The sequence below is a fragment of the Budorcas taxicolor genome, chromosome 11 (genome assembly GCF_023091745.1).
Source record: "Budorcas taxicolor isolate Tak-1 chromosome 11, Takin1.1, whole genome shotgun sequence".
In the NCBI taxonomy this organism is placed as follows: domain Eukaryota; kingdom Metazoa; phylum Chordata; class Mammalia; order Artiodactyla; family Bovidae; genus Budorcas; species Budorcas taxicolor.
Window position 1 is genome coordinate 20,507,510 of NC_068920.1, and position 72,089 is coordinate 20,579,598.

At 42.3% G+C, this 72,089-nt stretch overlaps 2 protein-coding genes across 2 annotated transcripts; one reads left to right on the forward strand and one right to left on the reverse strand.

Moving 5' to 3' along the window:
* The first annotated feature begins 25,561 nt into the window (after positions 1 to 25,561).
* STMND1 (stathmin domain containing 1) lies at positions 25,562 to 52,254 on the forward strand. The gene is made up of 5 exons (XM_052648904.1): positions 25,562 to 25,642; positions 36,591 to 36,771; positions 40,334 to 40,485; positions 51,153 to 51,284; positions 51,970 to 52,254. The coding sequence occupies exons 1-5, from the start codon at positions 25,562 to 25,564 to the stop codon at positions 52,252 to 52,254; spliced, it is 831 nt and encodes a 276-aa protein (XP_052504864.1).
* Positions 47,382 to 48,169, reverse strand: LOC128056214 (serine/arginine-rich splicing factor 10-like). Its single transcript, XM_052648905.1, is given in 2 exon segments — positions 47,382 to 48,154; positions 48,157 to 48,169. Coding segments are annotated over 2 exon segments (786 nt in total).
* Positions 52,255 to 72,089: the final 19,835 nt, after the last annotated feature.

The window sequence follows — 72,089 nt, forward strand, 5'->3', positions numbered from 1 at the left end:
GTGATAGCACTAACATCTTCCATTGATCAAATACTTATTCCTTAGCAGGCACTATAATAGGCAAGGATTTTATAAATGTTTGCCCTTTATCGTGATCCTATTATTATCAACAACCAACAGAAGAAAAAAACGGATGTGAGGGAAGGCGTGGATGTTGCTCAAAGTGATTCAGCAATATCAGGCTTCAAAGCACCATCAGAGGATTTCCCTGGTGGTCATTGATCCCCAGACAGGGAGCTAAGATTCCACACGCCTCATGGCCCAAAATGCCAAAAAATAAAACAGAAGCAATATTGTAACAAATTCAATAAAAACTTAAAAAAAAAATGTCCACATTAAAAAAAAAAAAGTAAGAAATCTTTAAAAAAAGCTCCATCGATCTGGCTCCTGGCCTTACCTTTTAGCACAATGTTTCTGCCTCTCACAGGATGCTATGATAATACACATTTGGCATCGTGAAGTACCAGTCTGCTTTCAAGATGGCTGAAAGAAGTTTGGTAGATTTCACGTACACCCACATCATAGCTAATATTGGCTTTCCTTTGGGATAAGCCTGGTGTAACTGGAACCCTCTGAACAACCCTGGTTCTAATTTGGATTATCAAATATTTTGAGCCTCTTAAACAGAGACTAGATCACAGATACTCTCATGCAGGACCTAGTTGGCAAACATTTCTCTTGCCCTTGTCATTCATTAGCAGAATTTGCAGGATTAGATTGGAAGAGACAGACACTTGGAGAATTTGGTAGAAAGGAGATATTGGGATCAACAAGAACAGTGCTGTCTACCACAGTCCACCCTTTTTGCAAGATGAGTGAGCAGAGAGAAACAGAGAAGGGAACCATGGGTAGTTACTTTATTGTGGTTTTTGAGGGAAATAATGGACCTGGCATGGTAGCAGGCAAAGCAGACTTAGGGTTGGCTAGATTGAATAATGTCAGTGCACTCTGGGACATAAGGACTGTCCCTAGTCATCTGATATCTGGCCCTGGGATGATTAGGGCAGGAAGAGAGGGGTCCAGAATCTAGTCCCCATCCTTAGGAAGTTTCTTGTATCCTTGATGAAACATAACTAATATGCATGAAACAGAGAACAAAGAAATAGTAACTAGTTGAGCAAGACGCATTTTATAGGCTTTAGAAAAAGGAGAAATTAATGTGGACTACCCTCTTTGTGAAGCTGTAACAGGAAGCCTTGCACCTAAAAGGGTTTAAATAAGCATAGGCCAAAGTATATCCATCAGTCCCTATTTTATCTTTCAGTGCCTTAGTTTTCACATTTAGAAAAGTGGAGGTAACATTTGTCCTTTCTCATAGCTGGAAGGGATAATTCCCAAGATCCTTGGAGTAACGGTGCCAGGATGCAGAGATATCTGAAGGAACGATATCATCCTGTTGCTGCTGCTGCTGCTAAGTCGCTTCAGTTGTGTCCGACTCTGTGCGACCCCATAGACGGCAGCCCACCAGGCTCCCCCGTCCCTGGGATTCTCCAGGCAAGAATACTGGAGTGGGTTGCCATGTCCTTCTCCAATGCATGAAAGTGAAAAGTGAAAGTGAAGCCGCTCAGTCGTGTCTAACTCTTGGTGACCCCATTGACTGCAGCCTACCAGGCTCCTCTGTCCATGGTATTTTCCAGGCAAGAGTACTGGAGTGGGGTGCCATTGCCATCTCCATTAACCAAACAGAAAAGGCAAGAAAATGAAAGATGGGCATCAAAACCTGGACAAATTGTGGGACTTCCCTTGTGGTCCAGTAGTTAAGACTCTGCACTCCCAAAGTAGGGGCAGTAGGTTTGATCCCTGCTTGGGGCACTAAGACCCCACACGCTGTATGACATGGCCAAGAAAATTTTTAAAGTAAATTAACTTTAAAAAAAACTGAACCAATTACATCCTTTGACACAACCTGGACTTGCCCAATGGCACAATATTGAATGCTTCCTGTATGGTGTTTCTCTAACTTTGTGTTGGCCAGAATTTAGCATGTCAATCTTTTTTCACACATTTCTTATTATTTGGCAAACTTTGAAATCTTCAGCAAGAGCAAGCAGTTATCTAGTGCCAGGGACTATTTCAAGAGCTTGAGGGATGTATCAATAAGCCCAATCCTCTTGAAACAGTTCGGTGTGGTAAGTACTATTAACACTCTGTTTCACTAATAAGGAAACTTAAGTATGGAGAAATAGCTTGCCCAAGGTGTCACAGCTGATGAATGAAAGCAGTGATAGTCTGACTGGAGCCCAAGCACTTAACCTTCAAGCTGTAAAGAAATCTCTCAGCACGTCATTGTGAACGTACTGCCAAGCAAAGGAAGAGCCAGTATAAAGTTCCTATTTTTATGGACAGAAGTGTTGTAAGAGATATCGTACAAGAGGTGTCCACAGATGGCAGTTTCACTGGTAGGGTAAGGGGCCACTTTTTACTATGGAGGTGCCCTATGAGTGATTCTGCATACAGCCTAGTATGGAGCCCATGGCGGGAGAGGATTGGGCAAGTAAGAAACACGAGGAGGAATGTAGAAGTAGGACAGCCAGAATGGATGCCGAGTGGGGTAAGAGACTGGAAAAGACTGAAAATCAGGACGGTGGTTTAGGCATCCAGGTCTCATTCTGTTCTTGACATAAAATAAATGAATTATCTGAGTATCCCAGGTCTGTTCTCTATGTTGAAATGTTAACGCAATGAACCACAAGGAGTGTGGTTTCAAAACTAGTGGCCAGCAGCACAAACTGGGAAATTGCTTAGTTAAACCTCTATGACAGTGAGATTTAACCAGGATGATTTTGTGATCTTTGGCATGTGTACAAAAGCATAGTCTGGGTAATTTTCTTTTGGACACTGTTTATCCAATTTGCAGATACTAATATTATAAACACAGGGGTGGACACTCTGGTAGATGCTGGGGAAATAGACAGAGAAGTTCAGCCCTTGCTCTCAAGGATCTCACAGTCCAATGAACAGTCACACCCGTATTTCATCAATGAAAATGCAACAAGCGTGACAAGAAAGGGTACAAGATACCATAAAGGCAGAAAGGGAAAAAAATTCGACTGTTCTAGAAAGTTCCATGGAAGAAGTGTTGTGGCTATCACAAGATTTGGAGTCTTCCAGATGGCGGGCAAGGATAAGGAAGGACATTCTTGGTGGAAGGGATAAACGGACAAAAGACGAAAGTATGAGAGGGCATGATGAATTCATGCACCTATAAGCTGGTATTTGTTTTCCCAACTTAAACTGCACACATTTTGTTGTCTCACAGTTAGGACGCCATGGTCAGGAGTCTGAGCGTGGAGTAACTGGCTTATCTCCGTCATAGTTTCTCCCTGGCCTGCCTTCAAGGTGTTGGCCAGTGGTGGGGTCTGATTTTAAGGCTTGCCTGGGGAAGGATGCACTTCCAAGCCCATGTGGTTGTTGACAGGATTCAGTTCCTTGAGGCTATTGGTTGAGCAGCCTCAGTTCCTTGCTAGGTGTTTGGCCAAAGGCTGCCTTGAGGTTCCAAGATCACATGAACTTCCCTGACACAGCCACTTACTTTATCAAAGCCAGCCATGGAGAGTCTGCCAGCAGCTGGGAAGGGACCATCTTAGATCATTTAATGCAGAAAGGTAACCCTCTGTCTTGATGGATTTCATTGATTAGAGGCAAGTTACTCAACCAGCTCACACTCAAGGAGAAAAGGTTACACAAAAGCAAACGTACTAGAAGGTGGGGATTTGGGAGGGTGAAGAGCATCAAGCCTCCTTGCCACAGAGGCAGTGCCAAATCCGGGAGGAGACTGGCAACTTTCTTTCCATACGCCCTGCATTGTGACATATCATCCCAACTGAAAACCATGATGAAAAATTCTGGCTGGATCTGTAACAACCTCCTCATTTGCTTTTCCCCCCTATCTTCTCAGTCTCTGCTGAGAAGAACTGGTGCACCTCTCATACCCCTGCAACCAAGCTCCTCCTGGGATGATAATGGCCCTGGCTCTCAGTCTCCTATCTCCTGAGTTTCTCCTTAATTAGATTACTACTGCATTATTAGGCTCCGTTATCATATTATCCTTTTCAGCATATAGATAGAATTTGGGATTTTCCTAAATGCTTGAAATAATTTTAACCCCTTTAAACCCTCATTAAATGCTTTTTCAGTGAACGTTACTCATTACCAGTGAGATGTATTCACCTCTGGCTCTTTTCAAAGGGCATAACTTTAAGGAGATAACAGATTTCGACAAGTTATTAAAGAAGGGTTAAGTCCACAGATTTCATTATCATTTCTGGCACAGAGTTTGAGGTAATGTTTTCTTTTTATTTTGTTGCGTGGGTTTTAACACATGAGCCCCCCCACCTGCCACCATCATCCGAGGACCTTACTATGTGAGAGTTTCAGTGACAATGCAAGGCTTGTGAGTTGCCTGAAAGAGATCAGAGTATCTTAGAAACAAAGTAGAATTTCTCTCTTTCTCTCTCTCTGATCACGATAACCAGAAATGGAAAAGAACACCGAACCAAAAATAGTAGCACCATTTACTCTGACAGAATAGGAAACTAGCAGCTTCTGCTTGTGAGTTTTAGGACTTCAAGCAAGCAACACCTCTGTGACTCCTTCTACTCATCTGTCAAACAGCAAGGATGACAGAGATGCAAATGTATTTCCCTAAACAGAGCCCAGATTTAGTACAATGCTGAGCCCAGTGTGTACAGCTCTGAATTTTACCGAAAGAGAAGCCCAAAATAACTGAGTAGTCCACCCTCCCAACAGCAAGCAGGGGTTGCCACGGGTTTCAATAAAATTCTATTTATAGCCAGCATTCTGGAGCCACAGTCACAATTGTCTGTTAAATAGAAGACATACAGGATTACTTTATGCATCATTTAGAACACAGTTTAACAGAACCTTCTAACACAGAAATGAACAATCTTTAAGAACAATCTTTAGACGTGCATGGGAAGGTAGAGAAATCACATGCTTTGGGGTCCAGAATTGTCGTTCCTAACCTCCACTTGGCCTCTGAGGGAATCCCACACCCACTGTGGCCTACATCATTAGTTCTCAGATTTTTTCACATGGGTACTCCTATCTGCAAAAGGGAGCAATCAAGTCATTTATTCAGGAATTTGAGGGAGAGCCTGGGGCAACTTCTTGTCATGATAATATCCCATTTAAAATATCCTCTCTCCCTGGGATTTCCCAGGCAAGAATACTGGAGTGGGCAGCCATTCCCTCTTCTAGGGGATCTTCCCGACCCAGGAATTGAGTCTGGATCTCCTGCACGACAGGCAGATACTTTACCAGCTGAGCCACCAAGGAAGCACAGAGAACCAACTGGTGATTGCTGGCAGGGCTAAACTGGGGGAACAGTAGAGTGGGATAATGGGATTAGCAGCTGTAAACTATTCTATATAGAGTGGATAAACATCAAGGTCCTACTGTATAGCACAGTAGATCTTTAGTACCTATAATAAAACATAATGAAAAAGAATATTTTTATAAGGATATATACATATATATGTACAACTGAGTTACTTTGATGTATACCAGAAATTAACACAATATTGTAAATCAACTATACATCAATTAAATTTTTCTTAAATTTAGGTGTTTTATCTTGAAATATAGTTAATTTACAATATTGTGCTAGTTTCAGATATACAGCAAAGTGATTCAGTTATATGTATATATACACAATTATAAAAAAATTTTAAATACTATAAAAATCTATTGGAACTTTGTGTTCTAATCCATTTTATATGTGTTCTTGGTTTTTAAATAAAAATGTTTCAAATTAATTATTGTCATGTAAACTCAGCTTCCAAAAGTTGTGCCATGTTTATCTTGTGGCCTTGAGTAGCCACTGTGCTTTGCTATGTATCTCGGGGAAGTGGGGAAGTCGGTATTCCCTGGTTTTGAAAGTTTCTGTTAAAGCAGTTATACAAATGAAAGAATTGATATCGCTATAAACTCATGATTCCCAGCCTCAGGTGGACATCTGACATGACCCAACTCTACAGTGACTAATTCGTAATATCCCCACTCTCAAAGCTTTGATTCCCTCTACCTAAACATTCTCCTAGCCAATGATCCTTCTCAGTGATCTCTTCTCCCCTAAGTTCCTACCAAATGGCTCAGACGGTAAAGCGTCTGCCTGCAATGTGGGAGACCGGGGTTCAATCCCTGAGTCGGGAAGATCCTCTGGAGAAGGAAATGGCAACCCACTCCAGTACCCTTGCCTGGAAAATCCCACGGACAGAGGAGCCTGGTATGCTACAGTCCGTGGGGTCGCAAAGAGTCGGACAGGACTGAGTGACTTCACTTTCACTTCTCCCGTAAAGAGAACGATGAGCTCATTGGATAGGACCTTTCCCATATCCCCTCTACCCAACCAACTCCGTCTGCCTCCACCCTCTTCCTTATTTTTCTGTTATTACCCACAAAGTGTCTACCCTCACCGCATCAAAGGTATGTGATCCCTACTTCCTCATGCCTTCTCAGGGACCATGGTCTGGATTTTCTCCCTCATCATCTGCATCCTTGACCTCCCCTTCTTGAATGCACTCTTCACGGCAGTGTCACATGGTGGTGGTGGCGGCTCAGTCGTGTCCGACTCTTGCGACCCCATGGACTGTAGCCCACCAGGCTCCTCTGTCTGTGGGATTTACCAGGCAAGAATACTGGAGTGCATTGCTACTTCCTTCTCCAGGGGATCTTTCCGACCCACCGATCAAACCCCGGTCTCCTGCATTGCAAGTGAATTCTTTACTTCTGAGCCACCAGGCAAGTCCATTAGTATTAAAAGTGTCAATTTTTTTTTAACTAAAAAAAAAGTCAAAACACATATATACACTACCATATATAAATATATACACTACCATATATAAATATATACACTACCATATATAAAACAGATAGCTAGTAGGAAGCTGCTGTACAGCATAGGGTGCTCAGCTCAGTGCTCTGTGATGACCTGGATGGGTGGGATGCGGGGGGTGGTAGGAGGAAGGTCCAAGGAGGGAATATATGTATATATATATATATATATATAGCTGATTCACTTCCTTGCACTGCAGAAACTAACACAACATTATAAAGCAATTATACTCCCCCAAAAATAATTTTTAAAAAACAGTCAAAACAAACAAACCTCACTAGATTTCGTCTCCCATGAGAGCTGACTATCCTCTCCTGTTTCTGTTCAGAACCAATGTAGTTCTGAACTGTCCCTCATAGTTTCCATTTCTTCACCTCTCCTCCATTTAAGAATTATTTTCACATTTTAAAAATTAAAATTATACACATACACAGCTTTTAAAATTCGACTATTACTACAGAATATATTGAAAATAGTCTTCTGCCCTACTCTGTATGCCCAAGTTGGTCAGTCTGTCTACCGACCAACGACAAATACTTTCAATTCTCTCCAGCTTTTTCTTTGGATAGTCACATTTCTAAATGATATTCTTGAACTTTGTATAACTAGACATACGATGCAATACTCTACACATCAAATTTTTTGCTCAATGTTATGTGGGTGAGAAAGACCCATATAATCCAGTCACTTTCATTACATGTCGTGCTGTGTTACATTCTGTTCAACAAAGATAGCAGTTCTTTTGAGGGTGGTCATCTGAGCTGTTTATAAATGACATTACTATGAACGTTCTTATACATATCTCTGGGCACATGAGTAAGACTTTTTCTGCATTTCTAGATGTGGGATAGGACCAATGCATCTTGGATTTTTGCATTCTTTATGAAACAGAAGCTCTTAATATTAACTTGACAATAAAATAGTCCATTTTCTCCGTTATCTTTTAGGATTTGCCCCTTTTTGGTATTGCTCAAAACAGTTGTTTCTTGTACTAAAATCATGAAAATATTCTTCCACATTTTCCTCTAGAAGTGTTAATTTCACCTTTCACTTTTAAGTCCCTAAGCCATCTTTGATTTATGTTTGAGGATCGTGTGTCTTTCTTCTCTTCAAACCTGTAATCTGGATTCCATTTCTACCATCCAACTGAACCAAACTTTCATCTTGCTTTCCATATGGGTTATTCTAAACTCCATTTCTCCTCTCAGGCTTTATCTTGCTTCATAATCATTCAGAAACACTTGACACACTGGATGGCTTCCCTCCTTCTTGAAAGACCCTCTTTTCTTGGCTTCCATAATGCCACATTCTCCTAGCTTTTCCTAAACACATCTGACAGCTCTTTCAGAGTCGCTTTTGCAGAAGTCCATTTCCTGCCTGACTTCCGAATATCAGGGTCCTCCTGGGATCGCTTTTCAGCCCTCTTCTCTTTCAACTCTGTTTTCCTGGCTAATCCCATCTACTCTCGGGGTTTGTGCGGATGATCCCCTAAAACTGAATCTCTAGGCTACATCTTCCTTCTGCCCACCAACCTTCTATCCCCTGTGGACAGATTCCTGACCTCCCAAATTATCGTGTCTAAAATTGAATGCCTCCAATCCAGTTAATGTCGCCCATCCACCCTGTCCTGTGCCCAATATCTGGGGAGGGTCATTCTCGATACTTCGTTCTCCCTTAACTCTAGCATACAAGACAACGATAGATCTAGTCTCACTCAAACTACATGGGGAATCTTTCATTCTCTCCATCTTCACCCCTAGGCATTCATTGTTTATCACCTGATGATTATAACAACCTCCTAATCATTCTCCCCACTGTAACTCTTGTGCTCTTTCCTTTTTTTTTCCTCCAAATAGAAACCAGACTGATCTTACGAAAATATAATTGGATTCATGACAATCCTCTCTGCAAAACCCTTCAATATTTATTATTGCACTTAGAATGAAATCCCAAACCCTCAACATGGTCTAGAGGGCACTTGGCACTAAATGGCACCAGCTTCTCTCTATATAATCCGGTATATCTTGGTGTCAGCCTGGAATACTCTCCAGGTGTTTGTTTCTTTGTCTTTTCCCTTAAGCCTCAGGTTAAGTGTCTAACCCTCACTCCCATCCCATTATATGATTTCATACGAATTTGTGCTTTCCTTTAGATCATTAGGGCTTCCCTATTGGGTCAGTCCTGCCAATGCAGGAAACAGTTCGATCCCTGATCTGGGAAGATCCCACGTGTAGACGAGCAACTAAGCCTGTGCGCAAGCATTGAGCCCAGTGCTCTAGAGCTGGGGAGCTGCAACTCCCGAGTCTACGTGCCCTGAGCCCACGTGCCCTAAAACCAGTGCTTTGCAACAAGAGAAGCCACTGCAATAAGAAGCCCGCGCATTGCAACTAGAGAGGAGCCCCCACTCACCCAACTAGAGAAAAGCCGGCACAGCAACAAAGACCCAGCACAACCAAAAGCAAACAAGTATATCATTAAATACAGCTTGTGATTAGATGCTTATCTGATCATTAACTCATTATCAGCACCCCTACCAGACCCTGAGTTCCTGGGGGCAGGGGTCATGTCCTTATTGTTATTGTTATTATTATTGTTCCTCCCTCCAGTACACCTCGGTGCCTTGCCCGTGTTAAGAACTCGCTAAGCCCATGTCAAATACTGAGGGTGCACAAAGATGAGCGATGCCCAGTTCTTCACTGAGAAGGTGGCATAGTCTTGTGGGGTTCCTAGCAGGTGCAATTCAAAATCTCTGGGCTCTGACCCTGTTTCTAGGAGGAGGATGCTGGAAGTGCCACTTTTCCTGTCGCTGGGCCTCATTGTCCTTATCTGGAAGCTTCTCCGCTCCTGTCTATACCCACCTCCACCCCATGATTCCATCATCATCCCTTTTAAGGCTATGATTTCTTTCTATGAGGGAAAGTAGCCTGGGGGAATAAACGTTTCCCCCACAGAGCCTGCCCAACTGTACTGCCCAGCTGTGTAGGCTATTATTACTTTAAAGCAGTAATTAGTGTATTTGTTCTTAAATTGCATCGTTGACCATGAGTAGCACAAAATCCATTCACCTGAGATTGTCCTTGTAGATGATTTGGATACAATAAAGGCAAGCTGATTGCTATTTCAGCATCGCTGTGGTTTTATTGCCCCCTGGTGGAGCTATTAATTACTTAGCCCTGCCCGTTTGAAGATGCTGCTGTTTAAACAGAGGTCCACAGATTTTCCCCTGGAGATCATGGTATTCACTCCTCTCCGAGTGAAACTAGAGACAAAAGGCATAAGAGAATTTTCTTGATGAAAACTTCTGTGTTGACTCCATCTGAATTTTTTTTTCTTTAAGGGCAATTTCTTCATCCATCTACTTTCCTTTCGTCCAGGAGAGGTTTCTGTCCCCTCAGAGACACTGTCCAAGGAGGCAACCACCAGATTGATTAGCTATTTGGTCTCAGAGAACAATTGGTTGAGGACCCCTATTTTAGAGAGTAATATTCAATCCAGTGGAAGCTAGTTTTCCCAGGGGATCTAAATGCTCAGGCTGTAAATTTTTTCAAATGTATAAAACTAATAAAAGTACTACCAACACATACACACGAAGTTAAGTATAATAATTGTATTATAGGGACATTTCCCCTGTACACATGGTTTCATGTTTCCAGATGCATTTTCACTCTCCAAATCAGAAACTTACCCATGAGACACAATTCAGCTACTCATAATTGTATGAAGTAGGGGCAAGGTGGATATGGGGAATGACATTTCTAATGGACAGAAAATATTTTAGCAAGGTTTAATATATATGATTTCCCTGGTGGCTCAGATGGAAAAACATCTGTCTGCAATGCTAGAGACCCAGGTTCAATCCCTGGGTCGGGAAGATCCCCTGGAGAAGGAAATGGCAACCCACTCCAGAACTCTTGCCTGGAAAATCCCAGGGACAGAGGAGCCTGGTGGACTACAGTCCATGGGGTCACAAAGAGTCAGACGTGACTGAGTGACTTTACTTTACTTTAATTTATATAGATAGATAGATATATTACCCTTTCCAACAGATAAAACATTTCCCAAAAACTAGAGATGGCTACATTTATCATTAATGGAAAAATTCAATGAGAAATGGCTGACTGTTCAAAAAGAAGAACCAGCAGTGGAAATGCAGTTTCCCCTATTATTTGCATTCCCATTTTTTCTCTGTAGCACTGGATTTAGCATCAGACAGCTCTGGGTCTGAATCTTGACTCCTTCCCAACAAGTTTTGTTCCTTGAGGCAAGTTACTTAAGATTTCTAAACCTCAGGATCTTCTTATCATCTACAAGGCAGGTATAATAATACCCACCTCATAGATTTGTTGTGAAGCTTGAATGTGATATTATATGTAAAATGCTGTGCAAAATGCCAGGCACATATTAGGCATTCAAGCAACAGTAGCTGATATCACTACTGTAATTATTCTTAAGGTTATTCAGAAGGTTATGAATGATCTTGAGGGGGAAAAAATAACACAAAGCCAGTCAAAGCTAATTGTTTGCATTCAGGAGCAGTATTTGATCTCTTTTAATAAAAGACTCTCTTTTGAAGAGATTATGAATCTCTTTTAGGAGAGATTATGAATAGCAAATAATTAATAAATAACGTTCATTTTCTGCACTCATTTCTTCCTATCTCCCTGGGGCAGGCAGAAATCTAAATTGGCTCCTAATATCCCAGGACCCTAGTGTGTACCCCCTGAATAACCCCCTCTCCTTGCATATGGGTGGACCCTGTGAATATGATGGGGCATCACAGTCATGGTTGCAGATATATTTAAGGTTCCACATGGGTGGACCTGGCCAGATCAGGTGAGCTCCCTTTTTTTAAGTGATTGATTGTTTTTATTTTTTACTGAAGTATAGCTGAATTTAAATGTTGTGTTAATTACTGAGCACAGCAAAGTGACTCAGTTATACATATATATGTATGTATATATATGTATGCATTGTTTATCATATTCTTTTCCATTATGGTTTATTATAGGATATTGAATATAGTTCCCTGTGCTATACACTAGGACCTTGTTGTTTATAAGTCATGCAGTCTATGGTACTTTTTAATAGGATCCTGAATGGATTAAGACTGTCATTAATCCCATTCAGAGTATTTTTTTTTAAATCTCAGACATTAAAAATTTCATTTCCAAAATTTCAGTTTGAGTCCTTTAACTATCTTTCCTGTCTCTAATCTTTGCTGTTTGCTCAGTCACGAAGTCGTGTCAGACTCTTTGCAACCCCATGAACTGCAGCACGGCAGGCTTCCCTGTCCTTCATTACGTCCCAGAGTCTGCTCAAACTCATGTTCTCTCTAATCTTCACCTGCTTAAACTTTCCTCTAGCTCTTTGAACATATAGAATATAGCAATAATAAGTTTTAAAGCCCTTGTCTGCTAATTCCAACATCTGTGTGAGTTTTGGGTCTGTTTTAGTTAACTTATTTTTCACCTAATTATGGATCGTATCTTCTTGTTTCTTTGCATGCCTGAGGTCCATTTTTTTAATTAGATTTCTAACATCATCAGTTTTATCTCACTGGCTCCAGAAGAGTTCTGTGTTTCTATAAATATTCCTAAACTCTTGGGTGCAGTTCCATTACTTGGATGCAGTTTCAAGTATTACTTTTATGATTTGTTAGGTGGGACTGTAGTGATGCTTTGTTGCTGCTGTTGTTGTCAAGTCGCTGAGTCATATCTGACTCTTGTAAATCCTTAGACTGTAGCCTCACAGGCTTCTCTGTCCATGGGATTCTACAGGCAAGAATACTGGAGTGGGTAGCCATTCCCTTCTCCAGGAGATCTTCCCAACTTAGGGATAGAACCCTCATCTCCTGCATTGGCAGGTGGGTTCTTAACCCCAGAGAAGCGCATGGTGATGCTTAGTGAAGGGCTAGTCTTCCCCACTACCAACGACAAGTACTTAGTATCCTCTGAGTACTCTAACCTATATCTTCTGAGGTTTTCTAGTCCAACTAGTGAGAATAGGCATTGTGAGAACTCTGGGTACCATTCCCTCTAATCCCTTTGGGTGGTTCTTTCCCCAGTTTTGAGTAGTTTTCTCACCTGCCTGTGTTGACTAGTCCTGTGCTGAGTACTCAAGGGGACCCTGTGCAGTCCCCAGAGTTCTCTCTGTCTCCTCTTATGTACTTTGCCCTGCAAACCCTATTCCCTTCCTGAACTCCCAGCATCTTCTTCCCAATTCAAGGACTCCATTGGCTATTTGGGATTCTCCTTCCCTGTGCCATCAGCTGGAATCTTTATCAAGGCAGTTAGATAAGGTCCTCACTCTATTTGCTTTCCATCTCAGGGATCATTGTCCTTTATTGCTTGATGTCCACTGTCTTAAAAGTCACTGTGGGCTTCTGTGGTGGCTCAGTGGTTCAATCCCTGTCAATGCTGGAGGCACAGGTTCAATCCCCAGTCCGGGAAGATCCCACACGCCGCGGGGCCACTAAGCCAGCGCGCCACGATTACTGAGCCAGCTCTCTAGAGCCCGGCCGCCACAACTAATGAGCCCAGGCTGCACAACAAGAGAAGCCACGGCAATGAGAAGCTGGTGAGCCGCAACTAGAGAGTAACCCCCTCTCGCCACAACTAGAGAAGAGCCTGTGCGGCAACGAAGACCCAGCACAACCAAAAGTTAATAAAATCATTTTTTTTAAGTCACTGTTTCACATATTTTGCTTCTGATTGTTTCTAGGGGGAGGGTCATCTGGTCCTTATTATTTGATCTTGTCTGCAAGTCTACCTGAATCATGTTACCTCAGGGGAAAGGGAAGAAGTTTGGAGGCATCCCTTTACCAAATTTCTTGAAGCTGTCAAGATACATAATAATCATACAATTGAGAGAATTTTTGTTTTGGTTTTTAAAAATATGTGGCAGATTCAGGAAAGAGGGGGAGAAGGCAATGGCAACCAACTCCAGCACTCTTGCCTGGAAAATCCCATGGACAGAGGAGCCTGGTAGGCTGCAGTGCATGGGGTCACTAAGAGTCGGACATGACTGAAGCGACTGAGCAGCAGCAGCAGGAAAGAGGACAGGGGAGATGTCTCTCTCTTTTTTTCCTCCTGTGCCAACGTTGAAACATTCTTTGTCTTTTCCCTAATAGAATGGGAAATAAAAGAATTTTTAAATTGTTGCAAAACTGAATTCAACTGAAGCTAAAGGTAGAAGAAGATAACAAGCTGAATATTTCCCTCTAGCAGTTTGGAGGGATAGCATATCTGCTCTGAAAAACTGAAAGCACAATTTAGTACATTGTGCGGTGTCCTTTGAAAGTAAGATTCTCCCCACTAGGTGAACATCACTGCTAATATCGCTGCGAATCTCTATCACTGTCACCCTTTCGGCGCTTAGCTGGTAAATAGCAATCTGATTAAGAGTCAGCTGGGATTCACTCTGGAGGAGGGATAAGAATAAACTCAGCAGGAAAGTTGTAGGCTTGCCCACTGTGCACAGTTCTTCAATTACTTCTTTTAATTCTTCAGGCGATGTACTGAAAGAGACTGGTGGAGCCATTAGTAATAAGCCCTGTCAGGAGAGAACGTGCTCCCTCTTACAGTGCTTCTGGGGTACGCCACTGTCTGGGTACCATCTTGGGGTCCCCATCACTACTAACACCACCTGTTTGAAAAGTAAAAACACATTTGGAGAAAAATGGAGGATTGGTGTCATGAAATATACTATGATTCTCTGCTGAGGGCCAGAAAAACTGCTAAGGGAAGAAGAGTTTCACGTAGGATTCATGCAAGCGACATGGGCTTAGGATCATTGGGTATAACCATATCCCGGCCCCATGGGTTGACAAATTAGCCCCTTTCTGATCCTCAGGCACCTTATGCGGCACGTGTGATAATACATGACCTCTCCAAGATCAAGCACGAGATGATGCTACTTCTCCTGGGGTCCCGTTCCAGTCCTGTAAGGCACGATGCTGACATGAGCTGCCTCACTGACCTGGACTCTATATTCTCCCAATTTCCAGGCAGCCACACTGGACTCCACACTCTCCCTTGCATGGTCTAAGCATGCTCTGAAGCAGGGCATCCTTGCTCACTGTTCTCTCTTCTGAGACCCTGCCACCTCCCTCCAGCCACAAGGGTCATTTCCTCTCCACCTCCCTTGACCCCTCAATCTAAAATTATGTACCCTCCAGTTACTCTCTATCCTCTCTGAGCTTTATTTTCCTGCACAGTACTTTTTATCACCTCCCAGAGTATCCGTCTATTCTATCATTTATCCCATTGCTGATCTTGACTTTAAGCTCCCTGAAGGCAGGGACTTTGTTTTGGTCTCTCCTGTACCCACAGCACCTGGGACCATGCCTAGTGAACAGTAGGAGCTCAATAAACATTTGTTGAGTGAATAAATAAGCAAGCGTGTAGAACAAATGGAAAGCTACATGTGCATGTCTGTGTGTGTGTGTGTGTGTGTGTGTGTGTATGTGAATGATAAGAAAACTGGCTTGCCTAGGTGAAAGTAACAAATGATGCTTGGCCATAAATTAAAATTTAATACACCAGACAAACTGGAGATGTAGAGATATGAGGAGCCTACAGGTATGGGGTCAGCTGGGGTGTCTAAGGAGTAATCCAGGAAGGTGATGAAGGATTCATGAGAAAAATGAGCAGACTGGGTCTGAGACACTTCCCCAAGAAAGAATTAGTAAGAAGAGAGTCTGAAAGGAGAGGGGCTGCAATTCATCCCATAGCTGACTGACGTACCCTCCATGGAGAATGGAACAGCTCTGGTTTTTTTCCGACCCTCACAGTTACTTAATCTTAGCATCAGAGAGTCTGGTGGCTAGTACCCAACCATGTACAAAAACTGACCATCAGCTGCACTCAGGACAATTTACAAAACTGAGCTGGAGTTTTGCGTTAGCTCTTGAACTGGCATTCTGAAAAAGATATATATATATATATATATATATATATATATTTATTTATTTATTTATTTATTTATTTTACTTGGCTGTGCTGGGTCTTAGTTACAGCACTCAGGATCTTCCATCTTTATATCGTTATTTCAGCATGTGGGATCTAGTTCCCTGACCAGGGATGGAACCCAGGCCCCCTGCATTGGGAGCACTGAGTCTTAGCCACTGGACCACCAGGGAAGACCTGAGCTGCCCTGCTGAACACAGATCTTTTTGTTTTTAAGAATGATTAACATTTTTTCATTCTAGGTCCACAGTGTCTGCCTGATCCTTGGACTCTGATGACTGTCCCTAAAAGAATGTCACCCACTGACCCATTACTGAAATGTAGAGATGGGAATACCAGACCACCTGACCTGCCTCTTGAGAAACCTGTATGCAGGTCAGGAAGCAACAGTTAGAACTGGACATGGAACAACAGACTGATTCCAAATAGGAAAAGGAGTACGTCAAGGCTGTATATTGTCACCCTGCTTATTTAACTTCTATGCAGAGTACATCATGAGAAACGCTGGACTGGAAGAAACACAAGCTGGAATCAAGATTGCCAGGAGAAATATCAATAACCTCAAATATGCAGATGACACCATCCTTATGGCAGAAAGTGAAGAGAAGCTAAAAAGCCTCTTGATGAAAATGAAAGAGGAGAGTGAAAAAGTTGGCTTAAAGCTCAACATTCAGAAAATGAAGATCATGGCATCCGGTCCCATCACTTCATGGGAAGTAGATGGGGAAACAGTGGAAACAGTGTCAGACTTTATTTTTTTGGGCTCCAAAATCACTGCAGATGGTGACTGTAGCCATGAAATTAAAAGACGCTTACTCCTTGGAAGGAAAGTTATGACCAACCTAGATAGTATATTCAAAAGCAGAGACATTACTTCGCCGACTAAGGTCCATCTATCAAGGCTATGGTTTTTTCTGTGGTCATGTATGGATGTGAGAGTTGGACTGTGAAGAAAGCTGAGCGCCGAAGAACTGATGCTTTTGAACTGTGGTGTTGGAGGAGATCCAACCAGTCCATTCTGAAGGAGATCAACCCTGGGATTTCTTTGGAAGGAATGATGCTAAAGCTGAAGCTGCAGTACTTTGGCCACCTCATGTGAAGAGTTGACTCATTGGAAAAGACTTTGATGCTGGGAAGGATTAAGGGCAGGAGGAGAAAGGGACGACCCAGGATGAGATGGCTGGATGGCATCACGGACTCGATGGACGTGAGTCTGAGTGAACTCCGGGAGATGGTGATGGACAGGGAGGCCTGGCATGCTGCGATTCATGGGGTCCCAAAGAGTCGGACACGACTGAGCGACTGAACTCAACTGAACTGAACTGAGGGTTAAAGCAGACATTCTCATAGACCAACTATCGGCTCAGCAGAGCACCTGACACTTAGTAAGTGCCCAATCCATGTTTAGGGAATTAAATAAAAGCCATTTCTGCAAGCAATGACACTGGTGCCACCTGGTGTGTGGACTCAGCCCATACAGGCAAAGAACCGAGTTCCTCTTTCTCAAAGGGCTTCCCAGGTGGTTCTAGTGGTAAAGAAACTGCCTGCCAATGCAGGAGACATAAGAGACCCAGGTTCAATCCCTGGGTCAGGAAGATCCCCTGGAGGAGGGCATGGCGGGCTACAGTCCATAGGGTCACAAGGAGTTGGACACTTTAACATGCATGTTCCTCTTTCTCAGTGGAGGTTGGTCCAGAGCATACTCAAGACACACACACTTCTTTATTTGGGAAAGTCGTCCTGACCTTTCCCCTGTATAAACAGTCTCCATCTCTCTCCCTCTCTCTTTCTCTTTCTGTCATTATCTCTGCCTCCTTCCCCCATCCCTAACTCCCAACAAAGCTGTTGTACCTGAATTTCAGTCTTCACACAGAGAGAAATCTGTAGCAGCCTCCCTGTGATGGATCTCCTGGAGAGACTCAACAGACTTTCCGAGGGGAGAAGAGCTATAATTTCCTTCCAAGTAATTCTGACTATCAAGCCCTCACCGCAGCTTATTCGGAGAACAAGGAGCAGGCAGCTCACTGGAGCTGCTCTAATTGTAGAGCCTGATCAAAGGCAAGACGGAGGGAAGCAGGGAGTCATGCCACTTGTGTGACCCCCACCCGCTCAGAAGGGGTTTTCTCCAGAAGAAAGAAAATTGGCAGCATCCACTGTGAAAAGGGCAATGCTTGCTTTCAGTTGGTGGTAAATGATAAGTGATACTTGCACTCTTTTTTTTTCCCCCTAGAGCTTTGAGGCCTGATACATGAGGGCTAGAGGGCAGTTGAATTGTCCTTGTGGGTCTAGAAAGGAGATGGAAGCAAACTTGTGGCTAAAAAACAAGAAGAAAAATCTTGTTCAGATTATCTAACAAGAATTTTCTTCACTTGCAGTGATGTTAATCTGATAAAGTTGTGGGCTTTCAGCCAGAATTTAAAATTTTATCTCCTTTACAATAAAAAATAAGTCAACTCTAAATGTCAAAGTGTAGTCTAAATCATCTTAGCTGCCATGAATTTTATAATTACTGTGGATAAGTGAAGCATTTGCCATGCCTGTATATATTTAGTTAGTCATTAAATATATATATGTATATACATTTAATCCTCCCAATAACTTTAGGAGGTAGACATTGATATTATTGCTATCTACTATTTTAAAGATGAGTAAACTGAGACTTAGGAAGGTGGTATAACTGGTTGGCCTTCTCTGAGCCCAGACTCTTCTCTCTGCTTTCCTATGCACACGAATAATTCCAAATGCTTCTTAAAAATGCAGACTCTGGAGCATCCATATCAGAGATTCTGATCCAACATATCTCTTTGAGTTGCTGGGAATCTGCATTTATGACATGCCACAGAGGTTATTTTGAAATGGACATGGCAGTACCTCACTTTGAGAACTGATGTTCCGGGGGTTATTAAGTATTCAGCATATTCCCAGTCGAATCCTACTAGAAGAGCAAGGAGCTGGCCCCCAGAGGTTAAGCAACTTCCTGGAGGCCAGTCCACTACCAAGCCAGCTGGCCCAGCATTCTTTCCACCACATTCCAGTGGAGAAAAAATTCAAGTCTCTGAGAGGGCTTTGTTCTCCCCCTAGTCTTTCAGTTCTTGCAAGCAGCCAAACTCCCCTGGAGCGTCCAACAATATGTTCAAGGCCAGCGCAGAAAAATCACACCACTCATTCGAACAGTCTCCGAGCTCTGTGCCCACGTACTGCCAAAATTGGAAGCGGTGAAAATCATTTAAATATTACTTTTCTTTAATTGTGAGACTATCAGTGTGTGAAAATTACCATGTGTAACCTTAAGAGCTGTTACAGCTTTCTGAAAAGCAAGCTTGCCTTTCCAACTGCCATTCAGCAAGGACTGGCTTTCCTCTTACACATCCCTGTTCAGCCCTCAGCATCATCTTAGACCCACATATGACCTGAAGGTGGTTCAGAACTGGTTCTTCAGGATAGATGTACAATAGAAGGCTTATAATTCTATGAGATTATTATGGCTACATTTCCAGTGACGCTGTCATCCTTGGAGCTATTCCTCTGAGATGGGTGTTTTCTCTGCGTATTTACCCAGTTTGTGTTGAATGAACCAACATCGAGACCAGTGGCTTAATGCCAAAGTTCGGCAAACAATTGTTCCCCTGTCTGTGGGCTTATTCATTCATTTCTGAGAGTTCTCTGCCAAAATCTGTCCTGTCAAGTCCCTTAGAGGGAGGCGTAAAATATGCTTGCACTCTGCGTTTTAGGCCATACCATTCATTCATCACTGGTGTCGCGGCAAGTTTTCGCACATGGATGTCACAAATCTCGATCATGCAAATATGTTGTCTATTTCTTAACAATACGCTGGTACAACTTGCCTTGACTCATAGTTGTTTCCTTCATCGCATGACCACTCACAGACCGATTTGTGAGGCCTCTAAATGCGCTCGGTTCTGTTACTGAGGCAACCTGCCCCAGCGGATTCCGCAGATAGAAACTTCACATCTGAGCGACACAACGTGTGCATGAAGGGGAGGACTGTTTTCCAGAAACACAGTGTTTGGGTTGAAGCGTCTGACAAAAGGACATGAAGAACCAGAACAATACCGGGTTTTAAAATTAGGTCTTTAAATTCAAGGTGACACTCAAAATACCACTCTGTTTCTTACAATCTGGTGCTCTCTTTTCCTTTTTCCAGAAGCTGCAAGGCTCCCTGCGCTCGTCTCAGGATGCAAAACAGCTGAGCCTTACGGGGGAGTTTCTTCCCTACTCGATAGCCATCCTGTTGAACAGGGCTCTCCATGTGGCAGGGGAGGGTTTTAGCAGTTGAATGAAGCCACTTAACAAAATGTTTCATGCGCCTGGGAGTTGTTAGTTAATGAGATAAATCCCTCTCCTATAGCAGCTATTTCCTGGGCGTTCTGCGCCTTTCTGGAAGTGGTACAAACTCTTTCAGGCCATTAGGGTCTCACAGAATCATTTCATACTCTTATGGGAATTACTTTATCATTTTAAATCAGAGATCAGCAAACATTTCCCATAAAAGGCCAGATAATAAATATCCTCCACTCTGTAAGCCGTATGGTCTCTGTCACAACTATTCAACTCCACAGCAGAAAAGCAGCCAGAGAGAGCATGTGAACGAATGGGAGTGTCTGTGTTCCAATAAAACTTTATTTATGGACACTGGAACTTGGACGCCATGTAATCTTCATGAATCACTAATTAATGTTCTTTTTCCCTCTATTTTTTCAGCCATTTAAAATCTATTCTTAGCCCATGTGTCTGAAAAAGACAGGCAGTGGGCCATAGTTTTCCCCATCCTTGCTTTAAGCCAACTGACTGATAAAACAGAAATACCAACACAGTCATCAGCTTCTCTCATTTACCTAATCCTTAGCAAGCACTAGAAAAATGTCAGCTATTCCTGAAATAATCAGTCAGTTGAGACATGTTTGGGAATGAAAGTCAGCACATAATTTTTCTATGCATAGGAAGAATGCTGGTAAACTCAGTGGATTTGGTGGATGGGGTCACAGTTGATTTCTCTAATGTCCCACTGCCTAGAAAATCTTAAAGTGAAAGTGAAGTCGCTCAGTTGTGTCCGACCCCATGGACTGTAGCCTACCAAGCTCCTCTGTCCTTGGGATTTTCCAGGCAATAGCACTGGAGTGGGCTGCCATTTCCTTCTCCAGCGGATCTTCCCGACCCAGGGATCGAACCAGGTCTCCCGCATTGTAGACAGACGCTTTACCGTCTGAGCCACCAGGGAAATCTTAAGGTCTGAGCTAAACTTGGAGAGTTTTCAGTGTGAAATATAATGCTCCACCCTGATATACTAATGTTCCCAGGGCTTCTCTCTCATTTTCCCATCATTCTTGGAAGTATAACTTTCAGAACAGACAGAAGAGGAAAACTAACTCCACAGCTTGGGTGACGGCAAGTAAGGACTGTCTTTTCTTCTTCACTCTGACCCGCTAACCCACAAAGATCCAGTCTCTGCCAGGGAAAAGGATGAGAAGAAGCTGGTATAGCACTCAGGCTCCTAGTGGTGATTCGCTGCAATTAAGTTCCTTCCTGGAGGGAGAATACCTTGATAAAATGAAGCCAGGGTTGCTTTTTCTCTGTGCTTGATTGTCTAATGAACTTCATCTTATTCTTCACTGTCATTTTCCTGATCAGTCCTTTCTCCTTCTTTCCATTTTTTCCTTTCTCCTTCCTGTCTTTTGAAGTAACGATATGAGGGTGGTCCAGTGGTTAGGACTCTGCACTTCCACTGCAGGCAGCCATGCGTTCGATCCCTGATCAAGAAACTAGGATCCCAGATGCTGGGCAGCACAGCTAAGCAAACAAACAAAAAGATAACCAAAAATAATGAAGTAATGATTTGATTTTCTGATGTGTTCTATACCTATCCAGCTCCAAGTGTGATCCTCTGACAACAGTGCCAGAACCACTGGGAGCTTTTCAGAAATCTGGGATTTGAGGCCGCATCCCAAAACCTCCTGAATCATGATCTGCATTTTAACAGGGCCTGCACCGCAAACTTTAAGAGGCACCAATCCTTATGATACCCCCATCACTCCAGAAAAAAAAAAAAAAGACAAAACTCAGGATTACATAGATTCCAAATGGAAGTAAAGACTTGACCTTCCAGAGATTACTCATAACTGATGAGAAAAATTGGGCTTTTCCATTGGCTCAGACAGTAAAGAATCCGCCTGCAGTGCGATCCCTGGGTTGGGAAGATTCCCTGGAGGAGGGCATGGCAACCCACTGCCCAGCATTCTTGCCTGGAGAGTCCCCACAGATGGAGGAGCCTGGTGGGCTATTAAGTTCATGGGTTCACAGAGTCGGACATGAGCAACTAAGCACACACAGCACATGCAACTTTAAAGCGAGCAAGTGACAGCTCTGCTTTGGCGAAACTTGAAGGACTTTTTGCTCTCAGTTCAGTTCAGTTCAGTTCAGTCACTCAGTCGTGTCCGACTCTTTGGGACCCCATGAATTGCAGCATGCCAAGCCTCCCTGTCCATCACCATCTCCCGGAGTTCACTCAGACTCACGTCCATCGAGTCCGAGATGCCATCCAGCCATCTCATCCTTTGTTATCCCCTTCTCCTCCTGCCCCCAATCTCTCCCAGCATCAGAGTCTTTTCCAATGAGTCAACTCTTAGCATGAGGTGGCCAAAGTACTGGAGCTTCAGCTTTAGCATCATTCCTTCCAAAGAAATCCCAGGGTTGATCTCCTTCAGAATGGACTGGTTGGATCTCCTTGCAGTCCAAGGGACTCTCAAGAGTCTTCTCCAACACCACAGTTCAAAAGCATCAATTCTTCAGCGCTCAGCCTTCTTCACAATCCAACTCTCACATCCATACATGACCACAGGAAAAAACCATAGCCTTGACTAGACGGACCTTTGTTGGCAAAGTAATGTCTCTGCTTTTGAATATGCCATCTAGGTTGGTCATAACTTTCCTTCCAAGGAGTAAATGTCTTTTAATTTCATGGCTGCAATCATCATCTGCAGTGATTTTGGAGCCCCCAAAAATGAAGTCTGACAGTTTCCACTGTTTCCCCACCTATTTTCCATGAAGTGATGGGACCAGATACCATGATCTTCGTTTTCTGAATGTTGAGCTTTAAGCCAACTTTTTCACTCTCCTCTTTTACTTTCATCAAGAGGCTTTTTAGTTCTCCTTCACTTTCTGCCATAAGGGTGATGTCATCTGCATACCTTTTTTGCTCTAGCAGTCTTCAAAGTGTAAGAAGTTTCTCCGATAGCAGAGCAGGATAGTTAAGGACACAGAGCCTGGAGGCTAAGAAGAGGGCTCCGGCTCCAGTGAAGGGAGACGTGGAAATGATACCAGCACACAGTCTGTGGCTCAGGCTGCGGGTGACAGAGCCTGCTTCACTGCAGAGAGGGGTCAGAGGAGAGTGAACAGGACGGAGTCATTCCTCGGCATTCTGGAAAACAAACAGGCTGTGATGTCTCCCTCAAGGGGCCATGGAGGTGGGGTGGGGGTAGTGAGGAGAAAGCCTTGATTTGTAGCATTTATCGGTTTCCATGGTGTACCTGGGCTTCCCTGGTGGTTCAGTCGGCAAAGAATCTGCCTGCAGCGCGGGAGACTTGGGTTCGATCAGGAGTTGGGAAAATCCCCTAGAGGGGCACGTGGCAACCCACTCCAGTATTCCTGTCTGGAGAATCCCCATGGGCAGAGGAGCCTGGTGGCCTACAGTCCATGGTGTTGCAGAGTCAGACACGACTGAGCAACGAAGCACAGCACACAGTGTACCTAGTCCTACCTTGGCTGATTTTAAACTATCACTGTGGTATCACTGGGAAGAGACGCAGCGTAGCACACCATGATTCAAGAGACGTAAATAAACTCAGAAACGCAGTAAGTTGTAAATAGTTAGGAACGGATGAGTTGTACTTATTACCTTTGTTTTAATATAACTAATTGTGAGTTTATATAATGTAAGTTTTAGCAATGGCTGTGTTGACAACTAAGTCCAAACAGTCCTGAGAATTGGCTCTCATGAGACAGTATGAGCAGGCTCCAGCACAATACCTTGAAAAGGGGCATTTTTCACACATTTGGACTGTAAATCGTAGGAAGTCTCAAAAGATACCTGCACAATGCATTTGGGTATCATTTCTTCACACTGATATCTTAGCAAACATCTGTTAACAGCTTGCCTTCAAAGGAAAAAAAGGAAAAACATCTGTAGAATTTCACTCTTAAGGTTCATCCTGCAAACTTTCCTTAAACTTTCTCCAGAACATTTTATAGGCATCCTCTTTGTTGAGTTCTTCTAGTTGAGAATTTTCCAGTTTGCAGTTGGAATGTTTCATGTGACTTACTGCACCCATGAGTTAATACTTTCAGAGATATTCCTAAAACACCATATTAGCCTTATTTCAACTGTTCATTCACAAATTTTTAATGTTTGTTGCTCAATAATCATAAAGGCTTGGCTTGAGTTTCATCTCATCTTTCTTCTTCTTGAGTTTTAGTCAAAGGAAAATTCATAGGCATCACAGCCGTAAGGAGAGAGAAAGGAGTTCAAATGCTATAAAGCAAATAATCAGTTTCCTATAACAGAGCTGACCATGAATTTCCTTAGCCGAATCCAGAATTTTACTACATTTCCGAGAATCCATACTAGTATTTTCCCGGTGTTGTGGATACATGGGACTGACTAAGGCCACCTGGTTCCTCTTCAGAGATCCCTCATTAACTACTCCCCCGCCCCCGCCCCATCCCAACACACACACACACTCCTCATCTAAGTTACTTAACCTCTCTGAGCAAAGGTTTGCAGCCTGTAAAATAAGGGACCGGTAAACAATGTCTAGATCTCTTTCAGCTTTTTAAAATTTATTTAACTTTTCAAAATTTATTCTGGAAAATTAAAATTAATTGGAAATAGGATAAAAAGAAAAAAAATTAAGGAAAGAACAACTTGTTGCTCATTTGGGCAGTCCGCCTGGTCTGCCGTTTGGGGATGACACCATGTTAATTCTTTGAGAGGAACAGGTACATTCATCCACCCTCTTTCCTTACAAGGCAACAGTTCATGAAAATGCCTCGTCCATAAAAAAGATTTGCATGACCCATTTCGCGGCTGCTGAGCTGTTTGTGATCCTAAAAGTTTGGTTTTCTTCACTGTGTGAGTTTCAGTTTGCGTCACGGTCCTCTCCGAGGTCGCCCCGCGTGACACTGCTCTGGGGCCATCCGGGCCGCCTCCACCTCCCACCTGTCCTCCAGGGCTTCGACGGACTGGACTCCTACGCCGGCTTCCTGCAGCCGCCTCCTACCCTCCCCTCGGGGTCTGTAACCCCAAAACTAACAGCTAGAGCGCCAGGCTCCGGCAGCAGGGGTAGGGGCGTGTTCCAAGGTGCCTTGGAAAAAATAAGACGTCCCCGAAGGATGCTAGCGCCTAGGATACTTTTAAAACGAACTTGGCGGGGCAGCGGGAGCTCCCCCTCACTCCTCTCTGGAGAGAGGGCGTCCCAGGTGTGCCTTAAACGCCTTCGATCTTGCAGTTTCCGGTTACAAAGGTCCCATCGCCCCGCAGGTCCCGGGTCCGCGTGATGTGGTTTATTGTGGCAACAGTTTCCTGGCGTCGAGCGCCTCTTGCCGAGCCCTGAAACGCCCGAGGCTGGGGACAGCGGAGGCGCGGGGCGCGCGATCGGGGCGCTGGGCTCGGGGGGCGCTGGGCGCACGGGCAGCAAGGCCGCAGGAATCGCGCGCACCGCGCACGATGGGCTGCGGACCTTCCCAACCCGAGGAAGAAAGGAGACGCGTGCCCGCGCCCAGGAAGGGCTGGGAAGAGGGATTCAAGGTAAAAGCACACACATACAAAACAGACAAACTGTACAGCCTCTTGCCTGGGAGGCCTGGCGAGTCCCACGCCTGGAGGCGGCTGGAGAGGGCCCTGCGGGCGATCACAGCCCGCCTGGTGCCTGAGCATTGGGCGGACAGGGAGGGAGCGGCTTGCTTCAGCGGGGATTTAACTGCCTTCTCAACCAGGACTCGTGTTGCTCTAGGCCTAGCTTTTGGGTTTCAAGAGCCCACGAAGGTGGTCACACTCCCGGGCCAGAGGCGGGGCTAACGGGACTACGGCGCGTTCTGCATGGAACTGGGCTGGTGGTGATGCCCCAGGGAAGATGAGACTTCCTGGGAGCCGCCCTATATTATCGGCTTCCCTGATGGGAGTAAGACCCGGAGGAGACCTCCGCAGCTGTCTAGCTGAGCTCTCTTGTTTCTCACAAGAGGATCCCGAGGCCCAGGGAGGTGGACCACTTGCCAGAGGCTGTACAGCTTGTTTTGGGGGAACAGCCGGAGACAGTGCCGAATTGTCAGGAGTCTCATTTCAGGACTCCACCACTCTCCCGTAATTCTTATAGAGACACGATGGGGCAGTTTACGCCGCGCCCCCCCACCCCCCCGCCCCCCAGGCTAGGGCATGGAGGAATGGGCTGGTGGAGGCAAAAATGAGGTCCATGATTCTTGACATCGTCACTACCATCGCGAGACTTCCACAAAGAGAACTAGGAACCCACCAAGGTCCCTTCTAGAGGGGTTATCCCAAGATCATGTTACCATATAATTTATCATCAAAAGCAGGATACTCTTAAGAGTGAAAGGCAACCCTATTAATAAATTTGCCCAGACAATCCAATATAAGCCCATACTGTCTGCCGCAAATCAAGATATCATGTCGCCCTTCCTATATTCCCTGATGGCTCAGTTGGTAAAGAGGCTGCCTGCATTGCAGGAGCCCGGGGTTCAGTCCCTGGGTCGGGAAGATCCTCTGGAGAAGGAAATGGCGATCCACTCCAGTGTTATTGCTTGGAGAATCCCATGGACAGGTGGACTACAGTCCATGGGGTCACAAAGAGTTTGACACGACTGAGTGGCTAACACACATTCCTAAAGGGCATGTTTGGAAATACAGTTTAAAGAGCAAACACTCTCTCAGCAGGTGGTGGGTAAGTCATTCTGCAGTATCAGTTACAACACCTACTGTGTGTAAATACATCAAAAACAAACCAGACTTACTAAAGGTTGGGACTCAAGCATGGTCCGCCGGGGGACTCCTGTGCCCAGATGCACACCTATTTCAACACTGCTTTCTGCTTTTCATCCCAACTACCACTGTCTGCTTTCAAGAAACCATTGCCTTTTACACTGGGTCTTGTCTTTCTGCCTCTCTCATCACCACCCTAACCAGGCTGTCTTCCACACCGCCTCCTGTCTTCCTAAGGAAAAGTTGCCTTTGTTGCGTGAAAGTTTACCTTTGGTCTCATCGGTCTCTCTGATATCATCCTCTCCTCACCAGTCCTTTGCATTCGTCTGCCAAAATAAGAAGCTGCAGTGCCCAGTTCTTCCAGGCTTCATCACACTCCGTGTCTTTCCCCCATGCCATTCCCACTTCCTGGAATATCTTCCCTGGGCCCCATTCCTGGTCCTCCTGATGAACTCCTACCTGTCCCTCCACACTGAACCCAAGCTCCACTGCCCAAACACTGTGACACTCCCTTATCCCATGGTAGATGTTTGTTTAAGCTCCTTTGCCCTCATAGATTTATGGGCTTCTTGGGAGCAATTTGATCATCTTTTTTATTCATCACCGTTGGGGAATAACATTAAGAATACTTTTTTTTTCTCTTTTCCCCCCAAATATATTAATGTGACTTTAAAGTACTAATCCATTCTGTTTTTCCCTTTTTTGGTATAAAAATCTTTTAAAATTTATTTTCACTGGCATGATTACATAGAAGACTTCAGTAGAAGAAAATTTTCACTATTTCTGTTTGTTTTATGGCCATTATCATTTGTCCCATCTCATGGTTATTACTGAAAAAAATATATATATATTTTATAGAGGAGGAGTGCTGAAAAGCAATCATCTCCAAGTGTCAAATACATTGGGTCCCTTTGGACCAAGCATTCCCAAGGCTGGGAAGGGTTCTGGGTTTCTTCCTGACCTATCCTGGGTAAGACAGTCATCGCCCCTTGCTTGGATTTTTGTACAACACTCCTAACTAGTCTCCCTGGGTGCTTCCTTCACAACCAGCTTCTACCTGCCCTGCAGCTCCAATCTTCCACGTGACCTCCAGAGGGATCATTCTAAAATAAAATCTGATTATGTCCGTTCTCTGCTGGAAAAAAGTCACTGACCCACTAGGTAGGCATATCCACCGATGATCAAGTGTGTGACTACCTAGGTTTGATTTCTGGATTCACCACTTATCAGCTGTGTGACTTGGGTCCAGTTATTTGACTTCTCTGTGCCCTGGCTTCCTTTTCTGTAAAAAGAAAGTAATGATAGTTATTTTGTAGAGTTGCTGGGAGGAATAAATGAATTCAGTTCACATTAAGTGCTCATACCAGAGCTTGGCACAGGATAAGCACTTAATATTGGTTATTGCAATCACTGTTTTTACAATTATTAGTTATTGCAGTCACTATTAATATTAGTTACCATAATCACTATTATTACAACTATTAGTTATTTCAGTCACTATTAATGTTAGTTATTACAATCACTATTATTATAATTATTTATGTGAAATAAAACACAAAGCTCTTAGCACACCTTACCAGCCACCCTCAAGCTGCTGCTGGTCAGATGCCCCAGTTTCATCTCTCCCTGCTCCTCTGTTCTAATCAAACCTCACCACAGGTTCCCCAACCCCATTCTGTTCCTATCTCTGTGCCTTTGCCCCCCACATCCTCTTTCCTTCAGCTCTACCTTCTACATCTTCCTGGACCACAGGCAGATATGCCCCCAGGTTTCAAGATGACTCAAGACCACTCTTCTCTATAACCCTGGCCCTCCCCCCATGCTGGCAGACTGAACTTCATACCTTCTCCCATCATATTTCAAAACATTTATTGTGCTTATTTATTTCCGTGCTAGCCTCCCATCCTAAGCTGCTACCGAAGGAAAGAACTGTTTTTTTTGTCTTAGTTTCCAGTGCTCACTACGGTGTCCGGTGCAGAGCAGACATTAATGAATGTTTTGGGGTGACTGCAAGTAAAGCTGATGCTGACATGAGCTCCTCAGATTCCTTAGCCTCTTCTTGTCTCCGAGGAGCATAACTGAACTAATGACAGTCAGCAAGGAGGAAATTAGATATTAAAATGACCTGAAAATAGGCTCAGACCTGACTCTCTTTCCCTACTCCAAACATTTGACTTTGGAAATCCAATCTGGGAAAAATATAATTATTAACTAAATACTCTCTGGCTATCAGAACAGCACTTTTTTTTAACCTTCATAAATGCATAGGGCTTGAGAGTTCCCTAGTTACGCAGTGCCTTTTAAATGAGATGAACACGTTTGTTTGCCTGAAATATTTATGTTTCTTAGCAGCTCAACTTTAAAATATTCTGAACCTAACTTCTTGAGATCTGTCTGCCGAATTTCTGTTCACTGTACCTTAAAGTGGCAAGAAGACATGGTAATAAAATAATACATAATAAAGAAAGCATGGGGAACTGTTCTTAGAAGAAATGCTCTTCTTCCATGTGATCAACTCAAAGTTTCTTGCCTTATATAAAAGGGGAGAGACTAAATTGGAATAGATGATTTCTGAGTATCCTTTGCAGTTTTCCCTTAAACTTTGACAGGAAAATTCTTGTTTGTCATCAGTAAAGGGAGTTAACTTTTTAAAGTGCATTTAAAAAAATATATATATATTTCTAGTTGTTTTTGATTCAGTTCAGTTGCTCAGTCTTGTCTGACTTTGCGACCCCATGACCCGATGGACTGCAGCACACCAGGCTCCCCTGTCCATCACCAACTCCTGGACCTTGCTCAAACTCATGTCCATCAAGTCGGTGATGCCATCCAACAGTCTCATCCTCTGTCATCCCCTTCTCCTCCTGCCTTCAATCTTTCCCAGCATCAGAGTCTTTTCCAATGAGTCAGTTCTTCACATCAGATTGCCAGAGTACTGCAGCTTCAGCTTCAGCATCAGTCTTTCCAATGAATATTCAGGATAATGTTTTTGGAGGGTTGCTATTTCTTATTATGTTTATTTGAAATAAACTACAAAGAATCAAAATTTAATGAGAAAAATTCTTCCTATATGTTTACAGACAAATATATTTATCAGTTATCTGCCAATAGGAAGGTTTCAGCTCCAGGGAACTGTGACAGATGACTCTTTCCTTCCAAACTGTTCATCAGATTTGTTTCTACAAAGCGTTAGAACACAACATATAATTGCCATCAGACCAACCAACCAACAAAATACCTTTCTATAGTTAAAAGTAATACCTTTCTTGGGATGCTGATAATGCCCATGCATAGCTGTTACTTTGGAATTCACAGCTTTTCACATCTGTCTAAAATTGCTGGATTTTTATCCCAAGACAACGAAGCATAAAATAAAATCAATACAAAATATGAAAACATTGATTCTGTACTTCTGCTACAACTTCATCTCAAGGACAAAATAAAACCTTCTACCCACCTCCCAACCCCCATACCATTACAGTTAGACTTCTCATTGGTGTGAAAATATAAACTCTGCATGCATAGACAGACCAGGAAAACTGTCTACACCATATTCCCATGAGGCATAGATCTAATTAATTTGTAAATATCTCTCATCTTTGAACTACATCTTTTCTCAAGTCTAGATTATGAAATTGAATGTTAAAACTTCCAGAATGTGTTGCACATAGATAAGATATTTGAAAGACATCGTTAGTTTGCAAAAGAGAAAAACCTAAAATTTCTGCTCTAGAAACTGAAGGCTGTTGGTATATGTTCTTTTTTTTTTTTCTTTTTTTTTTTTTGTATAAAGTTTTTTATTTTTTTTATTTTAAAATCTTTAATTCTTACATGTGTTCCCAAACATGAACCCCTCTCCCACCTCCCTCCCCATAACATCTCTGTGGGTCATCCCCATGCACCAGCCCCAAGCATGCTGTATCCTGCGTCAGACATAGACTAGCAATGCAATTCTTACATGATAGTATACATGATAGAATGCCATTCTCCCATATCATCCCACCCTCTCCCTCTCCCTCTGAGTCCAAAAGTCCGTTATAGACAGCTGCGTCTTTTTTCCTGTCTTGCATACAGGGTCGTCATTGCCATCTTTCTAAATTCCATATATATGTGTTAGTATACTGTATTGGTGTTTTTCTTTCTGGCTTACTTCACTCTGTATAATCGGCTCCAGTTTCATCCATCTCATCAGAACTGATTCAAATGAATTCTTTTTAACGGCTGAGTAATACTCCATTGTGTATATGTACCACAGCTTTCTTATCCATTCATCTGCTGATGGACATCTAGGTTGTTTCCATGTCCTGGCTATTATAAACAGTGCTGATAAACCCAAGGCGAAACACCCCAAGACACATATTAATCAAATTAACAAAGATCAAACACAAAGAACAAATATTAAAAGCAGCAAGGGAAAAACAACAAATAACACACAAGGGGATTCCCATAAGGATAACAGCTGATCTTTCAATAGAAACTCTTCAGGCCAGGAGGGAATGGGAAGACATACTTAAAGTGATGAAAGACAATAACCTACATCCCAGATTACTGTACCCAGCAAGGATCTCATTCAAATACGAAGGAGAAATCAAAAGCTTTACAGACAAGCAAAAGCTGAGAGAATTCAGCACCACCAAACCAGCTCTCCAACAAATTCTAAAGGATATTCTCTAGACAGGAAACATGAAAAGGGTGTATAAACCCGAACCCAAAACAATAAAGTAAATGATAACGGGATCATACTTATCAATAATTACCTTAAACGTAAATGGGTTGAATGCCCCAACCAAAAGGCAAAGACTGGCCGAATGGATACAAAAACAAGACCCCTCTATATGCTGCTTACAAGAGACCCACCTCAAAACAAGGGACACATACAGACTGAAAGTGAAGGGCTAGAAAAAGATATACCACGCAAATAGAGACCAAAAGAAAGCAGGAGTGGCAATACTCACATCAGATAAAACAGACTTTAAAACAAAGGCTGTGAAAAGAGACAAAGAAGGCCACTACATAATGATCAAAGGATCAATCCAAGAAGAAGATATAACAATTATAAATATATATGCACCCAACATAGGAGCACCGCAATATGTAAGACAAATGCTAACAAGTATGAAAAGGGAAATCAACAATAACACAATAATAGTGGGAGACTTTAATACCCCACTCACACCTATGGACAGATCAACTAAACAGAAAATCAACAAAGAAACACAAACTTTAAATGATACATTAGACCAGTGAGACCTAATTGATATCTATAGGACATTTCACCCCAAAACAATAAATTTCACCTTTTTTTCAAGTGCTCATGGAACCTTCTCCAGGATAGATCACATCCTGGGCCATAAATCTAAACTTGATAAATTCAAAAAAATCGAAATCATTCCAAGCATCTTTTCTGACCATAATGCATTAAGATTAGATCTCAATTACAGGAGAAAAACTACTAAAAATTCCAACATATGGAGGTTGAACAACATACTTCTGAATAACCAACAAATCACAGAAGAAATCAAAAAAGAAATCAAAATATGCATAGAAACTAATGAAAATGAAAACACAACAATCCAAAACCTGTGGGACACTATAAAAGCAGTGCTAAGAGGTATATGTTCTTTTATGCTGGAAGATTGTGTTTCACTAGCTACAATTTGCGTTTTGGTCACTGACAGAGCTTGAAGGCAGACTGTATTTAAACAAGCATAAATGGGAAAGATTCTTGCTCAGGCCTGGATGAGCTGCTTTGATGAAACAATTGGGAGGTTGTGTGGAATTTAAATCTACTCTGACTTGTAATTGACAGATATCTTTGTGAAAATCCATGTGTTAGACTAAAAACATTCAAACTTGCTCTCAGTTCCAACGTGGGCATTTTGTTTGTTTTGTTGTTGTTGCTGTTAAATCAGTTCCCCGTTTGAGGATCTCCCCTGGAAAATTTTAAATGGCAAAATTAGTCCCCATGTGTAACTCAGTGCTTTGCTAGGTTCAAAAACCGATGGATCTGTGAAACAAAAGGAACTTGTAAAAAATATCTGTTTTACTATCACTTCATAGATTGGGTTTTAATAGCTCATTTGGCAAGAGGAGCAAGAATGCTGGATATAATCTTTACCTTCAATGTGAACTGTGAGCCCCTTAAAGATAAATATCAGACAGGGTCTCCTTTTCCTGTTACATGAAATATAAATATAATATGAGATATATATACCTATAGCTGATGTTCAAGCTGGTTTTAAAAAAGGCAGAGAAACCAGAGATCAAATTGCCAACATCCGCTGGATCATGGAAAAAGCAAGAGAGTTCCAGAAAAACATCTATTTCTGCTTTATTGACTATGCCAAAGCCTTTGACTGTGTGGATCACAATAAACTGTGGAAAATTCTTTAAGAGATGGGAATACCAGACCACCTAACCTGCCTCTTGAGAAATCTGTATAAGGTCAGGAAGCAACAGTTAGAACTGGACATGGAACAACAGACTGGTTCCAAATAGGAAAAGGAGTACGTCAAGGCTGTATATTGTCACCCTGCTTATTTAACTTCTATGCAGAGTACATCATGAGAAATGCTGGACTGGAAGAAACACAGCTGGAATCAAGATTGCTAGGAGAAATATCAATAACCTCAGATATGCAGATAACACCACCCTTATGGCAGAAAGTGAAGAGGAACTAAAAAGCCTCTTGGTGAAAGTGAAAGAGGAGAGCGAAAAAGTTGGCTTAAAGCTCAACATTCAGAAAATGAAGATCATGGCATCCGGTCCCATCACTTCATGGGAAATAGATGGGGAAACAGTGGAAACAGTGTCAGACTTTATTTTTTTGGGCTCCAAAATCACTGCAGATGGTGACTGCAGCCATGAAATTAAAAGACGCTTACTCCTTGGAAGGAAAGTTATGACCAACCTGGATAGTATATTCAAAAGCAGAGACATTACTTTGCCAACTAAGGTCCGTCTAGTCAAGGCTATGGTTTTTTCCTGTGGTCATGTATGGATGTGAGAGTTGGACTGTGAAGAAGGCTGAGCGCCGAAGAATTGATGCGTTTGAACTGTGGTGTTGGAGAAGACTCTTGAGAGTCCCTTGGACTGCAAGGAGATCCAACCAGTCCATTCTGAAGGAGATCAACCCTGGGATTTCTTTGGAAGGAATGATGCTAAAGCTGAAGCTCCAGTACTTTGGCCACCTCATGCGAAGGGTTGACTCATTGGAAAAGACTTTGATGCTGGGAGGGACTGGGGGCAGGAGGAGAAAGGGACGACCAAGGATGAGATGGCTGGATGGCATCACTGACTCAATGGACGTGAGTCTGAGTGAACTCCGGGAGCTGGTGATGGACAGGGAGGCCTGGCGTGCTGCGATTCATGGGGTCGCAAAGAGTCGGACACAACTGAGCGACTGAACTGAACTGAACTGAACTGATACCTATAGCTATATATATATATTTCATACAACAAAGGAAAAGGAGGCCCTGTCTGATAAAACATGACTGTTATTATATAATAACATAGCATGGAATATGTTATATGTAAAGACTCTTTTCCAGGGTCAGCTTACTATTCAGGGACTGTATGCACTATAACTGAGTCTGAGAAGAGAGAGATGAAGAGACAAAGAGAAAAGCCTGTAGTTGTTCTCACCCTTTATCCTTGAGCTGGGTCGTATTTCAGGACCGTTGAGTTTTTGTTTGCTTACTTCTTTGTTTGTTCAGTTGGTTGGTTTATCATATTTTCTTGTGTAGTTCTGAACCACAGAACTAATTAGGTCTCAACATAATGAACTGATGTTGGTTTAGCTGGAATGATCATGTTCTGTAAACAGGATGAAAAGCAATGCAAGTCTCCCTACTAATAGAACATACAAGAATGGCTAACAGAATTACGAGAATGTGAGGATGACAGGGGCCCTCAACCTATCAATGGTGGTTCCTCCTTAACCTCTGAAGGAGCTTTGGAATGCTTCCAGAAAGTGGTCAGATGGACTCAACTATTTTAAATTGTTTTTTTCTTTTTTTTTTTTTAATTGTGAAAGTACCAAGGGCCAACTCACTGGAAAAGATCCTGATGCTGGGAAAGATTGAGGGCATGGGGAGAAGGGGGAACAGAGGATGAGATGGTTGGATGACATCATTGACTTGATGGACATGAATCTGAGAAAACTCCAGAAGATAGTGAAGGACAGGGTAGCCTGGCGTGCTGTAGTCCATGGGTTCACAAAGAGTCCAACGTGACTGAGGAACTGAACAACAGCAACCAAGAGTTTTATGCTGATGTCCTGGCTTCTGACTATTTTGCTAGAGGGAATGTTTTCTTCTTGGTCCCTAGAGTCATAATTTAGAGCCAGAAGGGGCCTGCCTCCTTTAAACTGAAGCTCTGAGAAGGTCTGTTAACCCTCCTTTCTAATATGTTGGGGCCTACTCTTTCCCCCACTTCCACGGCCAGGGTCCCAGTTCCTGTTTAATCCAGTCTCACCTGGACAGTTGCAGTCCTCATACTGGTCACCCCATTTTGTCCCTTCCTTCCCTCTACTCCTGCTGTGGGCGCTAACCCAAGAGCGATTTTTCTAAAAATCACACCTGATCACTTTATTTCACTTCCTGTATAAAAAGCCTACAAAGGATTCCTGTTGCCTTCAAAGCAAAATGGCATGTATCTACTTGTCACAAAAGACTTTCCCACCTCAGCAGCTACCACTTTCTACATCAGTCTATTTCTGCTTAACTGGAATAATTCAAGTTTCTGAGCTCACCGTGTTCTTTCACATCCCACCGTCCTTTGTACTTTTCCTGTGTCCAGAATGACTTTTACCCTTTCCGTACTGGGACTTCGGGTTTCTCTGGTGGCTCAGTGGTAAAGAATCTGCCTGCAATGCAGGAGACCTGGGTTTGATCCCTGGGTTAGGAAAATCCCCTGGAGAAGGAAATGGCAACCCACTCCAGTGTTCTTGCCTGGGAAATCCCATGAGCGGAGGAGCCTGGCGGGCTATAGTCCATGGGGTCACAAAGGATTCGGATGTGACTTAGCGACTAAACAACTGGAAGCTCATTCATAAACTCAAGTCAACTCATGTCAACTCAAGCATCTTCTCACTGACATTTCCCTCGATCTTCCCAGCTTCTAGAGCTGCATTTCTTGGCTGCTGGCACTGCGGCATCTTCAACTGGGTCCTGCTTCTGACGTCACATCACCATCTCCCTCTCTGTAGTGGTATCTTCTTCTGCCTCCCTCTTCTAAGGACACGTGTGATTACATTCAGAGCTCCCAGGATACTCCTGCTATCATAAAGTCCTTAATTTATGGCAAAAAGAGAAGTCTCTTTTGCCTTAAAAGGTCACATCGACAGGTTGCTGGGTACTATTCAGCCTCCCACAGATAACCAATTGACTATGTATTCATCAAGCAGACCCTGTGACATTTTCATTTTCCAAGAAACCATTTTCTGGGACTTCTCTTGGTGGTGCAGTGGCTAAAACTCCACGCTCCAAATCCAGAGGGCCTGGGTTCAATCCCTGGCCAGGGCACTGGATCCCACATGCCACAGCTAAGACTTCAGCTGCTGCAACTGAAGATCCTGCATGCTGCAACGAAGATTTAAGATCCCACGTGCCACACCTAAAACCTGGTGCAACCAAATAAATAAATAAAAATACATTTAAAAAACAAAAAATTGTATATCAACTGTACTTCCATAAAATTTTTAAAAAGAAACCATTTTCTAAGAAGTCTTGACTCTCACAAAGCCATTCCCTTTTCACAGGCTGATGTCAGTGTGGCTCATTCTGGGGAGAATTACAGAACCCCGACTGAAACTTCACTGCCCGAGGACGCTATGGGCAGCCCCGGAGACCTGGACAAGCAGGCCCAGTTGGGAAGCTTACCGGGAACTATTCCAGAAAGTTTCCCATCTCCTAGTGAAAGAAACAGAAGACTAAATTCAGGTAACGATCCCCGTATGTGTTGATCTCTGTAAAATACTGTTTCTCTGGATACATTTTATAATGTGTGTCTGGGGACTCACATCACTGCTTTTTGTGTTCCAGGCAGTGCTTCAAGTGATAAGGTCCCATCACTAAGACATTAGGAGTTAGCCTTAGGCCTTCATTATGTGAGTAATACTAACCATTACTTACTCACATCATGAATTAATAAGATACTAAAAATTTTGTTGATGACATAATTAAAACTTTCTTTTTTACTTAAAACTAAAAGCCTTAGGACTTGCCTGGTGGTCCAGTGGCTAAGACTTCGAACTCCCAATGCCGGGGGCCTGGGTTTGATCCCTCGTCAGGGAGCTAGATCCCACGTGCTGCAATTAAACTGCATGCTGCCTCTAAGGTAGAAGCTCCCGCATGCTGCATCTAAGTTGGAAGCTCCCACATGCCACATCTAAGATCCGGCACAGCCTAATTAATTAGTTAACTAAAAAAACTAAGAGCTCTTATTGGTGGTTGGATAAGGCCTTGGGAATAGCAGTTGCCCAGGCTTTAGTTAAATTCCTCAAAACTCCCACCATACTAACATCTTTACAAGGCAAAGTTCTACATTTAAAAAATCTGTAAAACCTACATCCAACTATTTCTCCTGTCTCTCCCCATTCAAAGCTATCAGCAGATATATAGTAAAAGTATCTTCCAAAAACATCAAAGATATAATTTTGACCTAGTGTGTTCTTTAGAAACTGTTAGTGGGCCCTTTTTTTTTTTTTTAATGGCGTGTTTCACTTTACTTGAGCTACCTTCTGGTGTTAAGAGCTGTTATTTGTATTTCTTCAGCCTTTAAAACAAATTGAACTTATCAGACTCCAAGGAAGAGTACTCTCTTTTATTCGAAGGGGAAAGCTTTCATTTCATTCCTCATTCCCATAGTTTCTTCCCTAGGAACCAGTTAGAGTTGGAAAATAAATTGGATAGTAAGTGACATTCTTTTACTTGGACTTTTGTGGCAACTCGGGTTATGACAAACCTCCTTTTTTTTTATGCCCATTTTATTTATCTTTTAAACTGAAGCATAATTGATTTACAATAATGGTATTAGTCTTAGGAGTACAGCGTAGGGATTCAGTATTTTTACAGATTATACATGCCATTAAAATTTATTGCAAGATAATGGCTATAATTCCCTGGGCTAGAAAATACATCTTCCTTGCTTATCCACCTTATGCATAGTCGACTGTCTCTTCATCACCTACCTCTATCTTGCCCCTACTCCCTTCCTTCTCGCCTTTGGTAACCACTAGTGTGTCTTCTCAGAGAAGGCGATGGCACCCCACTCCAGTACTCTTGCCTGGAAAATCCCATGGACGGAGGAGCCTGGTGGGCTGCAGTCCATGGGGTCGCGAAGTCAGACACGACTGAGCGACTTCCCTTTCACTTTCCACTTTCCTGCATTGGAGAAGGAAATGGCAACCCACTCCAGGGTTCTTGCCTGGAGAATGCCAGGGACGGGGGAGCCTGGTGGGCCGCCGCCTATGGGGTCGCACAGAGTCGGACACGACTGAAGCGACTTAGCAGCAGCAGCAGCAGCAGCAGTGTGTTTTCTATATCTGTGAATCTGTTTCTGTTTTGCATATACATTTGTTTGTGTTATTTTTTAGATTCCACATATAAGTGATATTGTATAGTCTGTGTCTGTGTCTGATATTTCATTAAGTGTAATATTCGCTAAGTCCATCACAAGTTTCACATTGCTCCTCGTCTTGTGCTTCTGACAAAGTGCAGCATGACCTCTAAGGATGAGGGAGGGGTAGGGGAAGCAGGGCAGAGATGCCCCCCTCACCCTCAGTGTTGGGCCAGCACATGTGTTTTTTCTCTCTGATAATTCTGTTGATGAGAATCCCTCCTAGACTGCAATACGAATGCTCGCTAACCACGTGTTAACAGACTACAGATAATCAGGAGGACGGGGACCTGGGTGCCTCTAGACAGGCAGTCCTGCCATCTGTATACACTGTTGAGAGCAGTGTGGGGCGGGAGGCCCCAGGGAAGCAGGAGAGAGACCAGCGGGGGAGGGGCTGAGCCACAAGAGCAGGTGTTTTCAAAATGCAGTACCAATTTGTTTTCAGGGAAGAGCTCCCCACAGGATGAATAACAACCAGTGCCCTGAGCTTTCTATTTGTTCTCATCCCAGTTTCCTCTGGGGCTTCCCAGGTGGCGCAGTGATAAAGAATCCACCTGCCAAGGCAGGAGACACTGAAGACGTGAGTTTGATCCCTAGGGTGGGAAGATTCTCCTGGAGAAGGAAGTGGCCACCCACTCCTGTATCTTTGCCTGGGAAATCCCATGGACAGAGGAGCCCGGCGGGCTACAGTCCATGGGGTCGCAGAGTCAGACACGACTGAAGCAACTTAGTGTGTACACAGTTTCCTCTCTGTCTCCTCTCTGCACCCCTGCTCTTCACAGCTACAGAGTATGTTTGTTTAAAATTTCAAGAAGGTCAATATTCTTAAGTGAGAGACATCTGGTTTGTGTGTGTGTGCGTCTGGGGGTTTTTCCTATCTTCCCATTACAAATTCATGAAAACTGTCTTCGTTATACAGTGATGTTAGAAATGTTCATGAAAAGATTTCATCCATTGGATGGAAAGAGCGTCTTAAAATACAAGAGAGCTCCCTTCTTTCTTTCATTTTTTTGAAGTGTCAGTGGCTAGAGACTATTTATTTAATTTATTTTGGCTGTGCTGTGCAGCATACAGTATCCTGACCAGGAATCGAACCCGTGCCCCCTGCACTGGGAGCACGGAGTCTTAACACCTGGACCACCTGAGAGCTCATTTCGAGGGACCCCTCATTGCACCTTTATTTTATGAGGCTGTGAAGACGGGATGCTTCCTTGCTTACTTATATAATTGGGTGATGTGTAATGGGGTGGTCCCTCTCTTTAGTGCTCCCCTATAAACTGTTTCTGTGCCATTTTTAGAATAACTGATAAAAACTTAGCTACCACTTGACTCCAATTCTGATTTGGTTCAAAGACTCTTTTCAAAAAGGCATGCTTTTACTTATGTAGATTTAGCAGATGGCGTAATTGTAAACTCAGGGTTGCAGAACTAGAAGTCTCTTGGCAACATCACGCTGTTTATCCTTTGTATACAAAGCATAGAAACCAAACCGCAACTCATGAGAGTCACTGAAAGACTATCTCGTTTGTGCCTGTGGTTTAGCTTCATAATTATTGCACAGAACCTGTGTAATCATACCCAAGTGTATATGTGTTGTTACAACAAAAATGTAGTATATAGCAGCACATGAAAGACTTTTTTGTTATGTTAATATTCCAACCTGCTAAGTAAACATTATATTATGTTGATGTGTATCCTCTGTAAGAACATTAAGGATTTGAACTTCAAAGGATTATAAAGATTTGTAATAGAAACATATTTAGGTACAAGTGTTGAGACTAAGAATTAATTATTTAGCATGATTTATAAGGCATGTAATTAGCATTTAATTGATAAAATCATTGTGCTTAAATTTCACTGTCTCTCTTTCTTTTCCTTTGGAAGACCTAGTGATCAATGGATTAATCCATAAACCCCAACCCTTAGAGAATCGAGAGCGACAAACGTCATCAGACATTCTGGAGGAGTTAATCGTTCAAGGAATAATACAGAGCCACAGCAAAGTATTTAGAAATGGAGAATCATACGATGTCATGGCAAGTAATTTTGTGATTAACACTAACTTATAGGAAAAATGAGCTTTCCGGGTGGCTTAGTGCTGAAGAATCTGCCTGCCAGTGCAGGAGACTCATGAGACTCAGGTTTGATCCCTGGGTCAGGAAGATCCCCTGGAAAATAATAATCCACTCTAGACATGACTGAGTGACTCAGCATGCCCTACAGAGTTAAAAATAGCAATAGGATATGACTGATCGCGAGTTATTTTTTCCAGCAATATGCATCTTAGTGTCACAATACAGATTATACTACAGCATTTATCTAAGCCAGGTTTTTCCTCCCATTAACTCCCTCACCCCTCCACACACCATCCTTCTCTATGGATTCAGGAATTGCCTGATCATTAATGATTAATGAATCCAATAAGACATATCTTGGGTTTTACCAAACTTGAAACCTAAGACCCACTGAATAAAATGCCTTCCTTCTTTCAGCAATTTTTATTAAACATTGCCTCTGTATTAGGTATGTGAATATAGAACTGAACGCTGGCTTATCCAATAAGAAAATAGGCCTAAATACCAAAGCTAGAGCAGATATGCTTATCATTTATATACACACCTAGAAGTCAATCATGAGGAAATAAAATGAAATGATAAAAATTGTTATACCCTATTTTTCTTTGTCAGTTCATCTTAACTAATCACTCATTGTTTTCCTGTAGTGTGAGCAGTTCGTTTTATCCTGATTTTAACTGGTTTTGGTCAAAGTCTTGAGTTCTTCACTTTTGAATAAGTTCTTTGTAAACCTGTGGTGAGGCTAGCAGGCTTGGTGTTGTTTTGCTTAGTTCTCTTGTTTGTTTGGGTTTCTTTTAAAGCCACTGCTCCCAGCAGTACCTGTAATCCTAAAGCGTGAAGTGAAGTGAAGTGAAGTCGCTCAGTCGTGTCCGACTCTTTGCGACCCCATGGACTGTAGCCCACCAGGCTCCTCCCTCCATGGGATTCTCCAGGCAAGAGTACGAGAGTGGGTTGCCATTTCCTTCTCCAAGGGATCTTCCCGACCCAGGGATCGAACCCAAGTCTCCCTCATTCCAGGCAGACGCTTTAACTTCTGAGCCACCAGGGAAGCCCTAATCCTAAAGCATAGACAGAGGAAAAAAGAAGATGAAAAGAAGAAATAACACAGAAAAGAGGCCTAAGGGAAAATGAGCAGGAAAGAAAAGAATGAACCTGAAATGATGGAAATTAAGGCCTGAAATTATATCAAAGCCGCCTCAGTGGTGGCCAGTCTCCTGTGTTGTAGGGAAAACAATCAATAGGGAATAAAAAGATTCATTATTGAAATCAAGTTTGCCACCAAGACTAAGTCACTTAGTGTTTCAATAAAGGTAATTTCCTTCTCTGTGTGTAGGACTTGCTGAGAACGCATGAATAAAAGCCAACATGGCATTTTCTTTTGAAGAAGGAAAAAATAGATGCTGTAGAAAGTATTGAGGGAAAGGAAGGAGATTGTTAAGCCTTATGAGTGATATTTTCAAGCTGCCAATAAGAGGAAGTGAGGGAAGGTAAAAATGGACCATATGATGGAAAAAATGATGCCAACATAATGACAATTTACATTTGTATAACAACACCAGCTATCAGGATACAGGGCATTTTGGAGTACCTTATCTTACTTTCCTTTGGAGAAGGGAATGGCAACCCACTCCAGTGTTCTTGCCTGGAGAATCCCAGGGACGGGGGAGCCTGGTGGCAGACCGTCTATGGGGTTGCACAGAGTCGGACATGACTGAAGCGACTTAGCAGCAGCAGCAGGAGCATCTTACTTCAAAGTACTAAAAAATGGTGTGTCTTTAATATGAAAAAGGCTAGGAGAGATTTTTTTCTTGCTGTAAATGAATCTCTGGGGAATCAGAAAATAAAAGGTGGATCAAAAAAAAAACCAGGAGAGCCATCTGGAGAAGATAGATTGTGTGGACATTCGGTAACTAAGCAATGACTTCTGAAGAGAGATGCTATTGTCCCTTGATGTTCACACCAGTGGGAGTAGCATTAAAATATTTTTCAGTGATTCCAATGCCAGAGATGAATGAATTCAGACTCAGACCTCACTAGGGGACCAGCAAGGTTAATTAATATAAGCTGCATCGTGAAAGAAACGTATCTATTAAAAAATGAAAACTACAGGCTTGACTTTCAATAACATCATTAAGAGAGCCAAAGATGAAGGCTGTGTTTGTATTCGTATTATGCAGAAATGGAATGCTGGTGGAGCATAGTTAGAGTGTTCTCAGAAGGATTTAAATGTGACAGGACAGTCTGGTTTTGTTTTTTTTTTTGGTTTGGAATTGGGCCAAGACGTCCAACAAAAGCCAGACTTGCAACAGGCCAGAACAGTAATTCATCTTAATACCTAGCACAGTCCTTAACCTGAACATTTGCATCACCCAGGAAGCTTTCAGAACTCCTGGGACCAGTGGCAGAGGCTGGGCCCCAGAATGTGTTGCTTTGAAAGCTCCCAGGGTTCTCCTGAGCAGCCCAGGCTGAGAAGTACTGCCCTGAAGTGTCAGTAAAAGTGTACACCAAGCCCTCACATTCATGATCAAGCTGGGAAGGGTTAAAGCCTTCGAAACTAAAATTCCTCCATTCACCCTGAAAGAAAGTCCTAAAATATTCCAGAAAATAGAGCATCTGTTCACTAGAGGACTAAGACGGTACCTCGGAAGCGTATGGAAATGAAGAGATATAATTGTTCAGGGTCACGGGTGAAGTCTCTTTCAATTCATGTATAGCTGAAACCGTGTATGTCAGACACCAGAGATCTTGAATATCTGGGGGAAAGTTATAAGACCAATGCAAAAAGATGAGAATGAATATCGCAGGACTGAAAGGGGAACCGTATTAAGAATGAAAATATCATGAGATAGTTAATACTTTTAACTAAGAAACAAAGAGCCAAAGGAAACAAAAAGGGAATAGTCAAAAAAAAAGCAATGTTAGTGTCAGTAGGTACTACAATAGGTTGGATTCAGACTTGTAAACACCATTCTTCACTGGGGGCTTTAAAAAAAAACTTTAAATGAAATATTATGAGAAAAAAAAAACCAGAACAGTAAATGTGAGAATACTTTAAAAATAAGACTTCTTAAGTAGACCAATAGTTTTTTTTTTTTCCATCTGTGGACCAATAGTTATTTAAATATAAGGGAATTTTTGACGTAGATCTGCCCTGTCTTAGCCAGGTTGTTATCTTTAATTCTGTCATCCTTTAGAGTGAAATAGAATAAAGGATGCTGAAAAGGGGACTCCCCTATGACCTTGTCTCTTCCTAGAAGTCCACAGCTCTGTCTTTGTCCAGGGGCCCCCATTGTCTTTTTGTTTGTTTGTTTGGCTGCTCCATATGGCATGTGGGATCTTAGTTCCCTGACCAGGGATGGAACCCCTGCCCCTGTATTGTAAGTGTAGAGTCTTAACCACTGGACCACCAGGGAAGTACCCCCTGTCGTCTTTTTTCTCAATTTTTTCCATCATCTGCTTTTTAGCCAGTACTATGTCCTCCTGGACAACCTGCCTGAAAGCATATTCATACTAATAGGTGTTACGTTCACTCAGAATTATAATTATATGTAAGAAATACAATGTTAAGAAGCTAAATTATCAGACCAAGTGAATCGTCCAGTACATTTTAAAACATTCTCATGAGACTCCAGTGACTGTATTATGAATGTAAATTGGTTTTAGGTACACATGTAAATATGTGTATGGCTTGGTACAGATCTCTTTAAAGAGATGGGATCGGCTCTCATTTATCCACATAGGTATTATCCACTTTGTTGTTTAATCACTAAGTCAACCAGTCAATCCTAAAAGAAATCAGTACTGAATATTCATTAGAAGGACTGATGCTGAAGATGAAACTCCAATACTTTGGCCACCTGATGCAAAGAACTGACTCACTGGAAAAGACCCTGATGCTGGGAAAGATTGAAGGCAGGAGGAGAAGGAGATGACAGAGGATGAGATGGTTGGATGGCATCACCAACTCGATGGACATGAGTCTGAGCACACTCCAGAAGTTGGTGATGGAAAGGGAAGCCTGGCGTGCTGCAGTTCATGGGGCTGCAAAGAGTTGGATACGACTAAGCAACCGAACTGACTGAACTGAGTCTCTAAGTGATGTCCGATTCTTTGCTATCCCAGAGGAACCCCACCAGGCTCCTGTGTCCATGGAATTTTCCAGGCAAGTATTCTGGAGTGGGCTGCCATTTCCTTCTCCAGGGGATCTTCCTGACCCAGGGGATCAAACCCAGGTCTCCTCAACTGTCAGGCAGATTCTCTACCACTGAGCAGGGAAACCCATTATCCACTTAAGATTCTTTTATCCCAAACTCATTTCTCCCATCCTGGGTTTCCCTGCACAAGACTCTGAATCCTCTGTTGAGTCCTCCTATCTCTGGTCCAAGATGATTCCCATTTCAAGCCAACTCCTGTCCTTGATAACTTTCAATACTGTTAGGGAATTTGTTGACAGTGTATCAGAGTTTCTGACATTGTTGAACCTCATGGGGAGTTTTTTTAAGGGGGAGGAAGTTGACCAGATAAAGACAAAGTAATGGCAGTTCACGCTCAGAATGACTGTCTTGGAGGTTTTAACAATGAGCAGGAATGACAGATCTCTTCTGAGAATCTGCCTCACTCTATGCACAAGACTCTCACTAAGGGAGTATAGCCAAAGTAAGTTTATTTGTCGGTCAATAGTTAACTAGAAAAGTGCTGAGGGTGCCAGAAGTAATGTATACAAGGTAGGTTGGCTAGAAACAAGACCCCTCAACTTATTACAGCGTCTTTGGGCGTGCCATCCCCTGCTGCTGCTCGTAAAGAAAATAGTTGAACTAATAACTTCTATAGGTTTTGAAGCTGATTTTTTTGTATGGTTTCTATGGGTAGCTCTCTAGGTATAACGTGATCATATAATGCTATCATTTTTGATAAATGGTACAAAATGATAGTTGATAACTCCTGACTTCATAAAATCCAGTCGTAAAGAATACAGATAGATTTTCTCAGGCCTTGGAAGGCTTTTCTTTAAAATGTCAAACTCAAGAAAGGACAGGGCTTGCCCAGGTAGGATTAACCTCCACAAGGGGTAGGAAGCACATGGTTTCTTTTTTTTTTTTTTAATCATTATTTCCTTCATTTTGTTTTTATTATAGCATGTTTGCTTAATTTACAGCAAGCAGAAAATAAGCTGGGTCTTGTTTTGATCCAAACATTGATGTTTTAAAGGTTGTACACAATATGTGTTAAAAAGAACATATAAAAATACCTTTTTAGAAGCTTCTATAAGAAAGAAAATACAAAGTTTAACCCCACAACTTTCCTCTTTGCTAGAACTGCGAACTACTGCTACAGTTTTAAATAGACTTTTTGTTTAAACTATACATCCAGGAAAATCTAAAAAAATTAAAGAAACGTGCATATAAATGATTGCATAGCAGAACATGAACATTAACTGCAAACAGTAAAGAAATGAGTTAGAAATACTATCAAATATACAAAGGTTCTAGAATCAATCCTTTAAACACATTCCACAAACAGTATTTAAAAACCACCTTTTGTTCTTTACAGGCAAGGCCTAGATCTCTAAAACCAAAACTGAAAAAAGTAATCCTCTAAAAGGGATAGTTTCCCCACAGCATTTCTTACTTATGCCTGTAAGCAAGCGATCTAAAATTTTAAAGATGCTAGCTTTTACTCTGAAATGAGACTGGACATATCAAGTCACTTTTTATTGCCCCCACATGATCTCACAAAGAGATGTCAGGAATTTTTATAGAGTAGGGTATTATTCTCTTATTTTTATCAGGTACTACACTGATAATCAAAAACTCAAAGAGATGTGACTTTCTTGAAATTAATTTTTTTCAAAGTTATTTTAAATCTCATGGCACCAGAGAATCACTTAGAATGGGAGTGTTGTTTTTTTAACTTGCCTCATGCTAAATAAACTGAGGTGTGAAGAACAAGCTTCCTTCATAAAGAGATGGGCACATTTTGATACAAATGCACACACCAAGTGCTTTAAGCATCAAAATTCAGTCCTCTTACACTATGCACACTCACAAACAAAACCTCCTTTGAAACACTTTACTTGCTTTTAACAGCAGTAAGAAAACTACGCAATATTATGGTCAACAACGCTCCTTAAAGTTGAGAGTAACTACATAAGAGCATTCTTTTCCCCTTAAAATTATTTCTGCCATCATCAACCTGCCCAAGTTTTAAGGTGAGTTTTTCCGACGTTTGTATGGTTCCAAATCTTCATAGAAACCAGGAAAGTGAAGGCTCCTTGTTTCAATCTGCCTGAAAATGCTACTTAACCCACTTCTCATTTTCCAAGACAGTGGGGGTTAACAAAAGAACTATTCCACACTGTGCCATAAATTACCATCACGGGCCTAGACATCTTGACAAGACAAACAGGTCCACCCTGAACCTAAATGTGTCTGGTCGGTCAGTGTTGTACTGTGGCTACACCTTCACTTTTTTATCATTCTATCTTATTAGCAAGCTACATTTCTAGGTTAACAGTTCTACCAAGTATGGATATGGAAGTTTATTTTTAGTAAGACAATGTTGCAAATTATGGTCAACCAACATCTTTTCACCAATACTTCAAGCATAAAAAATGAGAATCTTTACAAAAATATACAGAGACACCACGAATTGGTAGCTGCCCATAACATTAAACAAACTGGACTCTTAAGAGTGGCTTCTCAACAGCATATCATTTTAATTATAACCATTGCCTGGTACAGGGAAAACTGACAAGTGTTTTTTAAGCATCATTGCAACATTGTATTCCTGATAACTTAAGTAAACCAAACTATGAGTAAATGAATGATACATGCCTAAAAATATCATGGTTTATACTATCAGTGGCCACTGGACTTAGGACTAGTCCAAGACCTTGACCTAGATTTTGACCTAGACCTAGACTGTGATCTTGACTGAGATTTGGATCTAGGTGGTTCTTTTTTCCTTGATTCCTTTTCATATCTTGAGCCAGACTTATAATGTGTTTTGGAATCTGTTTTAGAGGTGCCTCTAGTTTTGGTGTGAGATGCAGACCTAGAACGTGATTTAGCCTTCATTTCTTTCTTGGCCTGGGACTTGGACCGTGATCTTGAATTGGATTTAGATCTTGAAAAAGATCGATTTCGGTGTTTGAATCTATCATTGTCGGAATGGCTTCTGCTATGCCGTGGTCTTCCAGTCGGTCTACTGTTTCTAGGACTATAAGATCTTCTATAGTTGTAATCGAAGGACCGACTTCTTGATCTTCTTCTGTCATAACTTCGGCTTCTAGAACGTCTGTATCTGTCATAATCATCATAGCGTGAAGAACTATACACATTCCTCCCTTCCTTGGCTTTCATCTGATTTGGAGTCTTTCGATCCCCCTGTGCAAACTGTACTTCAATCTGGCGTCCACAAATCCACTTTCTGTCCAAATTATGTAAAGCATCTTCGGCATCACGAACATCCTCAAATTGAACATATGCAAATCCTCTTGGACGGCGAGTGTAGAAATCAAGTGGAACATACACATCAACTATAGGACCATAACGACCAAATTCCCGACGTAAGTCTTCAGACCGGGTATCGTCGGCCACGTTCTTCACGAAGAGAGACGTGTTGGGGGGCGCAGGTACCGGGACATGACGCCGGCGTTGAGTCTCCGCAGGGACACTAACGGGCTCAGCAAACCGTCCGCAGCTTCGGCGCCGGATCCTCCTCAGACACACACACACACAGCTACAGGGCTCCGCCCACATGGTTTCTTAAGAGTCATTTTTGGATAAAGCCACAGGAAGAGTCCACCCAAACTGGAAAGCCCAAGTTCTCTGGCAACTGTTGATCCCATCACTTAAATCAAGGTTCAGATCCTGTGTAAGCCTGAAGGAACCTTTCTTTATTGGATTTTAGATGACTGTATCGTATTCTCCTTAGCCCTCTCTGAGTGAATGTCCCTAAAAACACTATCTTCTCCTAATTTTACAGTCTCTCTAGTTGAGCCCCCATAGCAAGCATATCTGTCTTTTCAGCAGATAGCTTTGGCTGTCAGGGAGCCTAAAAGCCAATGGTGATAAAAAAATAAAACAAGAGTGGGGGAGGGGAACTTGCTTTGACAAACATCTCCCAGTTTTCCTGCAGTGCACAATTTCTCACCACATAAAACTGTCTGAAGGCTGCAACTGAGCCAAAACTTTAATAAATGTTTTCCCTTTAAAAGGCTTTCCAAGAATCATAGATATTAAAGCTGGAAGGAACCTTAGCCGCCCTCAGCAGATTGCAGAGCAGCGTCTATAGTATAATTTTGAGAAAAGTGAGTCCAGAGAGACGAAATGCTTTGTGTCAGGTCACCTAGTGGTAGCAGTGGTAGACCCGGGATGAAATAGAGTCCAGGACCCCTGCCTGCTGGCCCCCAAGCTTCTGAATCTCATTTGTCCCCTTCTTGACAAGTACTGTGTTTGGTGTGATTCCGTGTGCTGTCATTGGACAAAGTCCATGCTTTCACTGAATGAAAAGTAATCACCGTTTATCGAGTGGCTATTGCATACTTTCCTTTTATAAAAACAAAGACTGTGAAATGTGTATTACGAAACCTATTTTACAAATGAGGAAGGGAAAGCCTACAGAGTTATGAGTTTGTGCAAAGCCACACCGTGACTGAGCCAGGATTCAGACCTGAGGCTGTGTGAGTCTGGGTCTGGTGCTCTTCCTGCTGTGCTGAACTGTTTCTCTTTGTGTGATTTATCTTCTTAGTAATTACCATCTTGCAATCTGAAGACACAGTCTTTCAGATATGAAAATGAATATCAATAGCTCCTTTGTCTTTAAAAGTCTTTAGAGAAAGCAACTAGAACTATATACAGGGGTACTACCTAGGCTGGAGATACTGTGGATTCAGTTCCAGGCTACTGCAATAAAGCAAGTTAGTGTGTTAGTTGCTTAGCTGTGCCCAACTCGTTGTGGTTCTACAGACTGCAGCCTGCCAGACTCCTCTGTTCATGGAATTCTCCAGGCAAGAATACCGGAGTGGGTTGTATATAGTATAATTTCATTGAGTGGTTGAATATGACAGATGTACTGTGAATATATTAATATATGTATGTAGATATATGGGCATGGGGCTTCCCTGGTGGCTCAGATGGTAAAGAATCTGCCTGCAATGCAGGAGACCCAGATTCGACACCTGGGTTGAGAAGATCCCCTGGAGAAGGGAATGGCAATATGAGCACAGAGAATATCTGGAAAGACCCACACCAAACTCTTTAAAATAGTTTATGCTGATGAATGCATTCAAGGCCCAGCTGGTTAACAGAGGATTCAGTTCAGTTCAGTTCAGTTGCTCAGTCACGTCCAACTCTTTGCAACCCCATGGATTGCAGCATGTCAGGCCTCCCTATCCATCACCAACTCCCAGAGTTTACTCAAACTCATGTCCATTGAGTCAGTGATGCCATCGAACCATCTCATCCTCTGTTATCCCCTTCTCTTCCTGCCTTCAATCTTTCCCAGCATCAGGGTCTTTTCCAATGAGTCAGTTCTTCACATCAGGTGGCCAGAGTACTGGAGTTTCAGCTTCAACATCAGTCCTTCCAATGAATATTCAGGACTGATTTCCTTTAGGATGGACGGTTGGATCCCCTAAACAGAGGACTGGGGGACTATTTATGTATCATTTTAATTTTTCATAACCAAGGTATATTATTTTTAAAAATTAAACTTTCTTTGCAAACCCTTTACAGCAGTTTAACCTTTTTTAATAACTAGTAATTATAATCAAAGTCATTATCACTGCTTTAAACTATATAAAGGATAGCCAGTCATAGGAGAAGTGCATGCGTGCTAAGTCACTACAGTCATGTCCAACTCTTTGTGACCCATGGACTGTAGCCCACCAGGCTTCTCTCCATTGGATTCTCCGGGCAAGAATACTGGAGTGGGTTGCCATTCCCTCCTCCAGGGGATCTTCCTGACCCAGGGATAGAACCCATGTCTCTTATGTCTCCTGCATTGGCAGGCAGTTCTTTACCACTGGCGCCACCTGGGAAGCCCTCATAGTAAATAGTATGGATTTTTTTGTCTGTAGTCATGAAAACATGTGGAAAGAACCAACATCAAAGCCCAGTGCAGAGCAGAGTTGCTGTATCAGTGATTGTTAAGCCTCTCCTCCATAAAACCAAAAGTTCTAACACTAATCTCAATCCCAAATGAAAGTCTTTGGTTGCTTGTGGAATATTAAAAAATCATGGGGTTTAACTTTTTACCTTGAATTACAAATGCGTCCAGCATTCATTTGCCATCTTTTCCCATCTTGTTTGTGTTCTTCGGATTTTTTTCCTTCTTATCAGCCCTCCTCCATCTCTGCATTTTTTCATGTTTGTTTTTTGGTTTTGTTTTTTTTTTAATAATAGTTTGTTTTTTTCCTAGACATCCAATAGATATTTTTTCTTTAGGAATTAGTTCTGTTGTTACCAGGAATTAAATCTTTAGGAGTGAGTTCAGTTTTTACCAGTTTTCACATCATTGTTTTTAAAATCTTAACACCTTAAGCAATGGTTTATTCATTCTCTCTTGCCTTTCTCTTTGCCAGTGAATACATTTGTCTGTCCATTTTAAAAAGTGTCTTCCTCCAGGTGAGCACGACCGAGAAGCCACTGAGAAAGCCACCAGCCAGGCTGAAAAAACTTAAGATCAAGAAGGAAGGAAAAGATTTCACGATGAAGGACATAGAAGAGAAGATGCAGGCGGTGGAGGCGCATAGGAAGGTAGCCCAGCTCTCACGTGAAGGGCGCTGCTCTGAATGAGCCATCCTCTCTAATCGGCAGCTTTCAGACAAATTGCATGGATTGTATTAATTCTTTTAGTGATCTCTATGCTTCCCATGCTGCATACTTAATTTTTTTAAGTTCTCTTTGTGTGGTGAAGAAATGAAGCACCATCTTGAATTTGGTCAAATTACAGCTTCATCCATAAAGCCAACTTTGTCTGCTTCTGAGAATTAAGTATGATATTTTCTTCCTATTAAGAAAAGAGACAGAAACATCAGTTGGGGCCCCGGGCGGCAGGAGGTCTCGGTTGGAGGATGGGAGCTGAGCGGAGGCTGTGCAGACCTCAGACAAGGCCTGCAGCATTCACACACACGTGGTCCCCATCACCCTCTGTCCGCCATCATTTTGGGAACCAGCCTTCATGGCTTTGGTCTGATAGTCTTTACTTGCCTGTCTCTTGTTGGCCTCCCAAAGAGCAAGGACTAGACCATAGCTTCTTGAGAGTGTCTGGAGGGTATGGGGGTGGGGGGGGTCTGTCTCCTTCAATAGTAATTCCTCAACCTCTGTTGAATGACTGCATAATGAAATAGAGATGCCAGGAATGTTCCTTGCAGGCAGTATTAATGAGAACTTGGAGAGAGTTACTTGGACTCTTTTTTCACCCTTTAACCCTGCTTTTCAGACTAAAGAAGAAGAAATAAGAAAAAGGCTACAGAGTGACCGACTTCCGGCCCCAGCCCATCATTCAGATTCAGCTGAACCAATTGGGGAGGAGGTTCCGTTTGCAAAAGGACTCAAAACCGTGAGTTGTGCCGAATTTGAACCATCTGACCTGCAGGAAGGAAAACTGCTGAAAAGGAAGAAGAGTAAAAGTGAAAGTACCTCTGATGATAGAAACAACAGTTACGAAAATATCGGGGTTGTGGAGTCAGACATGTCCTACAATCAAGCGGATGACGTATTCTGATAGAACTTAAGCCATTTTATGTGAATTTCAGGAAAAGGCATCCATTTCCCCAAGTGTGACATTCTTAGTCTGTCTCCGGTTTTCTCTGACTGCCTGACCCCTCACCCCCTGGGATGTGCCTTGGGCTTTAGGAATGATTGTGAGAGCTGCCAGGGCTGGAGCTCAGTTGAATCGACTAAATGGCTAGTCTGGCTTTCAAAAAAATTAAATAAAAGGAAAGTTTGACCAACTTCGGTTTTATAAAGTTGTTGTTCTCCTTAAGTGTGGCTTCAAACATTGTGAAAATGCCTTTCACACCTTTCAGCTTCCGTTAATGTGTTTGTGACAAATAAAATCCTTCTTTGTGGTTCCTGCCCCTTGGCTGTGTCCACCCTCTGAGGGTCCTTTAAGACAAATTGTATGGATTTGTGTTAAGTATTTTCATGATCTGTATACTTCATATGCTGTATGTTTAGGTGTGGGTTTTTTTTTTTCTCTTTTAATTCTCTTTGTGTTGTGATGAAAGCAAAATCCTAATGGTGGCTAAATTACATTTTATTCACAAAATTTAAGAAAGCAACACCCAATTCTCAGAATTAAATGAAGTATGGAATTTTCTTCATGTGAGAAAAGAAAAACTTTGGAGCTGGTTGGGGAGGAGGTCCAGCGCCTGACTTCCCTGAGGAGTTTCCTGGCCCTCATCTTCCTGGAATTACACCGTGGTTCTTCTGTTCCCTCACCGCCCTCGTCCAATCAATTATCAGGTCCTATGAGTCTACAGGATTTCTTTGGAAGGAAGAAAGGTGAGCTAAAGCTGAAACTCCAGTACTTTGGCTACCTCATGCGAAGAATTGACTCATTGGAAAAGACTCTGATGCTGGGAGGGATTGGGGGCAGGAGGAGAAGGGGACGACCGAGGATGGGATGGCTGGATGGCATCACGGACTCGATGGATGCAAGTCTGAGTGAACTCCGGGAGTTGGTGATGGACAGGGAGGCCTGGTGTGCTGCGATTCATGGGGTCACAAAGAGTCGGACACGACTGAGTGACTGAACTGAACTGAACTGAACTGATGAGTCTACATTCTATGAAGATCTCTTGTATCCATGTTTATACTCTCTCCCATCATTACCTAGTTCAGACCATCCGACTATCATTCAGCTAGATTATTACAATCGTCTTTCTTTTTTTCAATGGTCTTGAGAAATGGAATATTTCCTGCCATATCAGTAAACAAGGATGTCATAGTCATCAGACTGTAGCCCTGCAGTGTGAGTCGATGAGCCCTGAGGGATTCAGGAAGGAAAGCATTCCTGACTGGTTCCAAATAGGAAAAGGAGTACGTCAAGGCTGTATATTGTCACCCTGCTTATTTAACTTATATGCAGAGTACATCATGAGAAACGCTGGGCTGGAAGAAACACAAGCTGGAATCAAGATTGCCGGGAGAAATAGCAATAACCTCAGATATGCAGATGACAGCACCCTTATGGCAGAAAGTGAAGAAGAACTAAAAAGCCTCTTGATGAAAGTGAAAGAGGAGAATGAAAAAGTTGGCTTAAAGCTCAACATTCAGAAAACGAAGATCATGGCATCCGGTCCCATCACTTCATGGGAAATAGATGGGGAAACAGTGGAAACAGTGTCAGACTTTATTTTTTTGGGTTCCAAAATCACTGCAGATGGTGATTGCAGCCATGAAATTAAAAGACACTTATTCCTTGGAAGAAAAGTTATGACCAACCTAGATAGCATATTCAAAAGCTTTGCCTACTAAGGTCTGTCTAGTCAAGGCTATGGTTTTTCCAGTGGTCAGGTATGGATGTGAGAGTTGGACTGTGAAGAAGGCTGAGCGCCGAAGAATTGATGCTTTTGAACTGTGGTGTTGGAGAAGACTCTTGAGAGTCCCTTGGACTGCAAGGAGATCCAACCAGTCCATTCTGAAGGAGATCAACCCTGGGATTTCTTTGGAAGGAATGATGCTAAAGCTGAAACTCCAGTACTTTGGCCACCTCATGTGAAGAGTTGACTCATTGGAAAAGACTCTGATGCTGGGAGGGATTGGGGGCAGGAGGAGAAAGGGACGACCGAGGATGAGATGGCTGGATGGCATCACTGACTCGATGAAGATGAACGTGAATCTGAGTGAACTCTGGGAGCTCGTGATGGACAGGGAGGCCTGGCGTGCTGCGATTTATGGGGTCGCAGAGTCAGACACGACTGAGTGACTGAACTGAACTGAGCAGCCATCAGATTGAAGCCACTCCCTACAATGAGCCCTGAGGAAACTCAGGATCTGAAAATACAGGAAACGGCCCCAGATAGCTGAGATGCATATCAAAGCCATGATTTCCGTGAGCGCAGGCTCTTGCATCTTCCCATACATAGAAAAGTACTAAATTCCTTAACTTGACACATCTAGTTTCTTTAATTAACAGTGATCTTTTGATGTCCAAACTACCTGCCCTTTATTGTAAAACTCTTATACATCCTAGCTACTCGTCTCGCAGCCTCGGAGGAGTTTCTCAAGCTATCTGAAATGCTGTCTCCTGGGCTACAGTCCTCATCTGTCCCCAGTAAAACTCTACTCTCAACTCTCACATTGTGCAATTTTTTCTGACAGTATAAAAAGCCTGAATTTTTTTAATACTGAAAAAAGAGTCTTATCAGTATTTATTCAATGGTCTTGTGCTGAAACCCTTTGTTGGTTCCCTTCCATGATCAAGGTAAAGTCCAGACTTTTTTTTCTGACTGGTAAGACCCTGCGCTTTCATAATTCACTTCTGCTGAATTTCTGCTTCCTTCAAACTTCACACACTCCCTAGCCTTTGGGCCTTTGTGCTGCTCCCTCCTTCCTCTCGCCCCGTCTCATGGCTTTGCTTGACTAATACCCTCTTGTTTCTCCACTCAGACACCACTTCCTCTGACGCCCCTGGTCTGGGTTGATGGCCCTCTCTCACAGTTGCCCTTCGGTATTCTAGGTTACTCAGTGTCACACCTCTGTAGGAATTAGCTGATGCACGTCCGTCTTCCCCACCAGACGTGTCGGTTTTAACAGGGCAGATGATGGGCTCATCTTGACCTCGGTTGTGGTTTTGTGCCTTGGAAAGTGCCTAGCACATGATATACGGCTGTGTAAATCTTTCTTCAGTGGATGAGTCATTACACCCATACACTCTCCAAAAGCCAAGCAGAGCCCAGGAGGTGGCTGGGGAACCATGGCTGGGGGCAGTGCTGACCTGGGCAGAAGACCACTGGGCGCCTCCTGTTTGTACATTCCCTTTGGGATGGTGTGATGGACACCACATCTTCCTACAGCCTGTAGGACTGAGGACTCCTTAAGCTGATGTATGGTGGTGCTGGTGGGGAGGCTTCTTTCAAAACTCATTTCAGAACCAAAACTTTAAGAATCAGAGTCTACTTTTTACAATGGTACCTTGGAAAGCCCCGCAGGCTTCCTGTGCCTCTTTTGTGAAAGTGTTAGTCGCTCAGTATTGTCCAACTTTTTGCGACCTCATGGACTATAGCCCGCCAGACTCTCCTGACCATGGGATTTTCCAGGTAAGAATACTGGAGTGGGTTGCCATTCCCTTCTCCAGGGGATCTTCCTGACCCAGGGATTGAACCCAGGTCTCCTGCATTGCAGGCAGATTCTTTATTGCCTGATCCACCTTCAGTTCAGTTCAATTCAGTCACTCAGTCGTGTCCGACTCTTTGGGACCCCATGAATCGCAGCACGCCAGGCTTCCCTGTCCATCACCACCTCCCAGAGTTCACTCAAACTCATGTCCCCCTCTGTTCAGTTCAGTTCAGTTCAGTTGCTCAGTCGTGTCTGACTCTTTGTGACCCCATGAATTGCAGCATGCCAGGCCTCCCCGTCCATTACCAGCTCCCGGAGTTCACTCACATTCACGTCCATCGAGTCTGTGATGCCATCCAGCCATCTCATCCTTGGTCGTCCCCTTCTCCTCCTGCCCTCAATCCCTCCCAGCATCAGAGTCTTTTCCAATGAGTCAACTCTTCACATGAGGTGGCCAAAGTACTGGAGCTTCAGCTTTAGCATCATTCCTTCCAAAGAAATCCCAGGGCTGATCTCCTTCAGAATGGACTGGTTGGATCTCCTTGCAGTCCAAGGGACTCTCAAGAGTCTTTTCCAACACCACAGTTCAAAAGCATCAATTCTTCGGCGCTCAGCCTTCTTCACAGTCCAACTCTCACATCCATACCTGACCACTGGAAAAACCATAGCCTTGACTAGACAGACCTTAGTAGGTAAAGCTTTTGAATATGCTATCTAGGTTGTTCATAACTTTTCTTCCAAGGAGTAAGCGTCTTTTAATTTCATGGCTGCAGTTACCATCTGCAGTGATTTTGGAGCCCAAAAAAATAAAGTCTGACACTGTTTCCCCATCTATTTGCCATGAAGTGATGGGACCAGATGCCATGATCTTCGTTTTCTGAATGTTGAGCTTTAAGCCAACTTTTTCACTCTCCTCTTTCACTTTCATCAAGAGGCTTTTTAGTTCTTCTTCACTTTCTGCCATAGGGTGGTGTCATCTGCATATCTGAGGTTATTGATCCACCTTATTTTATATGTTAATTTGGAATCACCCTTTTCAGAGTTGTACCAGATAAAATACTGTGTTTAAAAGTACTGTGCAAGCTAGTATATGTCAATATTTATAGCATATTATTGACATAAAATCCTACGTAGGCAACATGATGTTTTTCATCTGTCCATGGGTTTTTCTACAGAGATGATCTTGCGGTGACATGTGCCAATCCTAATCATGTGAAATATTAAAGTAGGTAATGATTGACTACTATAAAATGATTGTGCTGGGACACTTTGGAAGAGTTGGAGTATCATTCAGACCTATGCAAATAAGAAACTTTAACTGACTAAAAATACATTCAATGCAAATTTACAGTAATTGTTGAAAGTTAAATCAATCTTCAAATTTGCTAAATACTCAAATAATACTTTCCTTTGAAATCTTATGTTTGTGTCTATGCTATTTAAAGGCATGTTTATTGAGCTAAAATAAATGTAATTATAGGGCTTCCCTGGTGGCTCAGTGCTAAAGAGTCCACCTACCAGTGCAATAGACACAGGTTCGATCCCTGAACCGGGAGGATCCCACGTGCCACAGAGCAACTCAGCCCATGCACCACAACTATTGAGCCTGTGCTCTAGAGCTGGGGAGCTTCAACTACTGAAGCCCAAGCACTCTAGAGCCTGTGTTCAGCAACAAGAGACACCAGTGCAATGAGAAGCCAGAGCACCACAACTCGAGAAGAGCCCCCGCTCACAGCACCGAGAGAAAAGCCCGAGCAGCCGTGAAGACCCAACACAGTCCCAAAATAATAATAATAAATGAATAAAATTATTTTTAAATAAATATACAACATAGATGTGAGCATTATCATTGATATCCTGGCTTGAAACCTCTCTATATATAGTTAAACATGCCAAGGAGTAGTACACCCTAGATGATAAGCCATATATTTTCTTAGCAAGACCATTCATTTTAACAGCATGGAAAGAGAGAGATACAATGAGTTACCTGGATACTGGGTATAGCCCTAAAACTCTAGACATGTGTTGTGTGTGCGCTCAGCCACATCTGACTCTTTGTGACTACATGGACTCTAGCCCGCCAGGCTCCTCTGTCCAAGGAATTCTCCAGGCAAGAATATTGGAGCAGGTTGCCATTTCCTTCTCCAGGGGATCTTCCTGACCCAGGGATCAAACCTGTGTCTTGCATTTCCTGCACTGACAGACAGATTCTTTACCACTGTGCCACCTGGGAAGCCCAAAAACTCTGGGCATGTTACTACTCATGAAACCGTCTGATGGTTTAGGGAAGAAGTGAAGGAGGTTCAGAGGCTATAAGTCCTTCCTGCCTTCCCAGAGCCACCAGCATCAGCAGGGCACAAGGTTTGTGTTTGAACCCACTCTGCCTCCAATAAGCCACCAACCCCATCCCTGCAAAATTTAAAAAATGAACAAAGCAAAACCAACCACTTCAAATGTAAACATGACTTTTTACCAGGATCAACCTTCTTTCTTTTTTAAAGATGATTCATACTTAACAGTAAGGACTGAGATTTCTAAAATATAGTCTCTAGGAATAATGTTAATTTTATCTACTGAAGTAACATAATTGGTTTTCTCATTCTTATAATGAAGTTCTGAACAATCACCAGGGTATTTCAGTTAAAACCAAACCACAACCTTCAGAAGTTATGAGTCAGGAAGGTGAGATTAGGCAATTGTCTTTGTAATAATTTTAATTGAGGGCAGCTGAAAAATGCCTATATTGATTTCCTTGTGAAAGATGGCCTTGCTGTGTCTAATAGAAGGTACTTTGATATCAAGCAAAAAATCCTCCAGTTTTTTTCTGGGAGAAAAAAAAACTTGTGATAATTTATGTTTAGTTAAAATAATGTATAAAAGGTGAATTTAAAAATATTTCACATATAATTAAAATATACACCATGTAAGACTGTTAGCAAAAGTACTTTTGTAATCACAAGGACAAAAATAGAATTTCTCATAGGGTGTTGCTATGGTGACTACCAATAATTTATGACTGTGCCTATTTCTGTGTTTGTTATTTCATTATCAGTAAATAGCTAGTATTTGAGGGAGTAATTATATAGTAAATGCCACATACTAAAGATGTTTAATGCAGTGTGTCAGCGGACAGATCACTTTTGCATCCACATAAGTTATATATGCAAACCTTCTTATAGGACGGTGGAATGTTTGTCTCAGGAGATCAATAAAGGCATTATTTTAAAACAAACTGTGGGAGATAACTGTTATGGTCTCTCTGTCACTCCTATCTGCTTCTTAAAAATAATACCCACCTCTTTGTTTTTATTTTTCTAAATCCCATAAGTAATATGTTATAGGCAATATGCACTGAAAAACATAGGAACCAAAACATACCAAGAATCCACATTTTCCCCTCCTATCAAGAAAACTACTAGAAATATTTGACTGTATGTACTTTGATTTTTATTTCCTGCCATAAATGGACTCATACAACATAAACTGTTTTGTAACTTGCATTTCTGAACTCAGAAGTACAATATCTTTTCATGTAAATAAATCTACTCCCACTATATCATTCTGAATGATGTAGCATTGTTTAGTTTCCCTGTTATGTGTTTAGGGACTCTCATCCCTAAAGATGATCATAAACACATTTCTGTTTCTGTTTTTTGGCAAGTTGGTAAGTAAAATAATTTGAACATTGCTCCTTATAACAGCAACCTACACCACTGGGAGGGCAGACAGCTGCTTGCTCACCCAGGACCCTACTTCCTATTGTCCTTATTCTTGGTCACTGCCCCTCAGAGGGCAGAAGATCCGTCTTGCAAATTCATCTCGAGATTCTCACCCTGTCCAGGAAGCTGCATTCCCCTTATGACAGTTTGCATTCTGCACCCTGAGATCTCAAATATGCCTGAAAAGTCCACGAGATAAAATGTTTCAAAAAGGCAGCCGTTATATCTTACATTCCAGTTGGCTTTTCATTGTTGTAGTTGTTCAGTGGCTAAGCTGACTCCAACTATTTGCACCCCCATGGGCTGCAACACACCAGGCTTCCCTGTTCTCCACTATCTCTCAGAGTTTGCTCAAACCCATGTCCACTGAATCAATGATGCCATCCAACCAGCTCTTCCTCTGTCATCCTCTTCTCCTGCTCTCCCTCTTGCCCAGCATCAGGGTCTTTTCCAATGAGTCAGCTCTTTGCATCAGGTGGCCAAAGTATTGGAGCTTCAGCTTTAGCATCAGTCCTTCCAATGAACATTCAGGGTTGATTTCCTTTAGGATTGATTGGTTTGCTCTCCTTGGAGTCCAAGGGACCCCAAGAGTCTTCCCCAGCACCACAATTCAAAAGGATCAATTCTTTGGTGCTCAACCTTCTTTATGGTCCAACTCTCACATCGATACATGACTGCTGCAAACACCATAGTTTTGACTCCATGGACCTTTTCATTGATTGGGGATAAAGGCTACCTGCCTTTGCAAAGTGTTACTGACAGAAGAATGTTTGCAGTTAAAGATCCATACATTTTTCTTTTGTCATTTAGAAACAAGAAATTACTGTCAGGAAAATAAAGTGGTCAGCTATTTTAAGCACCAAATGCAGTCATTCTAAACGTCAGGATCATGAAAGCAATAATCATTTCTAGTAATTAATATGTACATTTCCTCTCTATGGAATACAATTCAATTCCTGAACCAAACATATTACTTTAAAAGGAGGATATTGCTTTATCCTCCTTAAGGAGGAAAAGCAGTGCTCACTTGTTAAATCCTAGAATATTAGCCCTTAACCATCACACCAAACTGTGGAAAATTCTTAAAGAGATGGGAATACCAGACCACCTGACCTGACTCCTGAGAAATCTGTATGTAGGTCAAGAAGCAACAGTTAGAATTTGGACATTGAACAACAGACTGGTTTCAATTCGGGAAAGGAGTGTGTCAAGACTATCGTCACCCTGCTTATTTAACTTATATGCAGAGTACATCATGAGAAACGCTGGACTGGATGAAGCACAAGCTGGAATCAAGATTGCCAGGAGAAATATCAATAACCTCAGATATGCAGATGACACCACCCTTATGGCAGAAAGTGAAGAGGAACTAAAAAGCCTCTTGATGAAAGTGAAAGAGGAAAGTGAAAAAGTTGGCTTAGAGCTCAACATTCAGAAAACGAAGATCATGACATTTGGTCCCATTACTTCATGGCAAATAGAAGGGGAAACAGTGGAAACAGTGGCTGACTTTATTTGGGGGGGCTCCAAAATCATTGTATATGGTGGCTGCACCCATGAAATTAAAAGACGCTTGCTCCTTGGAAGAAAAGTTATGACCAACCTAAATAGCATATTAAAAAGCAGAGACATTACTTTGCCAAGGCCCATCTAGTCAAAGCTATGGTTTTTCCAGTAGTCATGTATGGGTGTGAGAGTTGGACTATAAAGAAAGCTGAGCGCCGAAGAATTGATGCTTTTGAACTGTGATTTTGGAGAAAGCTCTTGAGAGTCCCTTGGACTGCAAGGAGATCCAACCAGTCCATCCTAAAGGAAATCAGTCCTGAATATTCATTGGAAGGACTGATATTGAGGCTGAAACTCCAATCCTTTTGCCACCTGATGTGAAGAACTGACTCACTTGAAAAGACCCTGATGCTGAGAAAGATTGAAAGTGGGAGGAGAAGGGGACGACAGAGGGTGAGATGGTTGGATGGCATCACCAACTCAATGGACCTGAGTCTGAGTAAACTCTAGGTGTTGGTGATGGACAGGGAGGCCTGGTGTGCTGCAGGCCATGGGGTTGCAAAGAGTTAGATACAACTGAGCGACTGGACTGAACTGAACTGATGGGACTGACCCGTGCCAGTGGTTCTCAGCCTGTGACCCCCTACTTGGGAACTTGTAATAAATGCAGATTCTCAGACCCTCTCCAGACCTTCTGTATCAAATCACAGGGCTGAGCAACCCGAGTTTAACAATCCCTCCGGGTAGCGCACACTCACGTTTACCCTATATTTTCATTCACTCCATAAGACGACCCAGCCATGCCCATGGAAAGCTGCTCATTTATGACTAAAAGACCACTTTCCAGCAGGTTCAATTAATTACCCCTGCACCCAAGGATCAAGCTGAATATCTATCAAGAGTTGATTATATCTCTTCTGAAACCTAATTTATTGCCATTTGTACTGGAATATGGTGAGACCATTCAAGACGGTGGTTCCCTTGCTCTTTGTACATCTCCTGCTTGGTCAGTGCCTGCCTCACTCACATGCCTATCCGGTCCTCTTAATTATAAGTCTTAATCAGTAACTGCCTATGTGCTTGCCCCAGACACTGGTTTCCCTGGTGACTGATGGGAAAACCTGACATTGATTCCCCATATAAAGGGCAGTCTCCTTGTCCCTCAAGCAGTGATGGTTGTGATTGTGTCTTGCCTGCTCTTACTGTCTGCTGTTCACGTGGGGTGTCACTCTATGACCTTTTGTTTCAGACACATAGAAACAGAGACTTTTTGGTTCAGACACATAGAGCAGTTGTTCACACAGTGGTTGCATCTCTGTGTCCAGTAGCGGTTGATGTCTCTGTCACTGTCTCTGGGCTCTTTCTTTCGTCTAGAAGGCTCATAAGCCTGTGGCATCCAGTCCAACTACTAGCTATTACATTTAATTTTGAAAAGCATTTTTTCTTAAATATGATCTAAAGGAATAGACAAGATTGTAAAAAAAAATCTTTGAAGCTTCTATTCATATGGTTTCACAAAATGTACAAATTTCACCATCCAATTCAAGGAAACTAAACCTACAATTATAGGTAATGCATTACAATGTGATCTTTGTAAGAATTCCAACCATGCTTTCGTGTTACATCAAAGTACTTTCAAGTGAGAATATTAGTCGCTCAGTTGTGCCCAACTCTTTACGTCCCCATGGACAGTCGCCTGCCAGTCTCCTCTGTCCATGGAATTCTTCAGGCAAGAGTACTGGAGTGGGTTGCCATTCCCTTCTCCAGGGGATCTTCCTGACCCAGGTATCGAACCTGGGTCTACTGAATTGCAGGCAGGTTCTTTACCGTCTGAGCCACCAAGGAAGTCCATTTTCAAGAGAAAGTAAAACATTTATACTTTCATTTTCAAGTGAAAGTATATATAATTATTTTAGGTTGAAACAAAATATTTAGGGTATATATGCACTGTTTGTTTAAGACTCCCTAACTATTTTTACTAATAATCTCCATACATGATTCATCTATTGTATTTTAAAAAAATTTTCTAACGTAATCCTTAATATATTGACCCTAAAATGTGTTTCATATTTTAAATTTAAAATGAGGGGTTTTTTTTCCTCACGTGCCATTCAAAATTATAAAAATATATTTTTTAAACCGCTTAAGGAGTTAGCAATTTTTAAAAAGCTGAAATATGCTATCATACATTTAACCAATGCCTGTTTGTTAGAGGTTTTGGTTATTTTCAATTTGTCAGTAAGTTATTGCAAACAATTTTACAGTCAACACCAAAATGCCAGCTTAATAGTCTTAAATTTCATCTCATAAATTCTATAAAATGAACATTTTCATTTTCACCAATGCAGGAAAGTTCAATTTCCAGAGGAATATTATGGCAATGAGCAATTGCTGATTAGTCCAGAATACTTGGAACCATTTATTTTGTTTAATTCTCCAAGAAAGGACCATTTATCCCTCTGTCCTTCTAGATTTGTTGAAATCTGTACAACTTGAATGAGGGAAATCCACACAGAAAAAAAACAAGCAAGCAATTACCAGCTGCAGCTGATGTAGAGAAATCCACTTGGACCTTAGTCCTTGACTTCAGGTGCTAGGGGCCTGCCAATTAGGCGCTAGAAAGAGGAACTTCTCTAGTGCAACCCTGTCTACAACAAAGCAGCAGCTAATTTATTCATGCTCTGGTCTTGAGGCAGTTTACTGTCAATGTCAAATCATTCTATTAGATAGTCTTTTTTAATTGAATTTTTTATTTTGCAATTGTAAGAAATAATACAGCGAAATACAATGTGCCCTTTATCTACTTTCCCAGGGGTAACATCCTACAAAACTGTGGTATAATACAATACCACAACCAGGATATTAATATCAATTCAATCAAGATCCAGGCTATTTCCATCACTACAAGGATGGGGCTTCCCTGGTGGTCCAATAGTTAAGACTTTGTCTTCCAACTCAGAAAGTGTGGGATCCCTAGCCAGGGAGCTAAAAAGATCCCACATACCTCAGGGCCAAGAAACCAAAACAAAACACAGAAGCAATACTGTAACAAATTCCATAAAGACTTTAAAAGTGGTCTACATTTAAAAAAATCTTTTAAAAAATAATAAATAAGATTATTTTATAGTTTTAAATTTGTGCGTTGAAAATCACATAACATGCACCATCTTAACATGTTTTAGTGCACAATTTGGTAAGAAGTATATTCATATTGTTGTACAACGGTCTTCACTCTTTTCTTAACTGAAGTATAGTTCACTTACAGTACTATGTTAGTTTCAGGTATCCAAAATAGTGATTCACTATTTTTATAGATTCTACTCCATTTAAAGTTACTACAAAATAATGGCTGTATTTCCCTGTGCTACAATATAAGCCTGCTGCTTATCTATTTCACATAGAGTTGTTTGTATCTCTTAATCCCATACCCCTTTCTTGCCCCTCCCTCATTCCTTCTCCCCATTGGTAACCACTAGCCCTGTTTTCCTTATCCGTGAGTCTGTTTAAAATACTAATGTTGTTCCTTCTTACTCCAGTCTTTGAATATTAAGCATCTGCTCTTTGCCGGGCCCTGTCCTAAATACAGTGGTAGGCTAGGCATGTCACTAGCAATATGTAAGATGGGGGACCTGATTATGAAAATTTAACCTCTTGGGGAGGGGAAAGCACATGTACACATGAGACTTTCAAAACTGGATAGTATAAGTCCCAATTTCTAAAGTGGATATTTTCCAAAAGACAAATCATAGACTAATTAAACAATCCGTCTCATTTCCACTTCTTTTTTTCCCTTCGTGTGCCTACTTTTTAACCTCCAAATTCTGCTTCCCTCTTTATACATCCCCTTGTCTCTATTTTTTCCTTAGATATTTAAGAAACAAAGCTTGGTGAAATTGCAAAGTGACTATCTAATTACTCTCAGTACACTAAGAACTTTTTTATTTTCTGTGAAATTTTCTTAATCACAAGGACTTTGTTTAAAAGGTTCATCCTTCTGTAGTGATTTGCTTTGGTCTGTGTCCAGCAGATGGCACTAAAGGATAGTTAATAGAAGTCAATATGTGTCTCCACTGTAGACTAACAATCGATTGGCATTTATAGCATTTTTCAGTCCTTCTACTTGATTGTATAATAATCAAAACTTTGGATGGTCTATCTCATGAATATTTTAGCTTCTGGGTCACTATTACATTCTCCAACACTTCTCTTAATTCTTGATGATTTCAATGTCCTTGTGGAAGATCCTTCCTACATCCTTCACTTCTTCATTTGGTTCCTTGACTTTCTTATGCCCCGGATCTTTTCCACTAGAGAGCTCAGAACATTTGCTTTGTACTTGTCCTCTTTTCTAGCTACACACTTTTGACCTGAAACAAACAGACTACCAGACATTTCTCCAGCAAAAATGGGTTAAGTTGGGATCAACAGAGAATTTAAATTTGGGGTGTGCAACCATGGCAGGCCACATGCAAGCCCCCACCCCACCCTGCCCCAGAGCAATGGAAGCCTTTTATAAGAGGAAAAGAAAGTCGGCAGGGCTGTAGTAAACAGAGTCCATAGCTTTTGGCTGAGTCCTTGCCGGGAAAGGAGTCTTTTTCTTCCTGCTCGGTCAAGCATGTCCCAGGGTGAGAGAGCTCCTCCTCCAGGTTTCCCAACTCTACTTAATTGTTGTTTCTGCTTATTATTATTACTTTACAATACTCACCTTAATAGCATTCATTCTGTCTGATGGCTTTAAATACCAGCTACATGCAGAGGATCGCCAAATTTATATCTTCCTTAAGTCTAGGCTTCATTTGGCTGTGCCATCAGCATCTCAACACGTTCCAAATAGAGCTCTCTCCTTCTCAAAGCCATTCCCTTCTCCACTCCTCCCCAAACAAAACCTGACAGCATCCATGACTTCTCTCTTTCTCTCACGTTTTCTACCTGGTCCTTTAGCAGATCCTGTCAGCTCTTCTTTCAAACTGTATCCAGAGTCTGATCACTTTTCACCACCTACACTAAATCCCTGTCTGAGCCAAAGCCATCTCTCACCTGAATTGTTGTCATAGCCCTCTAATTCATCTCCCTGCTTCTGCCCCCTCTCCCTTCAGTTGACTCTGAAGACAGCAGCCAGATTGACAATTCTAAAATAGGAGAGATCTTATTACCACTTTGCTACTCAACATTATGAAGTCCTCATCTCATACCAAGTAAAAGCCAAAATAGAGGTCTACAAGGCCATGTAAGACCAGACTCCAGCCCCCACCTCACCATCCTGTTCTCTTGGATCTCATTTTCTAATACTCTTCCCTTCGATTCCCTCCAATCACGCTAGTCCCTCTATGTTCATCCCACCGCAGAATCTTTGTACATTTTGTTCCCTCTGCCTGGAAGGTCCTCCCCGAGACAGCTGATTGGTCACTCTTCCCCCCGCTCCTGGTGGGACAGCCAATGAGCTTTTCCCTGGATGAAACTACAGTTTAGCCACTCCCATAATTCTCTAGCCTGCACCAAGCTTTATTCTGGGGTGATTTATGCACACACATGTGCACTCATGTATGTGCACATACACACACACATTTTATTACTCCTCTCTCCCCAGCTACAGTGTAAGACCCATATGGGAGAAGACTTGTGTCTCTTTTGTCACTGCTGAATCTTTAGGGCCAACACGGGTGCCTTGCAAGCAATTGGAAGGCAATAAAACTTGTTGAATGAGTGAATGAATGATTGATTACTTGTTAAAAACTTGTTGAATGAGTGAGTGACTGATTACTCTACATTGAATTAGTGGTTGAATCCCAGAATATTTCTCAGCTGGCCAGTCTCACCTAACCCTCGTGACATAGAGTACTTTGCCCTTCTGAAGTATGTACAAGCAGGGGCAGATCTCCAAGCCCTTGGTCAAGGTCTTTATTGAAAAAGATTGAAACTCAGAAGAAACGAACTCATTTTCTGTGAATCATTCACCGACAAATACTCTTCCAACTATCCCCTTTCCTTGATCCAGCTTTTATCTGAAGATATGACTCCTAATGGCATAAATCCTACAAGGCTGAACACGATGACATGTATTGTAAAATACCAGCCAGTGAGAGAAGAACATCTTCACTTAGAATCATCTATAAATTTGGAATTTTTTCAGCCTAGCCAATATTTTCAGAGAAGGCAATGGCACCCCTCTCCAATACTCTTGCCTGGAAAATCCCATGGATGGAGGAGCCTGAAAGGCTGCAGTCCATGGGGTCGCTGAGGGTCGGACACGACTGAGTGACTTCACTGTCACTTTCACTTTTCACTTTCATGCTTTGGAGAAGGAAATGGCAACCCACTCCAGTGTTCTTGCCTGGAGAATCCCAGGGACGGGGGAGCCTGGTGGGGTCGCACAGAGTCAGACATGACTGAAGCGACTTAGCAGCAGTAGCAGCAGCCGCCAATATTTTAGAGCCCTGAAGATGGATGACTGTAATTTGTTTTTGTGAACAGGCTAAGTTTCTCCAGTGGCCGTGTATTTGTCTTTAAGCCCTAAAATATTTGCACTAATATGAATTAAAAGGAAAGATTTTGGGCTTCTATCCTCTAAATTACAGGTCCTATATTTCAAATGTGGTGGGTATTATTAAACCATTTCTCTTGTCAGATGAAAATTTTTTATTTGCTGTATATTTGCTTAGAGGAGAGAGAAATCACACCCAAACTCTTTTGCATCAGATTTTAAACACTAAAGTCTTTTTGGAAGGTTTGGGTAAGGAATGGAAAATGTGACATTAATCCTTCTGTAGACAGTATAGTATTCTAAGGATGTTCATTATGGAAATTTGTGGATTTCCCACAATGTCCAGCCTTAAACAGTTTCCAGAGCTAGGTAACTGATAGCTCAACTGCCATCTAAAGAATGAATCTGCTTTTTCACTTTAAGTACTTTTAGGCTTTAGGAAAAAATCAAACAACTCTTTGCCTAAATAGTGTCCTTGACTCTCCCATCTTTCAGGCAACAAGTGTGAATTTAGCATGTCTTTTGTGCTAGCTCTTTGGGATAGAGAGGATAAGCAATAAAGAATATAATTCATCTTTATTTGAAATCCTTATGATGAATTAGCGAATTCTGCAGATAATCGAGATATTCAGAGGATCAAAATGCAATGCATTGGGAGACTTTCCTCATGGTCCAGTGGTTGGGACTTCACCTTCCAGGGCAAGGGGTATGGGTTCCCATATGCCTTTTGGCCAGAAAACCAAAACATTAAGGAAAGACTGGAAGCAATGTGGCAACAAATCCAGTAAAAACTTTTTCAAAGGTCCACATCAAAAAAATCTTTTTTTAAAAAAATGCAATGTGCTGTATTCCAAATCAGAAGCACAGAGAAGCAGAGAGAGAAAAATGCTATTTCTGAAGGATCCTGTGATGGTTTCGTGGAGAAAGTGACATTCCAGCAGAATCTTGACTGATGAGTGGGAGTTGACCCAGTATAGAAATAGAAAAATCTCTCCAGAGAGAGACTTGTATCTGCAAAGACTGCAAGTGTGAAGAAACACAGCATGGGGTAGCGTTTAGTGCACACGGGGAAGTGCTTGGTGTGCTTGAGCCAGAGATGTGAACAGGAGAAGCAAGTCTCTGGAAAAGCCACAGTGTCTATGGACTCTGCTCACTGGCTGGGCTTTCTGCTGTAAACATGGAAGTCTTCAAGTGATGGACAAACTCACCATCTGCTTTAGGACAACCCTTCCAGTACAGCGCTTCTCAAAGCGTGGCCCCAGACCATCAGGAGCAGCCTCCCCCAAGAACCTGATGAAAAATCCAAATTTTCATCCCCAATCCCAGCCTTCAGCATCAGAAATTCTGGTTATGGGATCTGGGGATCTGTATGTTGTATCACGGCACCCAGCCTATCCTGTCGCACACTTAAGTTTAGGAACCACTGTTCCGGTACCAGCATGGGAGATGCAGTGGGTAATACAGACTGAAGCTCAATAGATTGTTGCAAATAGCTCAGCTCTGAAAAAAAAAAAAAGCCAGAGGCATGAGTGTGGGCAGAGCAGGATGTATGAGAGAGGACTTTGTGAAACCTTACACTTGGCAGGAGATAAGCAAAGGACATCTGGAGCACCAGTTGTCAAATTTCATTGGTTCCCAACATTTTCTGGGTGGTTTTCAAAAACTATACCTTCTAGGTCCTACTCCTGACTCATCAAACAGAATTGGCATCCTGTTCAGGGATCCTCTTTCTCTGCTGCTCCTGCGTTTTCTTGGCATTTTGTGATGGGTTTTTTTTTCCTGGAATTGTCCATCTGGCTGAAGTTGTTTAACTCCTTGCACTTTGGGGGAGTTTTTGTTAAGTAACACCTGCTTTCTTTAGGGAGGAAGAGCACTTTACAGAATCAGAGCTTGGAGGTGCCTGCAGAGCCCCAGGACTCTCCATTCGTGCCCCTCATTCATCTCCTGTGCTGTGTGCTAAGTCACTTCAGTCCTGTCCAACTCTTTGCGACCCTATGGACTGTAGCCCACCAGGCTCCTCTGTCTGTGGGGATTCTCCAGGCAAGAATACTGGAGTGGGTTGCCATGCCCTCCTCCAGGGGATCTACCCAATCCAGGGATCGAACCCGAGTCTCAGGTCTCCTGCATTGGCAGGCGGGTTCTTTACCACTAGCGCCATCTGGGAAGCCCTTACTTAGCATTAGAGCATAAAGATTTTGATACAAAACATTTTCATTTCTAACAATGTTTATAATGGCTGCATAATGTTCTACCCAATGGATATGTGATTTGTCTTTTTAACCTTTGTCTTACTGTTCATACTTTGACTATTTCTCATATTGTACTATTAAGAATAACTATGATGAACCTTTTCATCCATGTAGATTTTCTCATATTATAAAATGTTTCCTCAGATTTTCAGGGGAATTAGGTGGTTAAACAGGAAACTTTTTTTTTTAATTTTTATTTTTGTATTGGGATATAGCTGATTAACAGTGTTGTGATAGTTTCAGGTAAACAGTGAAGGGACTCAACCATACATGGACATGTATCCATTCTCTCCCAAACTCCCATCCAGGCTGCCACATAATATGGAGCAGAGTTCTATGTGCTGTATAGTAGGTCCTTGTTGGTTATCCATTTTAAATATAGCAATGTCTACATATCCATCCCAAACTCTCTAACTATCCCTTCTCCTCATTCTTCTCCTGGCAACCGTAAGTTCGTTCTCTGTCAGTCTCTTTCTGTTTTGTAAGCTCATTTGTATCATGTCTCTTCAGATAAACAGGAAACATTTTTATCAGCCCTGACCCATGCTGCTCAATTATTTTCCAAAGCGGATACAGTCAATGGAAGATGAGTTTCCCTCTCGCCCTGTTAACACTGAATATCATTAAAATAATTTTTATGGTAATTAAGAGGGAAGATATGCTTATTTGTACACATATAATTACTACTGAAATTAAACATATACTCTTTATTAATTTTTTTCCCTTTTGTGAACACTTTTCAGTGCTAGCTTATAAACCAATGAGAGGTTTGTTTCTGGAGCTTTTTGATGTCCTCCTGTTCTTCCTTTCAGCTACCTGTGACTGGCAGGCCGGAAGAATACCCATAACACTATTCTCACACTGGGTGGTGAGTAGCACCAGGTAACCAGTTAATTGCCAGTTAACAGCACTAGGTAACCAGTTAATAACCAGGTAATTGTGAATGTGTTAGTTGCTCAGTTATGTCCAGGAATTGAACCCGTGTCTGCTGTGTTGCAGGTAGATTCTGTACCATCTGAGCCACCAGGGCCATGAGCTTGCAGGCAAGTTCCCAGCCTCCTTTCCATTACCCTCTTCCTTCTTGGTGACTTCTGCTATCTCAGAGGAGTGATAATGCCATTCCTACACTTGGGAGAAGTTATTCCTGAAATCTGTGATTGCCGACACTGAGGGCACATTAGAATCATCTGGGGAGCATTTAAAATTCCCAATATGCAGCACCTTCTATACACCAATTAAATCAGAGTCTCTGGGGGTGCGACCTGGCATCACTGTTTTTTGAAAGCTCTCCTGAGGATTCCAAAATACAGTCAAGGTTGAGAACCACAGCTTGAAGTCTGCAGTCACAGGCTGCAAAGCCCCATATGCAGTGGCCCCTGCACTCCCGGGGGCACAGAGCAGGGCAGTTTTGGTGGCAAGTTCGGTTCACTTCAGTTGCTCAGTCGTGTCTGACTCTTTGCAACCCCAAGGACTGCAGCACAGCAGGCCTCCCCTTCCATCACCAACTCCCGGAGTTTACTCAAACTCATGTCCATCGAGTTGGTGATGCCTTCCAATCATCTCATCCTCTGTCATCCCATTTTCCTCCTGCCTTCAATCTTTCCCAGCATCAGGGTCTTTTCCAATGAGTGGCAAATTTTCCAATGGGTGGCAAAGCACATTCTCCATGCTTTTATAAGGAAGTGACTATATACCCTACACACATTTGTGTATACATGCCTTTGCACACACACACACACACACATATATACAGCTGAATGTGCCACTTAAATAATTATAACCTATAATTTAATCAACCAGTGGCCTCATTTCAAAAAGCATGATCGGATTCTGACTTACCTAAGAAATGGCTGGTTACATTCAGTATGCTGTCTTTACTGAGGTAAAACATTTATACTCACTGGAAAAGAAACCCCTGATGCTGGGAAAGACTGAGGGCAAGAGGAGAAGGGAGCTACAGAAGGTGAGATGGTTGGATGCCTTCACTGACTCAATGGACACGAGTTTGAGCAAACTCAGGGAGACAGAGAAGGACCGGGAAGTCTGCACAAAGAGCCAGACACAACTTATTGACTGAACAACAAAAACAGATTAGAAAAATCATTTCCAGGCTACAGGTTGGAGAAAACTGAGATTTACATTTACAAACCAGAGATTTAAAAAAGGGTTTCACATTGTTTCTATTAACAAGAAATTTTGATTTCTCTTGAGAAGAGATTTAGACACCATCACCCGCTGAGGTTTCTGAAGCAATGCTTCTCTCCACTAGGCGGTGCTCTGGACAAATTCACACGCTGCCTTTGCCACAATGCAGAGGTCT

Coding starts and splice junctions, on each gene's coding strand:
- STMND1 (XM_052648904.1), top strand. CDS start 25,562: ATGGGCTGCGGACCTTCCCAACCCGAGGAAGAAAGGAGACGCGTGCCC. Junction 36,772..40,333: donor AAACAGAAGACTAAATTCAG/GTAACGATCCCC, acceptor TTCCTTTGGAAG/ACCTAGTGATCAATGGATTA. Junction 51,285..51,969: donor CGGTGGAGGCGCATAGGAAG/GTAGCCCAGCTC, acceptor CCTGCTTTTCAG/ACTAAAGAAGAAGAAATAAG.